Genomic DNA, 72089 nt, shown 5'->3' on the forward strand with positions numbered 1-72089 from the left:
GATACATGAAGATAAACCGTACCAGTGATTAATAACCTTCTTATGCCTCTTTTCAAAAACACGGTTTTCAATAAAAGTAAAGTCAAAAATCTTTACTGAAAGAGGAACCATTCAATTCTCAAAACTCAAAAGCCTTTCAAAACGGTTTATCTATGCGGAACTAAAATAGCCTTTCATAATTTTATCCCAAACCAGAAACACAAAACCGAAATCAACCATCAGTTCATCTCTTTCCAACCACGGCCCTAGGCCCAAACAATCCAACCAACAACCAGTCACCACAAATCCAACAGAGTCCCAGATGCAAACACAGATAGGAAGTTCAAGCACAAACAAACAGTTATTACAAGTAGAACAGTTAGCAATTAATCACATAGGCAAACCAAGTATAATATGCACACCCAACCAATGTCACACAAATGCATATGATGCATGCCTGTCCCTAGTGGCTGATGATATCATCTGTCGGTTATAGAGCCAACCCGACAAGTCCTGGTAGCTAACCATTGGACTGTCCCTCTGTCGTGCATCCCCAACTCGAGTTGTACTCATCATAAACTTGATCATAATCATGATCCATATCCATCACCCTCACTGGTGAATATTTACGGGGGCGAGCTCATCCGGGCCTTTCACAGTGCCCGGCCACACTTACGACATAGGGTCAACAGAGTATCAAGTCTCGACCCGGAGCACGTGGTGGCTAGCCACTGCTACTACCCAGGGAAACTCGTATATCAGATAGTGGAAGTGCAACATTCACATTTATCAATGATTCAGCATAAACATGCATTCAATCTCATCCATGGATCAACATCCATCTCAGCCATCCGGCTCATGGTTCAGTCCAGAACCAGCCAATATTCATATCATACACAGCCATTCCGGCTCACGGTTCAATCCAGAACCAACCAATATGTATAATCATACACAGCCATTCCGGCTCACAACAAAACAGCACTTCCACCATTCAACATCATTAAATTCATAAAGTCGGCATTTAAGCCATAAATCATTTTCTCAATTCATTTCACTTTGAAATCGAGTTTCAACTCTTTTCAGTCATGGCTTTAGAAATCTCATTTCTCAAATCATCTCAGGCTCATAAGCCGAATTTACTCAAAGTGAGTTCCCTTTTTAAAACAAAGCCACTCTTGGCATTCTCTTTCCAAAACTTCCAAAACCATGGCAAGTTAAGGATTTGTTTCACAGTATTCAAAATCATCCATCCAACGATGGGATTTTATAACAACAGTTTTTCGGCAGAGTCCCAAGTCTTTAGGGGAGAATAACATATCTCATTTCGCCAAAATCATTTAAAATCATTAAAACATTGGCTTTCTGATTTGAGTAAGAAAATAGGATCTAAGCCAAACCGAGTCACGTAACCTTTACTTCTTTCAAAATCATTTCCTTTACTTAAACAAAACCGGCTTCAATTCCATAATTAAATCTGAAGCGTTTCAAACTGATAAGAGAATCATTTTTGTTGTGTTAAACTAGAGTTCAAAAGATACTTTGAATCTTATTTAAAACGTCAAAATAATGAGGCTCATCAATCGAAATCCAATTCCTTTTAAAATCACGAAAACTCTCCCAAGGGACAATCTTTGTGTTTAATAGAGAAAAACATAAACCCGTTTTACCTTTTAAAACAGCCTCAAAGCAAAATTCTCTTTCGAATGACTTGTACCCAAAGACATACTGTTCTTCTTGGAAAATAAGGAGAAATCATGATTCTCCTTTCAATAATTCTTTCAAAGCATAACTTCATTGCTTTCTTAATTGTTCTAAGTAAAGGTAATAAAAGAAGCCATAATTTCACAATCCTCAAAATAGATAGGAAAGGCATTAAACTCAAAATTCCCCAATTAACATTTCAAATAAGGACTCGGATTCTATAGAAATTTCGGCAGCACCTCCCCTAAAACTTGGACTTTTGCCACCCGGTTCGGGTCCCAACTAAACTGTTTCTCATTCCTTTTCAACAGCTCAAAACCAGAAATCAATTCAAAAGCAAGCTAAATCCAACAGTCGCCTCAGTGGCATATCTCAAGGAAGCCATTTCAAAAATCAACTCAATATCAACCGATTTAACTCATTTCCAAAGCTTTAAAGAATCGGTTCAGCAATAAATCATTTATCAAAACCAAATCAATTAAAGCCACACAGGCTGAATTTCAAGAGTATTCTATCTTCCACATCATCAAAATAATTGACTCAATTCAAACCAATCCTCAACGGATTAAACTCATTTCAAATCTTTAAAGAATCAACTTCAAACATTACATTTCACAAGCCACACAACAATTCGGCCAAACCAACATCCATAGTCATTCGAGTCAATCAAATAATACATAAGGCAGATACAATCACCAAATACACAATATCTCACATCAGTACCCATATGTAATAATTCCAATAATAAACTATAGTTTTTGGAAAGCGCCCCTACCTCAAAACGCAATTCCATAATCCAAACGCCTCATCAAGTCCTTTCCGCCTCAACCCGAACTGACGACAACCAAAACCTCAGCTCACAGCCACGTTCACAATAACCATAGCAACACTAATCGCAACATACAATAATTAGGACTCTATCCCACGTTACCAAAATTCATATTCATTAACCAAACAAAACGAAATACTAACGCGAGGCTTTCTGAAACATACTTATCGAAACGAAGAAGGAACGGCTGAACCGAACAGCGGCGGTCTCTGAACCGGTTCGGCGGCAGCCCGGCAGCCATCTCAAACGACAGCAGCGACCGGACTCCGGCGTTGGTAACTGAAACCCACATACAGAGGTGATAAAGCTTCCGGAATCTTAAACGAATGAAAACCAAATTCAAAGCCCTTACCGGTAGAGTTTTCCGGCGACGGCAGAAGTAGCCAGAGGCTTCGGCGGCGGTCCTGGAAGTCACAGAACCACTCCCGGCGGTCAGTATCACAGAGACGCAGCTCCCTTGTCCGGCAGCGGCACCTGCGACGACCTGAACACTCTTCTGGCTGCAGTTCAGCTTGCCATCACCTGCAGCGGCGAGCTCAGATGGTGGCGGACACAACCCTCCTCCTTACTCGTTCCGATCTCCCTCTCTCCAGCGGCAACAAGGGAATGGCAGATCCTTCACAACGGCGGCGGCAAGCTCGCGGCAACAGCCGGCGACGAGCAGACCGGCTACTAGGCGGCGCGACCCTTTCCCCCATCGCGGCTCTCTCCTTCGCCTCAAATCTGCTCTGCGACGGCGCAAGGACGGCGGCGCAGCTGGATTGGGTGCGGCGGTTCCAACAGAGACGAGTTCCTCCGGCTCGTGCAGCAGCATCGTTGGGAGAAGCAGCGGCGACAGTGCGGCCTCAGGGGGACGGGGACGCCTCCCTCCGCGGATCCTCTCTCTCCATCACATCTCTCTTCAACTGGCGGCGATGAAGGTGATCGGCATGGTGACGGGCTCGGCGGCTGCGTCGCTCTCCTCCCCTCCCCCGCCGGCGAACTGTTTCCTTCTTCCCCCTCTATTTCGTTTTCTTTCTCCCCTTGGGTCTCACTGTGTGCGTGTGTTTGTGTTCATCTGCGCAGCAAAGAGGATGAAGGAGAGACTGTTGGCTGCGCAGCATGAAGAGAAGGGTTTTTGGGGATGGTGTATCAAAATTAGGGTTAGGGTTAAACTAGGGGTAGTTTTGTAATTCCACATAAATTGAGGATAATATAATAATTGAAACCCAATTTAAATCCAACACTAATTATGTATAGAAAATACTATTTGCTCACCAATTTCACAAATTATTTTCAATAAAATATCCAAATCAAATAATTAGGAGTAATATAATTAAATCCTTTATTTTCCAAAGTAGCAGTATTAATATTGAAAATATTAATTATTTAATTCAAATCATATAGAAATCCTTATTATTTCACAACTACCAACTTTATACTCTGAATATAGAAAATAATCCAATAATTGTGAAATTGGATAATAATCATAACTTATCTCAAATCCCATAAATCAAAACTTGCCTTAATTATCTTTAATAAAATGATTTCCGAAATTAAGGCTATAAATAACAATATGATTTGAGACTTGATCAAAATAAGACTTTTTAAAGTTCTGGGTCTTACAGACTACGACCTATATCTGAAAAATAACAACAAAGTATGGAATGAGAACCGGAGGTTATCAGTATGGTAACAGTGCCCAATAATGTAAGATGTAAGGCCCCGGAACGCCGAAGGCAATCCTAGGACTTCACACCAAACCGATATTCAAGCTTAACATAAATAAATAAATAAAGAACTTAAACCATAAACCATAAGCAGGATTTTCTAACTTAGGGGATTTCTAACTAGAACTAGTCACACCGCTGTATCCCACAGCCTTCGCCATCCAAACCTCCGTGCGATCCCATCGCCACCGCCTACCTAACCTCTTCAGCACCAAACAAACACAGATAATGCAAGCAATGAAAGCACAGGTAGAATTCATACATGTAACAAGTAAGTCAAGAAGCAAGTAGGCATATTATACAATTAGGCAAACTCAAGTAATCAAAGCAAGCAAGCATATAGAAGATGCATATGATGAATGTCTGTCCTATTGGCTCGTGATATCACTTGTCGGTCCGTAAATGCCAACCCGACACATCCTCCCAGATGTAGCCTTTTTTGCCATGCCAGGGATATAGTGCCCTGCACACTCATGCAGCAGCTCTTCTGCTACGCCAGGGATATAGTGCCCTGCACACTCATGTAATAAGGAGTTTACTACGCCAGGGATATAGGCCCCGCACACTTCCTGCAGCAGAGAAGGAAATAACCACAACAAATCATACAGCAGAACAATCTGCTACGCCGGGGATATAGGCCCCGCACACTCTCAACATCCAACAAATCATGCGGCAGAAACATCTGCCACGCCGGAGATATAGGCTTTGCACACTCGAAACAACAACTAGTCATGCAGTAGAACAATCTGCTACGCCAGAGATATAGGCTCCGCACACTCTCATATAATCCAATTATTTCCTCATCATCAAATCATCACCAGACATTATCATTCCTCATCTCAAATCACTCTCAGTTATCAATTCTCAATATTCATCAATATCATCATTTCTCTTCGAGTCCTCAACTCATCTCAACCGTCCTCAATTCATAATTTCCATTCCGAATTCATAGTTCCTCAGTTCTCATCTCATATACCAATTCTTCTTTAATCTCCATCCAGCCCATTCTCAGTACACCAGAAACCTAGGCCTCCATTTTCTAATTTTTTAAAGGAAAACCCAACTTAAACCCCTAGGACCTTTCCCATATTTCAATGCTCTAAAATAAGCCCAAGAGTCTTAAAATTGTGTTATAGAAGCTGACAACCTTGTCGGGAAGGTGAAATAGTTGAAAACAAAGTTTAAAATTATGAAACAGGGCGTGTGCATCCGCACAGGGGTGTGCGTGCGCACGCCCAGGAAGATTTTCAAAGTGTGCGTACACACCTGGGTGTGTGTACGCACAGGTACTGATCCTTCCCGACTTGTACGTGCGCACAGGACTGTGCGTTCGCACAGGTCGTAATGCTTCATTGATGTGCGCGCGAACAACCTGTGCCAGTGCTGCCACCAGAGCCCTTTTCCCTGCCTGTGCGTACGCACAGGTCTGTACGCCCGCACAGAATAACATTTTTGCAGGGTTGTGCATGCACACAAGGCTGTGCATCCGCACATATCAGAAAATCCTGAAATTCTGCAACTCTGCATAATTTCAGATTTCAACACCAATCTTTGAATTGTCATAACTTCCTCTACAGAAATCCAAATTTCACAAGCTTTATACCGATTTAAAGGGTGTTCAAAGATCCTTGATTCTAAACCAATTTCAACCAATTTTGAAAATCGAGGCAAAAGTTATGATTAGACGAATTTCACCAAAAATCAACTTTTACCCAAAATCTCACAAACCCAATTCTTACCCAAACCTCAATCCAATACCAATTCAATCACATATCAACCTTACCAAAACAGCGCAAAATTCATACAAACACTCCATTATACCATATCTCATTACCAAATTCATAACTTCCCACTTAATCATAAATCCACTCTCATAATCATAATCAATCAACAACAATCTCAACTACCAACACAAATCCTCATACTTTCCAATAATCATTATCATACTCTCTCCATCATTAACCAAATCTATATCAACAAACCTCCATCAACAACAATAAATCTCACATTCATCATCAACCTTCATAATAATTAAAATACCAACGATCATCATCAAATCATATAATCATTATCATTATTATTCTAATTCCTTCCCCACAACACTACCACAACATCAACCAATCCCCATTAACAACCCCAATTATCAATACTCATTAATACCAACAAATCTCATTAATCATCATCAACCACACTAATCCCATACAACCAACAATTTACATCAATTCACATTTAAATATTCATACATCAACAACATTCAATCCTATCTTAGGGTCAACTAGCCTAAGTGTCCATAAACATTACATATTACATAAAGGAAACTGAAACCATACCTTGGCCGATTCCCAAAATGTTCCAAACATCAAAACGAAGCCACCAAACTTGCTCCAACGCCTCAATCAACTCCAACAAATACCAAAACTCAATCTAACAACACATATATCATCAAAATCAAAACCTAAGATACACAAAACAACTAAATACAAGAGTTTAGTGGAATATTACCTTATCCAACGAGATTAGGGGTGAAATCTAATATTTACCCGCTACTAGAGATCACCTAAACAAGCAAAACAACAAAATCTACTCATAAACTATACATGAAAATGCGCAGAATCTAGGGCTGGAAACTCGGACGTGAAGAGAGAGATCTTACCAGATTTCTTTGGATAGAAACGTAGAGCTCGATGAGAGCTTCGCGTGGTCGCAAACGGCTCGTCAATCGGAGCTCCGGATCAAAAGTTATGGCTCCCGGAAGATGGAGGTGAATAGTAGCACCACCCCTTTCTCCTCCTCTAAGTCCGCGGCCCTCTCTCTCTTAGGGTGGAAAAATGAGCTCAAAGCTCATTAAATGAGTTTATATATATTGGAGATGGGCCCGGTCCAACCCGTTAGCATTTTTGGTCCGTTTGGCCCACTTTGGGCCAAAACCTTTAAGATTAGTGCCCGGTTTTTAATTCTAAATTATTTTTCTCCTTTCAAAACAATAAATCAATTTTTCCAAAATTTTATTTTTCTCAAAACACAGTACCGGACAGGCTTAAACCGGTTCGGCTGCCGGTTCTCGATCTTTCGCAGAAAATACATTTTCTGACTCAGAAAAATTCACTGAAACCAATTTTTCACATTTATATTTTCAAATTAAAACTTCTAAATTTTGAATCTATCTCGGGCACTTAAAATTATTATTTTTATATCATGTGCCTATAATCCGTGTTCTATAGCTGATATTTTGCTAAATCTATTCTTATACAGCAAATCTGATTGCAACAATGGAAAGGATACAATTTTCTTACTAAAGAGATGCAATCAATGATGGGTATTGAGAAGAAAGTGACATAATATAATTCTGCAGTTACTAAAGGTATGAAAAAAAACACATGTTTATTTATAAAACTACACGACATGTTTTAAATGCTATAATGAATTTGACTTGCTTTTAAGGGAGACACCTGTTAATGGGAATAATGTCAATTTCTATTCATTTTAGTACAGATATGGTCATAAACACAATTTTACCCTAAATAATAAAACCTATATTTGAATCTTACCAAATTTAGTTTAGAACATCACCTAGATTGAGTCATTATACTAATCCTTTATATGGTGTTAATTACAAATTTCATTAGATGCAAAAACTACTATTAAACCATTGTACCAAAAATACTAAATTTTTTCATAATATCAAAGAAAACAAACCAATAAACTAATAAAGTTTGTGGTAGTCAGTAATTACCTTGGTTGTTAAGTAACCTCCTTTGTTTATGTAGGATATCATCCGAAAGTAATTTCCATGTGTTTTCCCATACATGTTTTGGTCTAGTTATGGTGTTTGAAAACAACAATGTTGCAAATAGTTTCCTGAGATATTGACCCGACCCCCAGATACTTGCTTCCTCAATAGCATCGATATATTCCTTGTCATCATCTAGAATACCTTGTGCATAACATGCTTCTCTAAATGTAAGGTATAGAATACCGTCAATAGTTCTAATATCCTCAAAGCTAGTTGGGCCTCTCACAAAATTTAGGAGTAATCGAAGATAGTATATTTCTCCTGATCCTGGCGGCACAAAGAATATCCGTCTAATAACTGAATGAGACTTGCGTGGGAACCATTTCCTTAGTAGTGGCTTCCACACAAACTTGGATGGGAATTCTGAATATGTTAAACTCTGAGCCTCACTGTACTTCTTGTTTGCCTGGAACCATCCAAGAAACATAGATTCCTTCACAGAAGCCTTCTTAGCAACATCTTCTAGATTTTCATGATCTTGAAAAATAATAGGTTGCTCACCTGGACCCCAAATATACCACAGAAGGGTCTCTAAAGTGGATTCCGTACCCAAATATTTTCCAAACTGCTTCACATGGAAATATATATCTACAGTCATAATACATGCTAACTTCATCACACTCATCATTCTCTACATCGGTTGTGCCACTGCTGTAAAATGTGGCAGTTACTCGATCGTTTCCTTTATTAATATACTTGAATAAGTACTTGATTGATCTTGATTGGTTGCACCATTCAACGTTAATGTGTGTCCCATATCTCAAAAGAAGCTTCCTATTGTGTGGGACAACATAACGATTGTCAAGTTCAACCCCACATTTGCTAACTGTCTTTCCATCATCTCTTCGCCTGTAAACAGGATATCCATCCTCGTCAATAGTAGTGTTGTTGACAAATTTCTTAGGAAAGTGTCTAATGCACTTTCCATTCTTCATGCACAGTGAGTCTTTCCTGATGCTCCCACATGGACCGTGCATCATGTATTTTTCTACAGCTTCATAGTATAGTGGATCTCTGTCCTTATTTGGTATTTCAGCACTTATGATTCGATCAATATTATCTGCAGTTGGATACTTGTCATCTCGATGTAAGAAGACCAAGATGTGTGCATGGGGGTAGACCACGCTTCTGGAATTCGATAGTATAGACAAATGAAACAATTAAACAAATTTAGTTCACAAAATAACCTTGAAAGTATGAAGTAATTTGATAGAGTGAAAGAGCATGTGGTTTTTAGATTATCCATCGGTCCCCGGTCCAAATTTTGTGCGTAATATAGTTCTTATGCAATGTTCTCAAGGTGAGTAGTTGAGTTGACCGTAAATAATTAAAATTAAAAACCATATCACATTGTACTGGGGGAAATAAGACACTACAATGTTTAAGTAAACTTCAAAATATATTTTAGATTACAAGTAATTTTACCTGCAACGACCCTTCCAAATATATTGTTCTTTCTGATGTCTTGGATTAAACGATCCAATTTGACCTTAAAGGCTCGATATACCATATTAGGACGGTCTTCAGCATTTAGATCCCTATTCTTTAGAAAATCCTCAAGCTCAGGTCACTTAGGATTGCAAGTAAAAGTTAAGAAGAGGTCTGGGTATCCAACAACCCTACAAATTGCCATGGTATCTTGATAGTTCTGTATCATATATCTTGGCCCTCCAGTGAAAGATGACGGAAGTATGATACATTTACCCCTTGATGAAGATGTTGTTTCACCCATCAATACATCTTCACTTATTCCCTTGTACATCTCACACCTAAATTTGTCCTAGTCTAATCGAATGTATGTTAGTCTAGCAGACTTAACCATAGAATATCCATCCACCAAAAATTGTTGGAATAATCTTCTTGAATACAGCAATGGAGAACCATCAGCTAACCTTTCTTGTATCCTAAATGCAAAAAAGTCCTTCATCATTACATCTTCGCGGCCCTTGGTCGAGTTAGTACGTCTTTTGTTAACAGGTATATGCTCCTTGAAACCATCCTCCCCATAAGGAAACAACAAAGGATACTGCAATCTTAAGTAGGAAGGATTAAGCTGATTTATTCTCTGAAGTCTTCCACTTCGAGTCTCGACAACAATATCCCTATCTATTTTTTCGAGATCAAAGTCACCCACAATTAATGCTGCCACCTCGTTTGTTGATGGTAGGTTATACCTTCTACCATCGTTTTCCTGCTTTCCCAACAATCTAAGCTTCACTACCGATGTGGCATCACCATTAATCTTTTGGCCAGCCATACGAAATGCCTTTACCAACACATTGTGTTGGTCCAACATGATCTTCAAATCTCTAACAATGTCTTTGTGAACTTTATCAGTGTTTTTTCCGCTGCAAGACACCCATATAATTTGCCATGTAATTTTGATTTTCCCCCTAAAAATATAAAGTATAAAACAAAAGCATCTCCAACAAAATTATTTTATTCCAAAGATTTATACCTTATTGCTGAAATGCAATTTTCAATCTCATTGTGCGTGTCAAAGACATATAGCTGTGCAAATTTGGCATGATCCCCTTCTTGTGGTATGAGGCTTCCCATTAAATGGTAGTTTTTCCCATATAGAATAAACGTGCGTGGACCTTTACCCTTTGCAACCGTTCGGTCAATCTTATCACCTAGAGAGGTGAATTGAAACATGCTATTGTAGGTCCTAATGTTGTTCTGAAAGTGTTTGCTTCTAGTGTTATTACTAAACAATAAATCATACAACATTTTTGGGGCTTCTTGTAGGTGAGGAATCTCAACTACTTGACCTCCCCCATAGCACAATGTATATTTCGGATCATTTGTGTGTAGTGCTTTTGTATCCTTTTGTCATAGCAAAACAATGCATGGCAATTCTCGCATTCATGGCTTGTATCTCCCATGTGCCAATACTCTGCAACTAAATACATCACCAAAAGTCCAATGTATAATAATGAATGTGATTGACAGGGATGGATCTACGTTAGGGAGTGTGGGGGCAAGTGCCCCATTAAAATTTTATAGAGTTACATGTAGTATATGGGATAAAAAATTATTTGCCCCACTCAATAAATAAATTTAACCCCATTATAATTTTTTAAATCTATCTCTGTTTCTATAATGTATAGAAAAAAGATCTCACTATTTATAATAGTATCATAGTGATTATAAAAATAATTAAATAATAATAATAATAAGATAATTAAAAATTAAGTCAGTAGTTTAAACTTAAGTACTAAAAGCATAATTTTTTTATGCTCTCTAAATTTCTAATTCTCTTTTCTTGCTATTTGTTCTTGACTCTCTGTTTCCTAGTAAAAATCCTTAACTTCATTCTTTAATTTTTTTTATTCAATTAAAGATTTATTTTTATTTTTTATATTTTTAATTCATTCAATTATTTTCATTTTATTTTATAATTATATTGTTGTATTTTTTATTACATGGTTAAATATTATTGAATAATAAGATCCATTAGCAATTTGAATTTTGAAATATAGTAATATTAACTAACAACAGAGAATAGTTAAAATAAAAAGTAAGATCCATATATACGGATATCTATTGATGTTTCTTCTTTTGAAGTTAGTTCTAGTTTTGTTAGTAATAACGAAATCAATTAAAAAAATTAATTATGAATATTTTAAAGAGTTAATTTTGTAATTTTATAAGACATGAATTTTTAAATAATTATTTAATGATATATATAAAAAATGAAATATTTAATTGGTTAATAATGAAAGAATTATTCAATCTTTTTAAAATATCAAATTTAAAAGAATAAAATTCTAAGTTATATGTTATTATTTAAATTACTATATAAGTGTTTTCATTTATTAGTTAAATAGCTAGAAGATTAATTAAATTTTATAATAATAAAATATAATTATAAAATTATTATCATGTTATATATATTTTGCTTCCACTATTAAATTTTTTTTTGGATTCGTCACTGGTGACTGAGATAATCAGCTAACTTATAATACATTTATCTAAAGCAATTTTCAAATTATACCTTCATTTTGAAATGGGGGACAACTTGCATCGGTTAAGTTCTTGGTCCGAGGTCTACCGACTGCAATAATAAAGAAATCAAATCCAAAGTCGACATATGAAGCCTAACGACTAAAGATTTGTACCTTATTTGTTTGTTGTGTTGTGACTTTTTTTTATACTGCCTAAAAGCACAGCCCTGCATCTTCTATTTTTTTCCATTTGGTCTACATCACCTTTATAATTTCCAAGGAAATATTTGGTCAATTCACCAACTATATATATAATTTGGAAAATAGTTTAATTACACTAAAGCCTAATACTTTTTAATTTATAAGTATGGAAATTGATTTAGAATAACATGTACTTACCTCTTCTGTCAACTTCCTTGTATGATGAGTTAACCTCTGTTTTGTCACAATCATGAGTGTTTGGCATGTCACTCTGGAAGCTCCCGTTTGCTATGGTGGTTGTTTCAAAGATAGTGTTTCTTACGTGTGTAATTGCATTGAATACTCTATCGCAAGAGGCTGCAAACAAATACATATTACCAACCTTTTATTTTCTTCATAAGATCACTATTCATATTGTCTTGATCAAATGAACTAAAAAATAGTTAACAAAGTGAAATTTTGATATACCTAGTAGTCTATCTTGCAACTGAAGTGGCCTATTTGACATAAGAGTAGATGTAGTATCTAAATTTAAAAAACAAAAATTAGTGTGTTGTAAATCATATTAAGGCACAAACTTGGAATTTGTCTAAATAAATTTGTGATCCATATGATTTAGTAGTACTACTTTTTATTCTGAACCTGATTGAGTGGGTTTATTAGATGGTTGCCTTCTACCAGCAAGCTTAATAGCTCTTTCTCTTCTATTAATTCTTGTGGTTGAATCAAAGAAATTTTCAAATACTCAAAAAATCATACTCTTTCAAACTGACAGATGTGAATAGAGTTTATAAATAACTGTCATCTAAGACTATTGCCTTTACTCTAGCCATGGTGTATTTTGGCGAACCCATTGTTGGATCTTACTATGCTTTTGAATTAACTATACATAATCCAATGACTAATTGCTTCTATAAGACAATTGGATAGTGGGTTTATTCTTTAAATACATTTCACTGCACTCCATGTCCGTGATCTTTGTTAGGACATTGTCAGCAGCGAGGTTGTTTATATAACAAACTTAAAAACTTCAGCAAAATTACCAATCCTAAAAAATGAACCAAACATTAAAGCTTAGTGTGTGCATACCTTCAGAATTACTCATTACAGGTGGTCTATTCAGGGCCAAAAGTTGTAATGATCCAACTGTTGTTAACAATGGTGTGAGGAAGTTGTGATTGATGGTTTAAAATGCATACTCTCAGAAACTTGCTGATTTTCCTTATTTTCACCCAATATTATTGATTGAGTCGATTTTAAGTTTTTCTTTGTTCCTAAAAAAATAATTACAATCAGATTTCAGTATTAAGACTGCCCTTATTGTTAACATATAATCTGTAGTAGTATTCTGAATAACTTGCACATGATACTAACCTTGCATCTCGAAATCTTTGATACATGTATCAGCTTTTCGTTTGTTTTTTAATACACTGAAACTTCCTTCATCTGAATAATAGCACCAAAAAATACTAATTAAGTAGTTTAAATAAATTACTTTCTCATATACTGCCTCATAAAAATATATTGATATTTTCCAAGCTACTAAATGAAAACTTTATTAATAGTCATTAATTTACCTCGTCTAGGTGACCATATGTTTAGACTGATATGCTTTAGCGGACTGGTTTGTAGTGTTTCATTCTCTCAATCCCTTCTAAAAGTTTGAAATTTCTTCTTCTTTTCATCTATAATACCCTTTCTTCTATTTCTAGCTATCAATGGAGTGTTGTTATCCATTTGAAATGCTTGTCATTCCCACTGTTTCAACATCATTCTAGCATTAGGATTCTACAATATGAAAATATTCAAATACACCAAAGAAAAAAAAGTGAGTGAGTTTTGTTTGCTTTCTTGTGACAACACCTTCTATACTACAAAACTATAAGAATTTGTTGATCTTTAAATTAGAGAAATTATTTAATTTTTTCTAGTTATTATATTTAGCATTGCTAATAAGCTATGAAGAATAAGTAAAATAAATCCCTGGAAGCGTTAACCACGTAACTTATTTAGCATTGTATAATACTTCTTGCATTTGCATCCTTGTTTATGTGTTGATGTTGGAGTAAGATTCCAATATCATTTATGACTTTCAAGATCTTTCTTTATGAGCTGAATGTGAATGCTGAGAATAAAATGAAAATAACCTAGATAAAATGCCTTACACTTATCTATGCTTTAACTACATTAACCCTCTTGTGGGATGCTTTGGTAAGTAAGCTTGACCCAACTATGCTTGGGTGGAATTTCGATTTATGTGACCTTGGTGTTTGATTTATCTTGTGATAAAGACTTCTTATAATAAAAAATATATTACAGGACTTATCAACTAAAAACATCTTTATTATATAATATATAGTATAAAATGATAAATTTGTTCCTATTCTTATCCATCCGTAATCACTACTAGAAAACTAGTTATTACAGATGGATATTTCCGACGGATTTTATCCCATGGAAATACAGATGAAATTTCAGAGATTTTTTGTCGGAAAACAAAAAAATGAATTAGCATAAATTACAGAAAAAAAACAGAATCCGTCGATAATTCTGTCAGTAAAATTAAATTTTTTCATGAAAGATGATTACAGACGAAAAATCTGTCTGTAATTAAATAGACAAAATGCTGCGTTTTATTAAATTATTACAGACGAAAAATCCGTCTGTAATTTAAAATTTTTCGTCAGAATATTGAGTTAACCCTAATTTTATCACCACCCTATCGAGCTCCATTTACACTCCTGACCTATGAACTCATTTTCACCCTCATCCCTCTTCAAAGGTGTCGTCGAACTCTTCTCCTCCAGTAGAAGGTGCTGTCGCCACCTGCGGGGACAGACGGTGGGTGCCTTCGTCATCTGGGGAAGCTCTACTCGGCCCTCTTCGCATCATTCCTCCTCTCCTCGCCGTCGCACGAAGTTCTGAGTTGAGCTCGTGGCGTCGCCATCGCGAAGGGTTCCTCCCCTCCTCGCCGTGCGTCATTTCTGATTCACTGCTCCTCCCCATTTTTGGCTGTTGCCCCTTCTCTTCTCTGATTTTAGGTAACTCTGTCTCAAACTCTCATCGCGAGCTCACTCTATCTCACACTCTCCGAGCTCACTTTATCAATCTTACTCTCACAACTTTTGCAAACCCTAGGAACAACATTACCAATCTTACTTTCACAACATTTGCAACCATCTATTCAGTTTAGTTGAGGTGAGATTCGTTCATCGTGGCTTCCACTTTTATCTTGAGATTGCTGATTTTCTCTGAGTTTCTGCTTCTTGTCATTGGTTATTTGATGCTAAATATTGGCTTCCTCTTCAACTTCTCACTTGCAGAATTATAGAAGGGTCAATCAGTTGCTGGTAAAGGAATGGATTCACAGCTTTAATTTTTGTCAAACACTAAACAAAGCAATGATTTTTTGGAAGAACTTATAAAATTGTAATAGTACTGGGATAAGATTTATTTATTCATTTTTTTCTGAAATAAATGGTTTTTGGATTTCTAAAAAACTTCATGTGTGATTCATTTTGTTGCACTTGCTGAAGTCTCACAGGCTTCTTGCTCTGGCTGGCATAACTGAAATTGGACCAAGCTGGACTACCTTTCTGCATAATTGTGTGTTTTCCTCCTGCATCAGGAATTTAATTTTGAATGATTTTTGTCTTTAGGAAGTGCAGCGATTAGAATCTTCTTTGGTTAGATTTTCAAGCAGTGAAACTATTACTGCAGGTTAGATTCTTCTTTTTAGGGATATGCATTGTAACTGTTTGTGATTATATCTTGCTTATAGAGGGTTTAACATTGCAATACTCATGGCTTTTTTTTTCTCTAATAATAATTCATGCAATTTGAAATTTATCAGGTAACATTAGTTAATTATCAAATACGCATTTGAGAATTTACCTGTCAACTAATTCATTATTCTTTGCTAGTTTCCTGCTCAATTGAACACTTTTGAGGATTTAATTTAGCTTGTGTCGTACACTTGTTTAATAGACTTAAGTTTTGGAAGAGCAGGAAATTGTTTATGTTAGGAAATCAACCAACTGGATAAACCCTTGGGGGGAAAAATTTAAATTGTTGCTGCTGGTGCTGGATTAGCCTTAGTTGACTCAGTGGTGACCTCTCAACCTGGCTTATCTCTGTAAGTTGATTGCATTTGTTGTTTAGAATCGCGGTGATTGGAGAGCAAAAAGAGAGAATATGCAGAAAGCGAAGAATATGAAAATTTACTAGAATAAGAAAAATGGTTATTACAATTTGGTCTACAATTTGATCATGTAGTAATAACTAATCTTGATTTACAACTCATATCAAAGTGATAAACTTCCATATATGCTAATAGCATTTTCTAAATTCATGACTTACTTATTTTTTTAGTTATTTATTATTATTATTTTTTAATAAAAATGTGCATCTTTGTCTGTTATTAACTTATTATTTTGTTGTAGGCCGATTTTTTGCCTTTGAGAAAGCTCACAAGTTGGACCCTAGTTCAAGTGGTCGAGGTGTTCGCCAATTCAAAACTGCACTTCTCCAACGCTTGGAAAGAGTAAGTGCTAGTGTGTTTGTCTTCACCGTAATCTGTTTGTTATAGATATGCATGTTCTGCATTAGTTTGCTTTTTGGGGAAATGGACTTTGTATATCGTCATGGGTGCCGATTGAGATAATTCTTGGTATACTGTGTTGTATCTTTTACTCTTCTCATAGATAAAGTATGGAACTATTATTAACCCACTAAAAGATATGCTGTTGAAAGCTAAACTTGGGTCAGGATCCTTGCTAATTTCTGAATTTTGCATTGTTTACAAACAGCAGTTTCTTTCTGTGTTGAAGTCTTGAAGATGTCTAATAACTAATTTATAATTATTTCTGTCATGGTTTAAGGATGACATCATTATGATTCTTTCTGGTATAGTGGTACGTCAATATAGAATGCATTGTTGTATCTACATTTATTTAGCAGGTGGAGTGGGACTGTTTCTGCTGTTGTTTCAGAGGGGAGCGCAATTGGCGCGAGTTTTTCTGCGAGTGAGTTCTTCAAACTGACATATTTGGAGGTTGGTTTTATGGTTCTTTCCCTTCAATTGCCTTAAGTTTTATTTATTTATTATTTTTCAATGACACATTCTCAATGACACATTTACTTTATCCTTGTTTTTCCCAGTTGATTTTGTTATGATGATATTTTTTGCTTGTTTTCTTTGGTAGACAGCAACCCCATTTGCCTTATTTACACAAAGTTCTCCATGGGACACAAAGGATTTTTAAAATCTTGCAATCATCTTGGACTTCACATTTAATACTCATGTTTGTTAGTATCCTTGGGATACCAAACCCTATAAAAGATATCATATGCACAATTTTGATATAATTAGAGTTTTATATAAACTTTTTAATATGTTCTAAAAAATAAAGCAAAGTTAAAAAAGAAAATTTACCATTAGTAGCTATTAAAGCAAGAAGGACAACTGCAAATGTTATGTGAACAGAAATTTTAGTTATACTCAGTCCTAATCCCTCAATCTCAATTATAGCGCAGTCTTAGGTAACTTGGGTGGTAGCTTCATGTCATGTTAGTAGGAATTTAAGTAACTTAAGGATACTTTCTTTGGTTCTAAATAAGTACCTATTTTTAAATTTTATTTAGTCACAGATAAGGAAGTATAATCAATAAGATTCTTGATTCTTCCTATAAACAAAATTCTCAATGGAAGAGAAGTGTTACTATACTCAATTCAATGATAGAGAGAGATGACTTAAGTACACATAAAGAAGGTTGGGAAATTGCCTTTAAAACATTTAATGCTTTACCTAGCACAATTTATGTTTATATATATAGCCTGATTATTTTTACATAGCACAATTTATTTCTATATATATAGCCTGATATATTGTCACCTTTTATTTTAATTTATTTCTATATATATAGCCTGATTCATCTTACAAGTTCAAATAATGCTACACTTTTTGAAAGAAAACACACACACATACACACATTCTCTCTCTCTCTCTCTCTCTCTCTCTCTCTCTCTCTCTCATTGCATAGTAGTTGATTATTAGAAGACTAATTTGTGTGTTCGCTCAGAGATTTTTGGTCCAATCTCTTCAACTTTTTGCTTGGAGTTCAAGTTAGTGTAATTTTGTGTTGTAAACTTCATTGATTTCTAGGGTATTGTATGATAAATGAAATATTACTTGTATTGCATTGTTATGGTTAAATATTAATAGGGTGTTGTATGATAGATAAAATGTTGCTTGTGTTGGATGATTTATAGGTACTAAAAATATCGAATTCATAAGAAATGTCTTGGCACCATCGAGTGTGGATATATGATAGGTTGAATCCAACGATTTCCCCCTTGGTTTGCATCATATGTAAGTGCATAAATTCGTATCATTTATTATAAAGGTTTCTAACTAAAGATTTGCATCAAATATCACTTTTATTAAATAATTTGTTTCATGTTTCTAACTAGGTTCAAATTCAATGCAATGAAATTTTTTATCCTAGTTTGTAATCACTTTCTTGGGGTCCTTCAAACAAAGCAACAAGTTATCCAATTTATAAAGTAAATGGATATACATTTCATACTCTTGCAAGGGCAAAAAGAAAAAAAACTGATAACACCGGTGTGTTTGTTAAAGGTGATATAGGCAATGGAAAAAGTGATTGGTTTGGAGTATTAGAAGATATACTCGAGCTTGAATACACTGGTAGTGACTCTAATCTAGTTGTTTTGTTCAGATGTCAATGGTATGATCCAAGTCGTCCAAATGGAACACATATTCATAATGACTACAAAATAACTGAAGTCAACCATAGTAAAAGATATCGCCACTATGATCCTTTCATTGTCGCCCAAAAAGCTAAAGAAGTTTACTTCTTACCTTATCCTGGAAATTGCAAGTCTATGTGGCGTGTTGTTGTAAACACTAAACCAAGAGGTCGAATTGAAATCAATCATGTACATGTAGAGGAGGATGAGGAAGAGAATGATGTAGCTTATCAAGCGGATGAGAGCAATCCTTCTAGGATTTCTGACACCGAGCCTCCTATCAGTCTTAAGTCTCCATTTGGAGAGGACCGCATTGTCGAATTGTCCATCGACTCTAGTTCTGGGGCTAATAAAAATGAATATGATGATGTTGCAGACTTTGATGATGATATTAATTTTTAATAGGGTAATCATTTTTAGCTTGTATTGTTTTAGCTTATATTGTTCTTTACATATATTGTTCTTGATTTGTTTATACATCCTGATGTGAGACTTTGATATTTTATAAGAAAAATTATCGCTCTTTTAAACATTTTACAAAACTGAGTATCCTTATTAGATCACACTAATATTCTGAACAGATAAATTTTTATATTATATTAAGGGGGAAAAACACGTTTTTGTGAGAACAATTTGACCTAGGTATATATAACCAAAGAAAAGAAAAGAAAAGAAAAGATAGGAGTAATATTGTAATCCTGAATTAGCAAGGACAGATAGGTATACTGCAAGATTAACATAGCTGTAAATCTGAAAAAAGCATAAACAGTGTGGTTCAGTGGTAGAACACACAGATTAACATAGCTGTTTCTCGTTATTTTCCCATTTTTTCTTTCTCTCCTTCCTATTTATTGTGATTAAGTTCTTAAGCTACTTGCTTTTATACCTACAATTGACTAAAGTCTCTCACTCATTCTCCAACCAGATCTACAACACATTACACTGTGTGGTGTGCAGCCATGCACATAAATCATTGCTAGGTTACTCAGAAATAAATATCAGATAATAAAGCATTTATTTGTCTTTAATATTATTTTAATATTGTCTTTAATATATATGTAGGTCATGGCTCCTCAGGTCAAGGGTAAAGATGTCAAGGGTCATAGAGGTTCTCGTACCACTGCCGCAGCCGCTATTTCAACCACCTCCACTTCTTCTGGGACTTCGATTGTGCCAGATTTTCAGTCAGGACCACTTAGCCAGCAACCGTATTTGATGGTACTTAATCCAGGCTACAGAGGTCTTCCTCCACCAAGTTGGCCTACTCCAGGATGTATGGGTCCCCCTCTTCCATCCCCTCTTCCAATTTCGATTCCTCTTCCGCTTCGCAATTCTAGTCTATTAGTTGATTCAAAGACACCTGGAAGCTCTAGTACATCTCCTCCATCGGAGACTACATCGATTCCTAATAGTGTCACAAAAGAAAGATTGGTTCCTGATGGAAAAACAAGGTAAAATTTGGATCTCTCCACAACTAAATACATGTTGATTAAACAAGGTAATTATTAATTTTGTTTGTATATGTTTTCACTAGTTATATGCTTCCTGATTATGATTAAAGTGCTAATAGACTAAAGATATATGTTTACTACTATATTTTAATTTTAGATTAAAGTGCTAATGACTTAAAACTATTTTTTTAGTTTCCTAACTTTTCAATTCTTTATGAAATTATCAGTTGGTTACCTTTCCTTCCTGGTTCTCAGAAGATTACAGAGATCATCAAGAAACGATATGATAAACCGTACAAAAAGTTTGGAGATGTCCCCCTTCCGATAAAGGAGCTTTGGTTTAAGGAGTGGAAGTTAAAAAGTGTTGGATTGAATAAAATTATTTTGGATTGAAATATAGTAGGTGATTAGTTGATAGTTGATTTTATTTGGATTTATAGAACAAGTGAGAAACTATTTTAAATTTGGCTTAACACAGGCCCTAGTTTTCAATAGCAGCACCAATTTCTATTTGGAGCAATTTATAATGTTGTTCTTATTTTTGTTCTGTGTGTAATATAGTCAAAGTGAAAGAGTTATGTGCTCTTTGTTTTCTTTGTTCTTTCTTTTTTAATCATAACTTGTCTTTAATCATAACTTGATTGAATATTGTTCATGTGATTTGAATCTTATAAGTAGCAACTTGATGAGTATGTGCAGAGCCACTTTCTTATTGATGATGATGATGATGAGTTTTTCTGGAGGACTTTCAAGTATAGGACAAGTAAGTGATTTAGGCAAATGATGTTAGATATCTGTGAGGGTGTGGATACGACCCACGAATGTCTAATTCCTGCTTGCAAAAAGGTGTTGGAAAGGTACTGGGAAACAGATGAGAAATGGAAAAATATAAGGAAAAAAGCAAGGGAGAATCGAGCGTCACTCTTAGGTGGTTCTGTTCATTGCGGTGGTTCTATTCCATTGAGTTCAACTATAGAGAGGATAGTAACATAATTTAAGTGGCTTTAGATCTTATTTAATAGACATATATTTATGTAAAATTTTTCTTATTTTGTGTTTTATGTGGAACAGAAGAAGCAGTTGGGCCGTACACCAACCCACGAGGAGGTCTTCAAAGAAACCCACACACTTAAAAGTGACAAGTCTAAATGGGTGGACAAGCGCTCTCAAGACACTCATGTGAGATATAGCATAAATGTTAAATTAATGTACATGCTGCCACTTGAATATTTATATACACACATGCATGTATATATTTGAGTTAAAATATTTACAATTTTGTTGTCTGAAGCTAAAATTGCAATGCCCCACATGTTCTGATACTTAAGTTTTCTCCCTTTGGTCATTGATGATTTGCTACTTTACTTGCAAGATAGCTCAGTTACTTTGCATTCAAACATTTGCAAAATTGTTTTCCGTCTCTTCCCGCTACAGTCATGAGGGAAAGTGTCATTGCTAGAGCTTTCTGCCATCACTGATTTTAGAATGTACTGCATTACTTGTTGCATTAGTTGGAATGTACTGCATTCACTTGTTGCATTAGTTGGATATGGTGGACGGTGGAAAACTGGTGCTGGGACATTAACATTGCATTTGGGGTTGGTTGGAATCTATTGCATCCCTACTGCAGTGTTCATCTTTGTGATTTTGGTCATCAAGAATTATATTTGGAGTCTCAATATTGGACATAATGCACAATTATGTACTTATGAAGATGGTTATAATAATTTGTCTAGAGTATGAAAACTGGAGGAACAAGCACTGTACTTCCATGTAATATGGTTTATCATTATATCAAGGCCATTAATCCCATTATGGCCTTATAAATTTACATAAATAATTAAATGTACACAAATAAAATAAGATGTATGTCCCTTAGATTATTCATTTCTGATGGATGGTAGTTTCAAATATTCATATTTGTTACTTAAAAACAAAATGACCGAATAAAAATTAGGCAGAGTATTAGAAAATATTGTGGAGATGCAAGACATTAGAGCTAATCAACTTCACCTATTGAATATATAGTTATTAAAAGTATACTATATATTGTGTACTATATTGTTTGAAACTTGATTTATATAATTGATATAATCATTGTGCAACAGGAGAAGTTTATAAAAAAGTTGGCAGAAGTTCAGGCCCAACATGCCGAGGCTCAAGCACAGGGAATGGAGCTATCACCAATTGATGAAGACTTGATTTAGGAGGAAGTGTGTGGTGGGCAAAAGAAGAATCGAGTTTACGAAAAAGGGTTATTCTTTTCTAGCTCTATCAAGTCTGGAACTACTTTTGCCAATTCTGTATCTGAAAGAGCACCTAAAAATCAAAATTCTGTTCCTGATTTGCGAGAACAGATTTATAATCTCAATGAAGAGCTTTTTCATCATGTTACTCAACAAACATATGAGCGTATTAGTAAGTTGTTAGATACACACTTGGCTCCTTTGGAAAAGACTCAAAAGAAGTTAGAAAAGTTGGAACTGGAAATTGGAAAGGTCAAGAAGGAAAAGCTAAAACAGAAGAGATGGAATGAGGCTTATGTTAGCTATTATGAGAAGGTTAAAGCGTCAAGTAGTTCTAATGTAGTTCCACTACCACTGCCACCCTCAATGTCTTCGGATGAGGACTATGATGATGATGAGGATGAAGATGACACTGAAGACTATAGCTGATAGTTTTAGTATGGTTGAACAATATACTAGGAATTATAGTTGATGATCAATACACTTTGTTTATGTTTTGAATTATATTGACTTGCTTGTTTATAGTACTTTTCTTTTAGTTTGATAATATGATGATTTGTTTATTTTTTGAAATATTATAAATATTTGAATACAAATTAGATAAAAATTTGTATTAAATTTATATTTATTTTGTATGAAAACAAGTTTATTTTGTAATTGGAAAAATAAAAAAATTCTATTTTACCTTACTGACGGATTTTCTGTCTATAATCAAAGTGGGAGATGATTTTCCAAGGTTCAAATTATAGACGAAAAATCCGTCGAAAACTTCGTCGCCTTCGAGAAATGGATGGAGAATTTACAGAGAGAAAATCCATTGATAACTGGTAAAAATCCGTCAGTAATTATCCAACAGGAAAAAATCCGTCGGTAAATAATTTCCGACGGGGCTTTTATAGAGGGACAAAATCTGTCGGTAATTTTATCGGTAACCAAAAATCCGTCTGTAATAAAGACTAAATCTATTTGTAAATCTGTCTGTATTAATCCATTTTCTAGTTGTGAATTGATTCTTACTCCATTTAAAGTGGAACACTTGTTTTTATTGACATGATTAAAGCTTAGTTTGGTAAAGATTTTCGAAGAGGTGCTTGTGCTTTTTAAAAGCTCAAGCTCCTCATTTTGTGTTTGGTAAATCAAAAAGACCATGTGCTTGTGCTTGCAGCTTTTAAAAGATTCAGATACTTTTGAAAGTACCTAAGATAGAGCTTTTTAAAACTTTCTTGTGCTTTTCAAAATTTAAAAGTCTAATATAACCTCATATGTTAAATAATTTTCAAATTTAATACTTGTATTTATGTCTATTATAGTATTTTTAAATTTTAAAAGCTATTTTACTAAACACAAATGTTGTTACTTGTGTTTATCGAAAGCCATTTTTAATTTGATTTACCAAACATAAATGCTACAACTTTTAAAAAGCCATCTTTTAAAAATTAGCTTTTATAAGTTACTTTTGAAAAGTAAAAGCTTTACCAAACTAAGCCTAAGTGCTGAGTGAATGGCAATAATTGTTTCATAGGAACCAATGATGTAGATTAACACTTTGTTTGATTAATTTTTAAATCAAGTCATTCTGCCATTTAAGTACGCCAGTTTTGAATTAAACATAGTTAATTAAAGTTTTTCAATGCAAATATCTATGCAATTTTTTCATCCTATTCTATGAATGGTTGAAAATATTCATTTAGTGGATTCTCTTGTCCTGTGAAGTGTATATTTTATACCGTTAATTTGAAAATATATATAATATTGTTATGGGTTATTGGCTTTTTTAAATTAGTTTCTACTTTTTTCTTATCAAAACAATTTGCATATACGGGGATTGAAAGAATGATACATAAATACACCCTAATGCAAGTAGGATACATCATATATATATTTATTATATAATTCACTTATTTTTATATGTCACATTATTTCTTTTTAAGGACCACCTAAAATTGAAAGTCGGATACATGAGGTTGATGTTTATTTTAAGATGAAACTACCATGTGTAAGTTTGAACTAACCTCTATTATTTCTACTACCAATTTCTGCATAATATGTTAAAATTAGTTGTGGAATAATAGTTTAAATATGAGTGGATAATCTCTAATTCCATATTACTTGTTAAACTTTGTAATAGATAGATCGATCCACACACGAGACCTGCATGATGACTTGATTTAAAAATGAGAAATAACAATAACATAAAACAAAGTAGCTTGGTACTAATAAACTTACACACATTTGAATGAACCATACAACAAATTAGAAAAGAACATACAACTCTAACACTTACACAACATAAGACAACTAAAGACACACTCCATACAATGGGGATACCCATCTGGCTTTACTAACAACTAATGCCTAATGACTCTAAAGACATTAATGTAAGCCATGATTCCATACACTAAACCATAAACTAACAACTTAAGATCTAGAGACTACAACACAATCAGCATACTATTTAACTACTCCAGCCTTGACAAATCATCACACCATATAAAGGCTGTCTGCATGAAGCGTGACTGAGTTTACAGACATATGATCCTCCCAGCTCCGGTGCAATAAATGCTCCCTCCTTACAAAGTGGCTCCTCAATTTTGAAAGCAAGAGGTCTATCTTTTTAGCATCATTTGCAAACCTTGTCCTAAATTCCATAACCAAAATGATGTCCTTCTAAGGGAACATGGTGGGATTGTAAGGAACGCCAAGACCTGAAACCCTAAGTTTCTTTTCCCACCAAAGCTGATTTTGGGAATCTCTCTTAATAGACCATACTAACACGGTTTTGTTATATCCAACTTTCTCAGTTGATATAAATCCAACACCGTCGTAAAAGTGTGTGAGTGCATGGTCCATGGACTTCGCCTCAACTGGGACTTCGTTTTGATAGAACACCCGTTGCTACAGTGAGAACACTGCTATCACTGAAGGATCAGTGAAGTTAAGACCATTCCATCCAATCCAATATACAAATCCATCGACCACAATTGATTTGGGGCTCAATTTCTGAACCTGGGTCTGAGCAATCCCAGAATGAGTCCAATAATTGTCATTTGAACTATAGAGACTCCATGACATGTTAGTATCTGAGTAGTGTTTCTTGTATACATGAACAATGCAATATTCCATTGAATGGTTCAGGAACCCAAATGCATAAAGAGAAACTACATGGCAACAGTGCTGCCTTGCTTCATCAGAAATAGTATGGAATTGTTGAATTAATGGATTCCAAATTAGGAGACTGGAATCTAATCCTTCTTGAGAAAACTGTATACAGTGCACACCGTGGCAAGAACCAATAATCAAGTACCAACCGAATTGATTTATCACAATTGGAATGTTTAGAGGGATCTGCTGAGGACAATCGACATTGGTTCTTGTAAACCATATGGAATTTTCTTCCATAGATGGAAGACCAACTCTAATAATTACATTCCTATTCTTGTCTTTGTTCTCGAACCAATTCTGCTTGGCAAACATTGGGGGTAGAAAGCCTACCATTCTACGTCTTGTTTAAGCATCTACATCTTTCCACCGTCTTTGGATCACTCTTGGTAAATATCTTCAAAAGTATGTCCTGACCGAGATAAGGTAGTTGTGCTTTCTTCGTTGTTGTGCCTTCCATTGTAGACAAACAGTTTAAAATTATGGTTGACATGTTATTAGGTAATGGTTGGGTTGTTGGTGCTTTGATACTATCCATGTTTGCCAAGTGTTATCGGTGGTGATTAATCAGGGAATAGCCAATGTGTCTTCGCATTTGAAAGGGGTGAGTTAATGAGCAATAGTTTGTGAAGTACTCATTTTTTATATCACCACTATATAATAAAATATTCTTGTTAACACAATTCCTAGGTCACACATGATATAGTTTTGACAAAGATTTTTTTTTGTAATACACAATTTATTTGATTTTTTTTGCATAATATTTTTCCTCTCATTTACCTGCCTTTCATCACAGTTTTCAAAGTTTTCTGAATTGTATATCTTCTTGGTCAGTTTTTTGTACTTTGTTAAAATAAGCTTTATAAACAATACATCTATTATTTTCTAGATATATATATTCAGATAACTTATTTATTGAATCTTACTAAAAGTAATGAATGTGTGTTCCCTTTTATTTGGTTCGAAAATCGATGACACTTCTTTTTAACTTATTTAGTATAATCTCCCATGTGCTAACAAAAACTATTGTTGTAATAGAAAAACATGTATTCACTTATACTTTATTAGCATTCATTAGTCAAAATATCCACTTTTATAACTATAGTAATTCCAAAGGCATTAATTCTTTGCTTTTAAATTGCACCATCTGGGATCGAGAAAAATAATAAATAATTCTATTGTTTAGCACCAATATGATAACCTTGATAACTACATCTCATTTTGTAGACTCTTTTAGTATATATTTTGTTGTAGAAAAACAAAGGCTATCATTCCAACTTCACTTAAGAAATACTCGAGACTCCCACCCTAATGATAATTTTTTAGGAAGGCTCATTGTATTTTTCCAGTATAAATATGTCTTATATATTTTATAAACTATTCATAAAAGTTTCTTATCTTTCTAACTTTCTTTGACTTGCTAAAAATTTTTCTCTATTCTAATTTTTTTATTCAACTAAAGTTATTCCCTCTAATGCTTTACCAAAGTTACAAAAAATATGTCAGCATGAATCATAAAACATCCTATCAATATTTATAATTTAATAACTATATTCAACTATACACCTCAACATAATGAATTATTTAGTACTTTGCTTGGTTTGTGCCACTACACCTGCTTAGTTTAGGCCTACTAAAAAATTTATATTCAACAATCGAGATGATATTTTTGACAAAGTTTTGAAACAATTTTGTTAGTAATTTTTTTTAGTTTATATTTAGAAATCACGAATTCAGCAAGTTACTCTATTCATTTATATTTAGTAGTGAGGTCATACCCAAACTATATGAAAATCAGGTTCAGTATTCACCAGATTGACTTTATCATAGTTTCTTGAAAATTGCTTGCAGATCAAGTTCTGCAACATCATGTAAACCCTGCTAAAATCGGTAAATAATTAGTCAATAAATTGAATTTTAGTTAGAAAAGCTAAAAATTCAAAAATAATATCAAAATAGGATAGAGCTCATCGAAACGAGAATTTTGATACCAATTTCGATTATTTGGCCCAAAGTTGGACCGGAAGGATCGATCCGGTTGAACCAAGGCCCAAACCGGGCCCGTGGGTCCAACCGGATCCATAATATAAAGGAAACAGCATCTCTCTTCTCCCTCATTAGTTGCTGCAATGCCAAAACAGAATTGGAGGAAAGGGAGAGAAGCTCTCAAACCCTAACCCTTTGATCCACCATAACTCCTCCATCCGGGCTCCGATCGCCGCACCGTTCGCAGCCACGCGCTCATCGTGTCGAGCTCTACCTTTCTATCCAAACAATTTCACTGGTAAGTCTCCTATTAAGTTCAGAATCTCTATCTCTCTTTCTTGGTAAACTTGAAAAACCTATGGTGAATCTTGTCCAATTTTTGTGTTCTAGATTCAAGTTAGCTTCCGGAACTTGTGGGCTCAAGCTATTGAGCATTTGGGTATGGTAAGAACACTCTAACCCTAGCTCAATCTTGTTTTTGGTAATAGAAAACTAAATTGGAACATATATATGTGTATTAGGTGCATGTTAAGTGGGTGTTTATACATTGGAATTAAATTGGGATTACTTGGAGGTTTATTGGTGACCAAGGCTTGTTTTAGGGCTGTTTAATTGAGCTTGGAAGGGCTGTAATTGTGCGTTGTGAGCCTGCCTTGGGTGAATTAAGTGATCGGCCAAGGTATGGTTTAAGTTTCTCACGTTTAATATTTACGGTGTTGTGAAAACTTAGGTTAGAGGAACCGTAGGATAAGTTGAATTGTTAAGGTATTTAATGAGTAGCTTTGTATTGTTGTTAGCATAATTGTTGGTGAACATATATTGGGATTAGAAGGCCTTGAGATTATTAATTTTATGCCCTTGGACTTGCTTATGATGGGTGGTGTTGGTGTTGATATAAATTGATGATTATGGTTAGTGTTTGTTATTGAAAGTTGTTATGTGAGTTGATGGTTTAATGTATGTGTGAGGGTTGATGATGGAATTAATGGATTGGTAACATGTTGATGGAATATTGTGTGTGAAAGGTTGATATTGCATAAGTGGAATGGTAATTGTAAAGGGTTGTTCATATATTTATATATGTTTTATGCTAAATGTAAGTTAAGATTATGGCTCATTGGATTAGTTAGAAATAGCTTGAAATGGTTGATGAGGTGAAAATGGATGTGTTAGCAAATGTATGTTTTATAGGTAAGGAATTATGAATGTGGTGAAAATGAGGTTTTGAAAGTGTTTTAGCAAAAATGATTTTTGGGTGAACTTTGAAGGTCCATAATTTACTCCATAAATTCTAGTTTGAGGTGTGATTTATTGCAAATAAAAGATGGTTTTAAGAGCTTTTGATTGATACTAATTTTGTGAAAAATGGAATTTCGTAGAGAGAGTTATGGACATTACAAGTTTGGTGTATAAAGCTGTATTGCAGGGTGGCAAAAATTGGTTGCAGAATGCTTCTGAGCATTCTGTCCCATTTTTTTTAAAAACGCGCCATCCACGTGTACGCATGGCGTAGAATTTTGGCAACGCATGCGCGAGAGGCATGCGCACGCGTGTGTGCATATTCACGCGTACGCATGACTCATGCGTACGCGTGACTTGATGTATGATCCATGCGTGCGCGTGGCCTACGCGTACGCGTGGATGCTGCCTGCTGGAAAAACCAGGTTTGACTGTTTTTTAACTAATTTTTCACTTCTAAACCTCCATTTTCTTCCTTTTAGACTTAAGGTATAGTGTTAAGTCCAGTAGATAAAAGAAGCTAGGAAAATAGGGTAACTTGGAGGTGAAGTAAAGTCGAAAAGGTGGTAATTTAGGTGTGAGAAGGCAGGTGGTACAAATATATATATATATATATATATATATATATATATATATATATATATATATATATATATATATATATATATATATAAGTGTCACAAAACTGAATAATGAAAGGAATAAATATCGCACCTGAGCACTCTTTCTTGAAAGTGCGACCCCAGGAGATGGTAGAAGGTGAGGATCCCCTTCTCTGTTCCTCCTGGTATTGTAAAATCGCCCCCATCGAGATGGTGGGAGGTTAGGATCCCCTCCTTTATTCCTCCTGGGCATATGAGAACGTACCTCTTGGGTAAACGCAAGAGTTGTGATTTCACCCCACTTGCTCCAGGTTGGTTAGTATAGAGGCTCCCCGGGTAGACGCAAGAATTGTGGTTTCGCCCCACTTGCTCCGGGCTATGATGAGTTATGTATTAAGGTGCAATGACATGATGAGTAAGTAATGAATGATTATGAAATGTTAATGATGGTATCTGAGATACGAGTTTCCCTGGGTAAGAACCGTGGCTTGCCACCACGTATTCCAGGTTGAATCGCGACACTCTGTTGACCCTACGTCGTAAGGGTGACCGGGCACGTTTAAATTTCTGAGTATGGATAGCCCCCATTGAGTGATTATATGATGAATGAATGTGAACTCTATGCATAGACTCTTGGGGATGCGCGACGGGGGACAGTCCAAGGTTTTCGGACTTGTCGGGTTGGCTGGATAACCGACAGGTGGGCCCCATCAGCCATAGAACAGGCATGCATCATATGCATTTATTTGTATTGGTTGCTATGCATTTCCTGAGTTTGCCTAACTGATATATATATCACCTACTATTTGTTATACTTGCTATTTATACTATTTAATCATTACTTGTGCGTGAACTTGTTTGGTTGCTTGTTTCTATTACATTATGAATGATAGAGGAAATGGAGAAATGGGTTGGCGTTGGGTTAGGGTTAAACTTGAGTAAGTTAGGCAGATTTAGAATACCTACCCCTGTTTATGGCTTCTGTTTAGTACTTAAGTTGGTTAATTGAATAACGGAGTTCTAGGATTGCCTATGGCATTCTCAGGACCGTATTTCTTATACGCGTGGCACTTTTACCATGCTGAGAACCTCCGGTTCTCATTCCATATTGTATTGTTGTTTTTCAAATGCAGGTCGAAAGGCTCCTCGTTAGGCGTCTGGATCCTGGGAAGCGAAGTAGTCCTTGGGCATATTTGGACTTTCTACCTGTATATATGTATATATGTATTTAGCTTACTCTCCAAGTAACTTATATATGCTGCTCCTCTTAGATGTTGAGGGAGAGATAGGAGTTTTCTTTGATATTTTGGTGTATTTTGGGATATTTTGGGAACTCTTATGTATATATATGTATATATGTATCCTCCGGCCAGCCTTAGCTTCGCAGGCTGAGTCAGGGGCTAGTTATGATGTTTCCTTGGCTTTCCTTTCTTCTTTTATTTATTTTTTTTTATCATGTTCCTATTTAGTTTCTTAGCACGCAAGTAATCTTTTCCGTTGAGCGTTGCACTTTTCATTTTTTGCGATTTTTGTTTACCATTTTGTTTCAAGGCTCCTAGTATATTATATTCTTCTCTATTATGTATTTATTTTGCTATTTAGAGGTCCGTAACACCACACTACCTATGTTCTACGACTTAAGCGTAAAATTCTGTGTAGTAGGGTGTTACACATCAAGCATCACCTATATTGATCAGTCCTTATGCAACCTGCTCTACTTTCTAACTTATTAATCTCTCTATCTTTGTATGCTATCCCTTAGTTGATTCTAAATTCAAGGAAGCATTGAGTGATGGCTGTTTTGAAGAAATTTCTTCTATCAGGCAGAACACCATACAGATAGAGCCTCGGTTAGTGTTTCACTTATAGTATGAATTTCTTAATTATCATCATATGTGTCCCTACAATATTGACAATGTGATTAGAGCACTTTATTCCCAAGTAAGCTCTAACCCAAACTTCTTAAAAAATGGTTTTAGTATCCACAATGTTATCTTTATCCTAGTTTCTTGAAAACTAGTTTAATATCACCTTCTGTAATATTGAGCCACACAATTCTGACCACTCCTTATGCAGCCTGGTCTAAATTTTGAATTATTACTGGTAATATGATATGTCTGGCATCCCTTAAAAACCTTAAACCTTGTGAAAGCATTGACTGATAGCCAGTTTGGAGAAATTTCTTTTGTCAGTCTGAACACCATACAGATAGAGATTGAATTGGCATTGTATCTAGACTCTGAATCCCTTCCTTATTATGATATATGTTCTATGAATATTGACCATTTGATCAGAGTACTTATTTGTGAAGTTAATTTGATATCTTTGTTGGAAACATAGAAATCTTTCTCCGTTCTTTTAAAGAAGTAATATCAAATCATGCTTTTTCATGAAATGTTTTACCATGAATAAGAACCTGACTGAACACTCATCATGCAACTTGTTTCATTTGTCAAAATATTTTGATATCTTTGTTGGGAACATGAAAATCTTCTTCAATTTATAATCTTTACTCTTCAAAAATCTATTTTTCATAAAGTGCTTTACCAAAACTATGTTAAATTTTGTTGAATTATTGTTCTTGATTTTTTTCATTATATCCTTTTTATATGTTTGTATTTTAGTTTGAAACTATCTATTTGGGGACACTCATCATTCAAAAAAACTAAGTAAATTTGGGTAAGAAGATCATAATAATTTTTTTAATGCGTTACTTGTCATGATGTGGAACCTTTTGCACGTTAAGTGTTTAGCATAATACTTGCTGACCAATATAACTACATCCACCAAAATTATCTTAGTTATAATAACCTAGTTTTGATAAAATCCTCCCCCAGACATTAAAAATCACAAATGTCCTTCTTAACACTATTTCTTGCTTCCTATATTAGTCAACTCTAACCCAAACTTCATAAAAAATGGTTTTAGTATCCACAATGTTATCTTTATCCTAGTTTCTTGAAAACTGGTTTAATATCACCTTTTGCATCATTGAGCCACACAATTCTGACCACTCATTATGCAGTCTGGTCTAAATTCTGACTTATTACTGGTAATATGATATGTATGGCATTCCTTAAAAACCTTAAACCTCGTGAAAGCATTGACTGATTGCTAGTTTGGAGAAATTTCTTCTGTGAGTCTGAATAGCATACAAATAGAGCCTGGATTGGTGTTGTACCTAGACTCGGAATGTAGGGTATAAAATAAGACTTCATGATTTGTTTACTTCAGATACCAATGATTTGCTTAATTCATTACTTGTGATGAGTTAGAACCTTTAGCATGGTGAGTGTGTAGCATAAGACTTCATGACCAATAAAACTACAAATTTATATAATGGTAGGACCTTAAATGCCTACTTTTGATAAAATCCCCTGTTAAGCTCATTTCTTGATAGATGTATTAGTGAGGTGTAGCCCAAACTGGATGGAAAATCGGATTTAGTACACACGAGCTTATTTGTATCTGATGAACAGATCCTTGTGTGGTTTAGAATTTCACAATTGAATTCTCGTTGCAATATAGTTTCTAAACCAACAATAGTCCTTTCATACAAAATTTTGTTTGTCACAAGTAACAAACCCTTAATAATCCTAAAAACCGAAGTATTTAAACCTCGGGTTGTTCTCCCTAGGAATTGCAATAAAGTGTTCTTGTTATTGGTTATGAGATGTATTTTGGGGTTTTGGGGCTAATAGGCAAGAAATATAAATGGTAAGTGAAATAAACTAACAACTAGAAAAGCCTTGGCAAGGTTTGGTGGTCAAGGATCTCTATCCTTATCACTAACCACAACATGAGAATTAGCAAGGATCAACCCTATTAAGTCATCCTTTAAATAATAAAGGAAAGTCAAATGAGCTATGTCAATCCAAGTCCAAAAGTCCTAGTTCTCCACCAATTCAATTAGTGAGATCTAGAGTTAATGGCTCCCAATCGTCAATCACTTGGACATTAGTAACTCAAGAGTTCCTAAGTTACCTTCCCAAGCCAAGAGCACTAAAATCTACTCTAACATCCTTCCAAGCATTTTATCAAACACTTGGAAGGCATAAAAGGAAAACATAGTAAATCAACAACAAGAGCAAAATCTAACAACAACTAATTGCAAAGAATTAACAACAACAATTAAAAGAAACACAATTATTATGAATTACCTCTAATTGAATTGAAAGAGTAGAGAAGGAACAAGAGTAGATCTACAACAAAAGATAGAAGCAACATGAAGGAAATTACAACAAAAGAATAGAAGAATCATGATTGCAACAACAAGAATTTAGAAGCAAAAGTAGAAGAAAGCATGAGTCTAAACCTAGATCTAAGAACTAAACCTAATCCTAATCCTAATTCTAGAGAGAAGTGAGAGCTTCTCTCTCTAAAACTAACTAAAACTAATCCTAATGTGTGTAAATGATGCTAAGTGTTGATTCCTTTCAATCCTTGGTCCTTTAAATGCATTATGGCGCCAAAGTTAGTTGCAAATTGGGCCCCACAGCTCTCAAAAATCGCTGGGCACGTTTTCTATTAAAAAATCACGTGCGCCCACCGGCGCGTACGCGTACAGTGCGCGTACGCATCCCTTGCGTTTTCGTGATCCACGCGTGCGCGTACAGTGTGCGTGCGCGTAGATGAAGATATCCAAATCTTTGGCTTTTTCATGTGTTCTCCACTTTGTATGCTTTTCTCTTCACTCCTTTGATTCATCCTAGCCTTTTCAACCTGAAATCACTTAACAAACAAATCAAGGCATCTAGTGGAATCAAAGGTGAATTGAATTTAGCTAATTAAGGACCTAGAAAGCATGTTTTCACACTTAAGCACAAATTGGGAGACAATCATAAAACTATGCTATTTCATTAAATAAATGTGGGTAAAAGGTGATAAAATCTCCTAAAATCAATACAAGATAAACCCTAAATATGGGGTTTATCAGTATCCTAATTTCTTCAAAACTGCTTTAAGATCACCTTATGCAGCATAGATCTATACATTAGCAGCCTGTTCTAAATTTTGAATTATTACTCATAGTATCATTAGTATGACATGGTTAAATTACTTTTTATTTCATCAAGGCTTTGACAATGTAGCCTCCATTATAGTATCACGCTAATAACTTTCTTCACTATTTGGGCATACTTATCTCCAACATTGATAATCTGAGCAGGTTACTTTATTTCTTCTATCCCAAACAATTAGACTTGACACACTTTTTGCTAAGTTGTTCAGATTTTGCACTACATTCAATATTGACAATGTGATCATGCGTACTTTATTTCCTCTCCCAACAAAAATTGGACTTGACACTCTTCATGCAAAGTATTTCAATTTTTTCCAACTTAATGTATTCATTCACTGTCATTAAGTTTTGAAATACCACATGAGACTTAAACAATTAATAATAGGAAGCATTTGTGAGTTCTGCCATGACTTTCTTCCTTGTTGTCAACAGTTAATAATCAGATCCAACTCCATGAGTTTTGGCTGTCTAGTTTTAATTAGATAAAAAAAATTAAAATAATTAGCTCATAGTTGGAATTTGGGAGTGCTATTATGTATTTTTCTTGATATATTCAATTTATGAAGGATTCTCCTAAATGTCACCATCTAATTTATTTACCATTTTATCCTATTTATTCTTCTCCGATTACATCTTTATCTTATTAAAAATATAAATTTTAAGTTTTGGGACTAAATATCAACTCATAGCGAACTCATAACTAAAGTGCATATTATTTAACTGTCAAATAGTAGATCAAATCAATAACTTAAATACATATTCATTAAATTTAGCTCAATATGCATTATTCAATTGTGGCATTTGATTTTTAGTTCACACCTTTTTCTAATTGTTTAAGTATATATATTGGAGGATGTTTTATCATACATTATCACATAATAGGTTTAATTTCATAATTTTTATAAGTTAAAGACTTGTCATAAGAATAGACAAACCCTATTAAAAAATAGATAACACATTAAAGATTCACCAAAGTAAGAACAACAATGTGTGTGGGAACATGTAATTTGAGATAATTACATCTTCATTAGCAGCCAATTTATTAGGAAGGCTCTCTAGCATGTTTTTCATGATAATATCCTCATCGTCAAAATTTTTTATCACTGTGTACACTAAATCATACTGCTTTATATTGCCAGACTTCACATTTAGTTTAAATAACACTCGTTTATCCATTATATTGTCCTGCAATTGTGGGTAATAATCTTCTCCAACTCCCTAACCAAGTACATAGATCAAAACAACTATTTCAGTGTTCTGGTTCCTAAATACACAACATAATTAAGAGTAATTTTAAAGGAATGTGAGTTTATAAACTCAAAATTTACTTACATTTTCACAAATAATCTTGTCCGCTGACTTTTCACACAACTGTATGGTCTCTCTATCCCACAGGAGTAGTGACATGCTCCCTGTTCCATCGCACACCGTTACCTCTAATTTGTACCTAAGAGCCGATGTTCTGTGTGTGTGTCCGCACTTGCCACATTCATATCTATTTCCAATGGGGTTTCAACTTTTTTAGGGCACCTTCTGTAAAATTTGTAAAACCAATCATCCTTTCCCGCATTGATGGATACAATCGTCCCTAATATCCATATGGGACCTTCCTACAATGATGTGAAAATAATATAGGATATGAGTCATCAATGATTTTGAATAAGATTAGTTTTTTTATCAATTTACAGTAGTGTTATCCATCAATATCAAAATTTATTGTGTAAAATTTAGCCATATTAGACCTCCATGAAATTGAGAGCTTCCTCTATTGTCTTGATAGCCACACTTCCGTGTTTTAACTCATCTAAGGCAGACCAAGCATTAGGAGATGACACCTTGACCTGGCTGATCCTGGTCGAATTTGATACGGCAGGACTACTTAACCTACAATCATTAATGGTCACAAAATGTTAGATAAAACTAAAGAGTTTACCTTTTTCTTAAATCAAAATATATAGAAGATCTACAACACTAACTTGCTCTTGAATTGGATGACTTCTGTTAATTCGGGATTAATATGGACCTTCGAGATTTTAAAGTTTCTTTGCACCGATATTTTTCCATTCCACCTTGTTGCCTTAAAATATTGTAGCACAACAATAAGTGGTTCAGCTCTCTCCTCTTCAAGGTGCAGTAGGAGATGGTCAACCAACTCACCAAACAAAATGCAATTAATCCTGTTGTTTCTAAGTATATATAACACAACCAAGGATAAGGTTCTATCACCATAAATTGTCAAGAAAAAAATTTTAACTTAAACCTTTAAATGTGTATATAATACATACTCAAGGTCTTGAAGGATGATAACCAATTGCTTAGTCTCCTTCCCTTTGCTAGTGATCAAGTCCCTAGGATCTTCCTTACCAACAACCTCTCCGATCAGATCTACACTTGTTAATAATGGTATTAGCTTCTATAGAACATAAACCCAAACTTTTTTAAATGCATAATCTATGCTATAAGTATATATGACACTCACCAAACATTTCAGAATCTGATAATTTGTCAACAGTTAGAAGATTCACATAGGACTTAAGGCAGAAAGCGTCAAGGGGAAAGCTTGGCTTCTTAACATGATTGACCAAAGTCCTCTGGGAGAATGTCAATACTATCCTACTCACACCATTCTTCTCCTTATACTTGTAGTCGAACACAATAAAATTAGCCATTGTGTACATCTGAAACTCAAGAATGGCACCACGCCATTTTTTTACCAACCCCCAGGGAATAGTGCAATGAATTTTACCACCCTATTTTAGCATTACAAACAGATTTGGAAATAAGTAATATATTTTGTCTATTTCATGTATCACACTACTATAAAAATATCAACAGTAAATAGAAAGAATACATATTTCAGTGTGAGAATGATACTTTTACATCTTGGAGAATCATTTCAATCGACCTAATCTCTTTCTCATTGTATTTGCTTAAAACCTCCCATATCCTAACAACATACATTTCGAAATGTCATTGAAACTTTTTTGGATTCACATCAGTTACTAAATCAAAATTCTCTTCCATTTTTTTCAGGTTCTGCATGAAGTTGATAGGGAGAAAGTGATAAGGAGAGATAACTTTTATAAAATGCTTATTTCCCAGGGCGTAGGATTGGCTATTTAAATAGTATCATGAAAAAGTTGATGTGCCATTTTTTTTTATAAAATATTTACTTTGAATAATTTAAATAGGTTATACTCATTTTGTTTGTAAAATATTTACTGTCCAAATACATGACTTTATTACTTATTTTCTTTTGCTGTCATTTGACAACTAAATAATTATACACTTGTCATGTATAGAAATTATACACTTGTTAAACAAAGAAACATGCACTAGTTGCTTATTATATATTAATAGATAGTGTAATTAGATATCTTTTAAAAATTGTCTATAATATAATTTTCTTATCTTTTAAATTTTTAGTTTTTAATCAGTTTTTTTATTTAAATAATGTCTATAATATAATTTTTTAAAAAAATTAAAAAATAAGTTAACTTTCTATAAAAAAAAATAAGTAATTTTCTATAAAAATAGATATTTAAATTAATTAAATAATATTATTTAAATAAAAAAACTGATTAAAAACTAAAAATTTAAAAGATAAGTAATATTTTTTTAAAAAAATTAATAAAAATAAAATAACACATTTTTTTAAAAATGTATCTAACTATTATACAGTTGAGTCTTCGTGTCTTCACTATTTTTCTTCTTTATCATAGTATGCACCTACTATTTTTGTTCTGGAGTATATTTTTTTTTCTGTTTTTTTAGACTTCAGACTACTTACTTAGAAAAAAGGGGACATTTTAATTAACGAATATTATACCTTAGAAATAAAAACTATAAAATAGTAGATCTAATAATAATTAACTTTTTTTTTTGTGAAAAGATACCTATGAAAATTTTCATTTAATATTGAATACATTGTTGATCCTTGTTTTCGAGATAATATATATTGAATATTATGATTTTTATATATACGATCATATTGTCATAATTTACTCAGTGTATGGGAGCTTTACTCTTAAGGAGATCATGTTTAGTTATTACCCGCTAATATTTTTTATTACTAGGAGATATTCCATTTTTTGTTTTGTTTGTTGCATTCTATTGAAGTATTATTACATTGTACTTAAGTTTACAATTTGAAATTTTCAGTTTTTTATAATAGTGGTTTATTTAAAATATTTTAAATAATATAATTTTTTACCAATTAATGTTACTTTCACAATTATACTGAATTCTCTTTTAATTTTTTTAATTTATTAAAAAATGATTTTTTTTTTAATTTCCTAAAGTAATTTGTGCAATCATTCAGTTACATTATACGAATAACATATTTTTAAAATAAACAACTCACACACAAATATAATGAGCACAATACTTAAATAATGTGTTCGATTTGTTGCTAAGATTAGAGGTATATATGGATAATGGATCAAGTTAGAATGAATTGAATAATGTAGGAAAATTCAAGATCCAATCCGAACTCAATGCCTCTCATTAGATTCTAGTTTTTTTTTGTTTTTGTTTTTTTTTTTCAGCCAATTCAATACGATCTGAATGATAAAGAAAATAAAGAATTAAATCATTTTTATATTAAGATAATAAGACTTATATATAATAAATATTATAAATTTAATAATAATTAATATTTTATTTTATCATTTTACTATTTTTTATTTTAAAAGATCTAAATTATACGAATAAAATTGCAAACAAAAAAAAAATGCACCCAAAAAATCACAAAATTAAAAGACGATCATAAACATCAGATTTAAATTATCTCATTTTTTATTTAAAATAAAAATTCAACTCGATTCATTTTAGATAAAAAAAAAAAAGAGTGAAGTTATTAATGAAAAAGTGTGTTTGTTTTGGTGCTTAAAATCGGAAGTTTGAGATTGTGATGAGTATTGTGTTTTTTAGTGAGAATAAGGAGAGAGAGAGTGAGAATTAAGATTTTAGGTTGGAGAAATTAATTAACTTAGAAAAGGTGGGGTTTTTAATTAATTTTTGTCAGATTTATTATCAAATTTTACGAGTACTATTATTTCCAAATTTGTTATTTGTTATCATAAGTTAAAATTTATTGAATATTTTCTTATAGTAAAAAAGAAAGCTTTTGAGATGATTGAAAAGCAAGGTTCAGAAAACCGGACCGGTCATCAAACCGCTCTAGTTACTGATTTATTGGTTTACTGGTCTAACCGGTTCAACCGGTGGTTCAACCGAAAAAACCGTTTTAGAGTAGAATAATAAATAAATTATAAATACACATCCTAAAATATAATTATAGTCTGATATAAATCTTAAAATATCTTCGAAATTTAAAACACTACATCAAATATCATCAACCAAATACATATGATCTTATCAAAATCCAAACTCAAAAGTTAAATAGTAATAAAAGCATATCTAAATATTAAATCCCAACATCATGGTTTATCAATAATCAAAATCCGCAAGAACTTGTTGCAAATCTGCTTCGGTGGGATGATCTTCACCTTCATTCCCACCCTGATCAGCAGAAGAAAGAGATGCAGCATAAAGACCACTACTACCACCGCCACTTTGATATAAATCAGCATCAATTTCACCTAATAAAATAGAAATGTTATCATTATATTATAAACTAACAACATTCTAATAAATCATTAGAAACTAAATATAATATACTCACGCAATAAGTCATCCACATTACTAGGAAGATCAGGCTCTTTCTCTACAACCTCTTCAGTCACCCAGAAGTCAACTTGACTGATACTTTCATAATCAATTGGATCATGCTGTGTCTTTTGCTTTCTTTTTTCCTTTTCCTTCCTAAAAAGTTAAATACAATATATGGAGATTTAATAATTTACAAATTTATTATGATAAAGATTACAAATGAAACAATATAGTATTTCATGTAACATATATTACCTGGATTTAAGACGCAAATTATAGGTAACATAAACAATGTCATTCAGTCTATCATGCTCCAATCTATTTCTTCTTTTTGTATGAATCTGGTCAAAAAGGCTCCAATTTCTCTCACACCCAGAAGAAGCAGATGCTTGGCTAAGAATGCGAACAACTATCTTTTGTAGACATGGAGCAGAGCCTCCGAATAACCTCCACCATTCATCTACCAATTATAAAACCATAACATATTATAAGATATTAATTAAGAACATAGGAGCTCAAAACAAGTTACTATTGATTAAACAAATATTCAACCATATTCTTACCAGGCTTAAGTTCAGATGCAGCTGGAATAACTTCTTGTCTATCAAAACTTTCCTTCCGATCTCTATATAAATGTATTTCTTTCATTGCCTGAACTGAATCCAAATTGTTACACTTACAATACAAGGTAACAAGATCAAGCAAACCTCGCATAACATCAGGTGCTTCTTTATAATTTTCATTATAAAAGAATTTAGGATTTAGGAAGTAAGCTGCCGCATGAAGATCTTTCTTCAAATGCTTGTCCCATCTTGAGTTGATAATATCTATGTACGGCTGATATGCAGTCTTGGATTGCCTAAAAATCTCCTTAATTGCATCTTCTGCCCTTAGCATTCCTTCATAAACATATCCCAAAGATGGGGGGTCATCAGCATCAACAACCCTTAGCAAGTAAATCAGAGGGCCCACAAGTTTACATACAGTAAAGCAATCGTCCCAAAATTTGGCGTCTAGAATAATAGCACTCACAGCTCTACTAGTAGCACTCCTTTCTAATTTGTGATCAGTGAAAATTAAATCTACAACCAATTGTTGCAACTCCTTTTTACGGTCAAAGATGCTCTTCAATGTAATAAACACAATTGCAAACCGGGTTGCACCAGGACGTACAATTTCTCTCCAATGAGGTCTTTGTCTTAGCCAAGATAAGAAAACCGTACGATTGTACACAAATACTGTGATCTTTGAAGCACGAGTTGCAAGGTTAGAAATATGCGCCATGCTGCTTATATCTTTTAAAATAAGATTAAGGCAATGAGCAGCACATGGTGACCAATAGATATTATCATATTTTCTATTGATAAGCCTACCAGCAGCAACATAATTGGCCACATTGTCAGTCACAACATGCACAATATTATTTGGGCCAATCCATTTAATCACCTCAGAAAACAAAGTACACAAGTGTGAAGCATTTTTTACCATACTGGAAGCATCTACTGATTTCACAAAGCACAAACCTTTAGAACAATACACCAAGAAATTGATTAACGTTCTTTGTCTTTGATCTGTCCAACCATCAGCCATGAGGGTACATCCAGTTTCCTTCCATGCACTCCTATAACTATCAACTAGCATTTGACTTTCTCTTTTAAGATCAGCCAACAAATGAACCCTTAACTTATCATAAGAAGGCCCCTTGTAACCAGGTCCAATATCAGCAACACCATCCAACATATCTTGGAAATATGGCGACATCACAGCATTAAATGGAATTTTACAATCCAAAAGCCACCGAGCAAATCGTTTATCAACCTCGTGTATCGCCTCTTTGTTTTGCATAACACTTTTAATACTTGGTTGAGCTCCTGGAGTTGTTCTTGGTGCAAACATAGGAGGAATGACTTTGGCTTTTTTCTTTGGATCGCCTCCAACTCCTTGCTGACTCGAGGTACGCTGCTGTTCCTATTCTTCTTGAGCTATTGCCTCATCAATTGCATCCTCTACCTCATCACCACCCTCTTCACCAAAACTTACTTTTCTTTTCTTTTTGCTGGCCTGAATATCTTTCAACAAACTTTCCATCTGTTTTTCCACATCATATGGAACTTTAGGACATTTTTTCACGTCTCCAGTAATCTTTACTAGATGTTTCTTCATCCTGTGAATTCCACCTCCATTGAAAACTTGTAGACAAAATAAACATTGATATTGTGATTTTCCATTCACGTGTTGTAGAGCAACATATTTCCAAGCTAAATCTGTTTTTCCCCTAAGGTTAGAAGAACCTTGTGACTGACTATCGTTAGCACTACGGGAATTAGGATTAGCAGCATCATTCGGAATAGGAGTATTGGCAGGCATGTTATTATTCACAGAAGCATTGTTATCATCAGTTGCTTCTTGATTAATACTATCTTCCATAACTGAAATTAATAGAACATGTATGAAATTAAACAACACAACACACCACAACACAACACAATGAACATACATAGAAATTGAATAGTTCACAGATGGAGTTCCAGAAATTGAACAGTTCACAGAGCAAGTTCACAGAGCAAGTTCACAGAAATTGAACAGTTCACAGATGAAGTTCCAGAAAATTAAACAGAAATCTAAGTTCAGTTCACAGAGGAAGTTGAGCTGCAAAATAGAAGACCAGCCAGCTTAACATTCAGATTTTTTATTTCTTATGCTCAGCAGCAAACAGAAATTGAGCCGAGGACCAAACACAAATTGACCAACAAATAGAAATTGTGCAACAAAGAGGAATTAAGCTGCAAAATAGAGCAGAAATTGAGCAGAGGACCAAACACAAATTGACCAAACACAGCCACTTACTTTTCAGATTATTAATTTCTTATGCTAATTGCTAACCAACAAACAGTCAAACAGAAATTGAGCAGAGGAACGAAGAAGGAAGAAGATGAGCACTGAAATCAGCACAGAGCAAGTTCACAGAAATTGAACAGTTCACAAATGAAGTTCACAGAAAATTAAGCCGAGGTCTAAGTTAAGTTCACATTGAGGACAAAGAGAAAGAGAACATGAGCAGAGGTCTAAGTTCAGTTCAGTTCACAGAAAATTAAGCCGAGGTCTAAGTTCACAGAAATTTAACAGTTCACATCGATGGAAGAACATGAGCAGAGGCGAAGGACAAAGAGAAATGAGCAGAGGACGAGTCACTCACCTGGGGTCGATGGAGGGCTACCGGTGTTGACTGTTGAGGACCGCCGATGAGAGGCTACTGCGTGCTGGTGTTGAGACTTGAGAAGATGAAGACGATGGAGATTGAGGGCTACTGGGCAGGAACCAGGCGACGATGGAGATTGGAGGGTTGCTGGAGCTGAGGATGGCGACACCACGGGGGCGAAGGATGGCGACAGGGGGCTATGGTTCAGGCAGCGTGGCTAGGGTTCTCCTTCTCCATTGGAGATGATTTAGATGATGATTGATGAATGAATGGGGTCGGGGCTCGGGGGAAGAAAGGGGGGTGGTCGGGTTTATTTTTTTTTATTTTTTTAACACGTAAAACGGCGTCGTTTAGCGTAACTGGCCGGTCACCGGTTCGGGTTTTTTGACCGGTTCGCCGGTTCTTGAGCGGTTCTTTTTTCTGCGGTTTTCAGATAAGGACCGGACCGTTTGCAGTGCCGGTTCGTAGTTAAACCAGTCGAACCGGCCGGTCCAGTCCGGTTTTCAGAACCTTGTTGAAAAGTATAATTGTTATTCTTTAAGTATTTTAATTTGTTTACGAAAAGTACTCACGTCAAATCAAACTAAAGAAGAAAGTAGAGTTACAAATTTGTGTGACTTCTTAGAAAAAGAGAAATATTGACTTTATTTAAATTTAAAGAAAATTATTTTTAATTTATGACTAGAACAAATACAGACCATATTGATAAATAGAGACATTTTAGGAGAATTCAGGAGGAAGAAAAGGGCATTGTCACCCAAATAGAGGAAGGTGGATTAGTTGCTATTGATTGATGATGGATAATGTGGCATGCAGTAAGGTAAATGATAGAGAAGATGAAGGTTTGCGATTGAAGAGAAGAGGGAAAGTGAGAGTGAGAGTGAACCATAAAATTTGAAAGTTTAGGGATTACGAAGCTAATTTTTAATTTTAATTTTTTTTTTGAAACAAAAGAGCTCAACACCAAGGTGGAGCAAGAAACAGTGTCCAAAAAGACTAGCACAAACAGAAACCATCTAGCAGCTTACAGAATCAAACAAATCCCATTGTCATCTTCGGCATAGCCATCAACAACACAAGGGATCTTTATACTTCCACTCTTGGTAACTAAGAAAGGACATGTCAATAATGTCTTCTACACCTTTTTCTTTATTCTGAAATATCCTCCTATTCCTTTCCAGCCAAATGTTCCAGACTATCGCAAAATAGAAAATGAACCAATTTCTGCACTCCTCCTTTCGATTGGTTGCTCCTGTCCAACTTTGAAAATGTTCCTTCATAGTACCAGGAAAGGACCATTTCCTGCCAAGATGAACTAACCATGCGCACCAAACCTGCCAAGTAAATTCACATCCAAGAAATCAGTGATGAACATTTTCTACATCCTTTTTACATAGAGCACACATATTATCTTCCTGATTAATTATTCCAAACCGACACAATCTTTCTTTCGTATGCACCCTGCCAATCAAGACAAACTAAGCAAACAGCTCCACTCTTGGAGGAACTAAGGCTTTCCAAATAGTCTTGGTGAAGCTATAACTTGTTATGTCCTCCAGGAGTGTTTCCTCCTGCAACACCTGCACAAATAAGTTAGTAGTAAAAACACCTTGTCTATCAAACTTCCACACAAACCTATCATCTCTGTCAGCCACTAGTTTAACTAGCCTCAGAGCATCGTGCAACTGATTCACAATTTCCAACTCCCATTGGAACAGCTCATGCCTCCATTGGAAGTTCCAAATCCACTCTAACCCATCCCAAAACCCACAGTCCCAATGACTTATCCTTTTTGGATTAAAACCGAGAAGAGCCTTGGAAACCTATCCTTTAGAGCACCACAACATAGCCAAACGTCCTCCTGAAATCGGGTTCTTCTACCATCACCAACCTCCATGGTGAGTCCAGTGATCATCTTATCTCTTACATGTTGCTCCTTGATCTGTAGCTGACAGATATCCTTCCATGGTCCTCCTCTAGTAGGTAATGTCTGTGTGGATAGTAGCTCATTAGGATTGAGATTATAACAAGAGCAAACCACCTTCTTTCACAACAGACATTCCTCCTTTGAAAACCTCCACCACCATTTAAACAAGAGTGCTGTATTCCGGATCATCGTATCTCCAACACCTAAACCACCTAGCTTTTTTAGAGCCTGAACCACTTCCCATCTAACCAAAGCTATGCCATTACTACCGTCCTCCTTACTCCACAAGAATTTTCTCTGTAATGAAATCAATTTTTCAGCAACAGCCTTGGGCATCTTATACAAACTTAAGTAATATACTGGTAAGCTATTTAAAACAGCTTTGATAAGCACTAGCTTTCTCGCTTTGTTTAGCACTTTTGACTTCCATAGGCTTAGTTTCTCCTCCACCTTATCTATTATTGGCTTCCAAGTCTTTACAACCTCAGATTAGCTCCTAGAGGAATTCCAAGGTATCTGACTGGTAGGGTAGCTTCTTTGCACTCCAACAAGCTGCACATACGACCCACCCATTGTTGGTCACAATTGATTGGAATTAAACTAGATTTGTCAAAATTGATGCTTAACCCCGACATCAGCTCAAAGCAGCGTAAAAGTCTCTTGTAGTTCTTGATAGTCTCCTCATTTGGCGGACAAAACAAAACAGTGTCATCTGCGAACTAAAGATGCGATAATTCTATGTTGTCTCCCCCAACCATCAAAGGAGAAATACGGCCGTTTCTAACTACCTCGCCGATCATTCTATGTAGAATGTCAACAACAAGTATAAATAAGAAGGGAGATATTGGGTCACCTTGTCGCAAACCTCTTTCCATCATAAATGGCTTTGTTGGTGAACCATTTATCAATACTGACATAGAAGCTGTGCCCACACACTCCATAACCCAAGCCCTCAATCTTCTCCCGAAACCCATCTTCTGCAGGACGATATCCACAAAGCTCCACTTAACTCTATCATATGCCTTCTGAAAGTCTAGCTTGATGATTGCTGCCTCCTTTTTCCTTAATTTGAGCCAATGCACAGTTTCACACGCAATGAGTGTCCCATCATGTATTTTGCGACCTTTGACAAACGCACTCTGAGTCTCCCCAATCAGCCTTGGCATTACTGCTCTCATCCTCCTAACCAACACCTTAGAGATCACCTTATACACACATCCAACCATGCTAATCGGGCGAAGGTACTTGATTTCCTTGGCCCTAACAAACTTAGGAGCCAAAGCAACCCAAGTGATATTGGCATCCTTAGGTAACTTGGCTGTCTGAAAGAAAGCAATCACAACTGCCGTAAACTCAGACCCGATCTCATCGCAGCACTTCTTAATAAAGTTCATGTTGTACACATCACTACCCGGTGCTTTAGACGATTCACAGTCCCACACTGCCTTTCTAATCTCTTCAACTGATGGCAATACCTCTAGCTCCACATACTCCTCTTTAGATATCCTAGTCACCAATCCATCCCTGAAGCCCACCCTAGGAGACTCCTTTTGATGATACAAATGCTTATAAAAATCTCTGATAGCAATCTTTATTCTAGCTAAGTTCCTAACAACCTCTCATTAATCATCAAAGCATCAATCTTGTTATTCCGCCTTCTAGCGGAAGCTATCTGGTGGAAGTATCTGGTATTTTTGTCCATATCCTTCGCATGCCTTGATCGTGACATTTGTTTCCAGTGCAACTCTTTTTTGATATACCATCTATCACAGTAGGTTACCAACGCCTTCCTTCTCGCCTCCACTGTTCCATCATACACCCCGCTACTTACTTTGTCATCTAGCTTCTCTATCTCTTCCTCAAACTGCAGAATTTTCTTATCCATGTCCCCAAAATTGTCCTTGTGCCATCTTCCCAGAGGTGCTGTCAAAACCTTCAATTTATCTGTGAAATTTATCTCCCCTAAATCCCTCCATTCCTCTTTAACCATTGTTAGAAAACCTTCATGAGTAAACCATGAGTCAAGACTTCTGAAGGGTCTTGGCACGTCTTTCATCTTGGTATCTTCCACTATCAATGGATAGTGATCTGACAAACCCCTTGGTCCTCCTCTTAATCGAGTCTCTGGGAACTCCTCAACCCATTCCAGGCTGACCATTACTCTATCAATCTGACTACATGAACAGCCTCTAAACCACGTATACTTATGGTCATTAAGCGGCAAGTCCACTGATGAGCGGATAATTTATACCCTTTTTGACATTATTTTTACATAGTTTTTAGTATGTTTTAATTACTTTTAATTATATTTTTATGATTTTTTATTCAAAAATCACATTTCTGGACTTTACTACGAGTTTGTATATTTTTTCTGTGATTTCAGGTATTTTCTTACTAAAATTGAGGGACCTGAGCAAAAATCTGATTCAGATGCTGAAAAAGGACTGGAGATGCTGTTGGATTCTGACCTTCCTACACTCAAAGTAGATTTTCTGGAGCTACACAAGCCCAATTGGCGCGCTCTTTATTGCGTTGGAAAGTAGACATTCTGGGCTTTTCAGAAATATATAATAGTTTATACTTTGCCCGAGATTTTATGGCTTAAACTGGCGTTCAAAGTCAGCCTAAAATATCTTGGCGTAAAACACCCAAACTGGCACCAGAATTGGAGTTAAATGTCCAAACTGGCACCAAAGCTGGCTTTTAACTCCAGGAACAGCCTATGCACGTGTAAAGCTCAATGCTCAGCCCAAGCACGCACCAAGTGGGTCCCAGAAGTGGATTTCTGCACTATCTGCACTTAGTTACTCATTTTCTGTAAACCTAAGTTACTAGTTTAGTATAAAAACTACTTTTAGTGATTTATTTAAGAGTCTTTTGACCATCTTTTGGACGGATGTAATCATAGACTATCATTTGGGAGGCTGGCTTCACGGCCATGCCTAGACCTTTTTCACTTATGTATTTTCTATGGTGGAGTTTCTACACCCCATAGATTAAGGTGTGGAGCTCTGCTGTTCTTCATGAATTAATGCAATTACTACTGTTTTTCCTTCAATTCACGCCTACTTCTTCTCCAAGATATACTCTTGTTCTTAATTCAGTTAAGTCAGAATGAAGGGGTGACCCGTGACAATCACCCAATCTTCGTTACTCGCTTAGCCAAGATCGCGTGCCTGACAACCACAAAGCGATCTACATGATGTTCAACGTAGTCATTGGACGACAGCTAGAGTATACTCTCTTGGATATCTAATACACGAACCGAGTCCGTGAGATTAGTATCTTTGTGGTATAGGATAGAACAATTGGCAGCATTCCTGAGATCTGAAAAGTCTAAACCTTATCTTTGGTATTCCAAGTAGGATCTGGGAAGGGATGACTGTGACGAGCTTCAAACTTGCGAATGTTGGGTGCAGTGACAGTGTGCAAAAGGACAATGGTCCTATTTCGACGCTAGCAGGAACCGACAGATGATTAGCCATGCGGTGACAGCGCATATGGATTTGTTTTCATCCGAGAGGATCATACAGCTTGCCATGGAAGGAAGTAATGCATGGTTGGAAGAAGGCAGTAGGAAAGCAGAGGTTCAAAAGCAACAAAGCATCTCCAAACACTTATCTGAAATTCCCACCAATGAATTACATAAGTATCTCTATCTTATTTTATGTTTTATTTATATCTTAATTATTAAAACCTCATAACCATTTGAATCCGCCTGACTGAGATTTAAAAGATGACCATAGCTTGCTTCAAGCCGACAATCTTCGTGGGATCGACCCTTACTCACGTAAGGTTTATTACTTGGACGACTCAGTGCACTTGCTGGTTAGTTGCGCAGAGTTGTGAGAAAAGTTTGAGATCATGATTTCGCCTACCATCCACCAAATGCATATCTTGTATCCAATTTTTAAACTCTTCAACAACTATTGTTAAACTACCTGCATCTTTTGTTTCCTCTATTTGGACAATCTCATTAAAGTCCCCCATGAAGCAACAAAGGGTCTGACATAATCCAGCAATATAGCTCAACTCCTCCCACACAACAAGTTTCTCCTCTCTACCACGAGCACCATAAACTAAAAAGAATGCACAATTGAAATTATTCTTTAACAAGACCCCTTCGACACACAGCCATCTCTCCCCTTTATAACAATTATTCATCTTGAACATGAAATCATCCCACATTAACAACAACTCACCCAAAGCACCATCAGACGCAACATATTCCCATCCTACACTATTACAACCCCAAAGACGTGCAACATCAAATCTCATCACAACATGTGTTTTAGTTTCAACTAGACCTAGCATATTCAGCCTATTTTTCATTTTTAAGTCCTTAACCATTCTCAGCTTTCAATCTCCCCCCAACCCCCTAACATTCCAGGAACAAAAAATTATTTTAGAATATTATAACACACCTTTTTGGTATTTTTGGGTCTGCATCGCCTTGATTTTGCCTTTTGTTTTGCCAACCTTCTTTTTTGAGCATTTTCTTCATTCTGAGATTGGAGAATAGCCATAATATCCTCTTCTTCATCATATAGAATTGTGCCAGATTCCACTACTAGATCCCATGTCCTTTTATTTTCCAGCATTTTCTCATCTAATATTAAACTCAGATTGTCGCCTGTTTCCCCAATATTTTCAACACCTACTCCTACACCTACTCCCTCCCTGGTAGTCCCCTCAACATCATCCCCACCCTTCACCGTGCCAGAGATAGGCGAGCAGCCACCAACACCGGTCGTCATGGCTTGCTTTCCACCATTTTTTGCTCTGCCCTCTCCGCCTCACCATGACCATGAGTGACCGTTCGATTCAGCGGCCCCATCGCCGTAGTCCTTCCCTGGAGTAGCTACGCAAGGAGAGGTGTTCCTTGCACCTGCGATGTGAGCTGCAACCCGACCCGGTTGAGTAGCGCCTAGCCCACCAGTAGCTACTGACCCAACGCTTGTTTCAATTGGGTCAGCTGGAGAGATAGGGCCCAATTGCAAAAGCAAGCCCTTGTTATAGCAACTAGTGTATCTGGCCCAACTTCCATAATAGTTTGGATTTATTTTTCCCCCCTTTGACACCCGCTCGCGGCCCACTTAGCCTGCTTTCAAAAATTCCGGATCTTGTCCTTTCCGAATCGTCCTCATCACCGACAAAATCCTCTCCCACAAAATCAGCACTATCTTTAATTCTCTCTTGATTAGAATTATACATTACCATATTCATGAGATTGATGTTTGATTTGTCATAATTTCATTCATTCAAAATTTCTTCTGAAAGTACCATCCTATCCTTATTTTCTTCACCGTCCCTCGTCACCATCGTCAACAGCTCCACCGCCTCGTCCTTGAGTTTCTGTATGTTTGTTTGCCGTACCGATTTTATAACATTTTCTGTAAGGTCAAATGTTACACCGTTCAGTCGTTGTTTGCTGCTTGTGCCTCCATCATCCGCACTTACCAACTTACACCCCAGGCCATATGTCTCTCGTCCTACCTCTTTTACCAATACATCAAAACCACTGAGACCTATTGTAATATACACCCATTTGTTGATTACATCCAATACGCATGTATCGATCTGCACACGTCCAACACTAAAGGAATTGCACGATTCCGTCAAATTATCACACCTAACTACTTCCCCCTATTAACCTCCTATCATTTTGAAGGTGTCCGCTGACCATACATATAAAGGATCTCCAAAGCATTCTAACCACATTCTCCTAGTTTCACTCCTCTCCGCCTCCTCCCATCTCCATACGCTATGGAAAATTTGTAGAAGACTATTCATTTTAAAAGTGTAGGTTTCTTCGGCGCTCAGCACAGAATCAAATGTCAGTAGGGCTTTATACGCACCCAGTTCTCGTACTTGGATGACTTGAGGCAAGTTTATCTCAATCATCTCCTTCAAAGAACAAAAGTCAATGGCCTTTGTCGTCCCTCCTATTAGACTTCTCTGCAACCAATCGAGATTTTCTTTTGTCACCGTTACCTCGATCTTCTTAGTCCCCCCGTTCCCATGTTAATCTTGTTCTTTTTTCTCCTTTTTGACCTCGGATGTATTCAACCGCACGTCGCCACTAGCCTCCTCACGTTAAAGTTGCCAACCCATTTTGCTCTGATTATCTTGTCCTCTCTGAGATCTCTTTATGTCATTCGTACCCGATACCCTTCTGTACTTTGCTTCCCCTACGAATATTCACGTTGCAAGTATAGCTCTCAACCGACAAATAATCCTCGAATCAAATTTTAAGGAATTGGTTGTCACAAAGTTCAACCCCAATAAAAGTAACCGAAGTATTCAAACCTCGGTCGTCTCATAAGGAATGGGCAAACATGTGCATCAACATTGGTTAGAATTCCGGGGTTGCAAGTCATGAGTAAGAAATTAAACTAAGAAACTTTTCAAGCAAGAAATCTTAAAGTACAAGAAACTAAATCAAGCAACTAAAGCAAGGTATGAGCAATTTCAAACTAATAAAAGAACATCCAATATAATTCTACTTAAAACTAAACAAGTAACTATAACTAGAATTAAACAATGGGAATTTTTGGGTTTCAAATATGAATAATAAAAGCAACTCTTGGCTAGGCATAGGAATTGGGATCACTATCCTTGTCTAATAACCATATCTTGACAATTATGAGAAACCAAACTCATTAAGTTTACTTCTATACTTGAAGTATATTAAATGGTTTGATCAACATCAATCCATAAGGCCCAACCTAGCTACCAATTGACTTAGTAGTAGGCTAGTGTCAATGGTTATCAAATTGACCACTAAGGGTTCTCAAATCACCAAATCCATTAGACCCAATGACTCAAGTTTACCCAATTCCCTTAGCCTAGGCCAAGAGTAAAAAAACTACTACATAATCAAAGGAAACATTTTATCAAACACATGGTAAGCATTACTGAAAGACATATTCAAAATGCAATTAAATTGAATTTAAAAAGTACCCACTAACAATTATCAATGGAAAATTACTCAAATAACACAATCAATCATGGAAATCATCAATGTAACATTAACAATTCAAGATCCACAAGATTCACAAAATGGATATAAAATGGGAAATAACAAGAAAACATGAATCTAACACAAGATCTAAACAAGATTATACTAAGGAATTCAAATTAAGTAATCAAAACTAGAAATCAACAAAATCCAATTTAGAATTTCAGCAATGGGAGATCAAAATCAAACTAGATCTAGAGGAGAATAAGGGTTTCTCTCTCTAGAAGAACAAAAACTAAAAACTAGCTAAAATTGTGTCTCCATGTGTAATGGATGATCCCCCCTTTTTCCCCTAGAGTTCCTGGGTCTTTTCCATGCAAATTTAGCTTCAATTTGGTCCTGTCCAACTTCAGAAATCGCCAGGCACGATTTTATTTAATGAGGTCACGTGCAGCTCATCACGCATACGCGTCATGTACGCGTGCGCGTCGCTTGAATTTTTGTGATCCACGCGTGCGCGTCATGCACGTGTGTGCGTCGATGGAGATTATGCCAATCCACGCGGATGCGCCATTCTTCGCACGCCACACTCAACTCCTTGCATCCACGCGTGCGCGTGGTGTGCACCTGCGCGTCGAAGCTGATTTCCCAAAATCTAATTCTTCATGTTCCTTCCACTTGTGCATGCTTTCTTTCTCTCTTCTAAGCCACTCTTGCCCTATAAACTTTGAAATCACTCAACAAACACATCACGGCATCGAATGACAATAAAAGAGGATCGAAATATGGAAATTTTAAGGCAAAAGAAGTATGTTTTCCATCATGAAGCAATATTAGGAAGAGAACACAAAATCATGCAATTCTTGTGAATAAGTATGGAAAATATTGATAATAACCCCCCAAATTCTACAAATATAAACCACAAAATTGGGGTTTATCAAACCTCCCCATACTTAAACCGAGCATGTCCTCATGCTAAAAATAAAAAGACCAAAGACCATGGGAAGAAAGGGTTCATGAAGTGCAAATTACCTAAATGAATACATGCGACTAATGCAAAGGCATCTACCTACTTGGTCAAGGGTAAATCTATCCTCCAAGAACACATATGAGCAATTAGGATTAAAATGACATGTAGTCCATGAATCCTACCAATTTGAACATCAATATGAAGTGCATATAACTCGCGAGATGAACGCTTGTGAAAGCTGGAAACAACGGGTTGAGCATCGAACCTGCACCGGAACTGTATACGCTCTATTCCCTCGAGTGTATAGGGTTCGTCACTCAATCCTCTTCTAATCATGCTTTCCAAGATTTGTCTTTCATCTAACAATCAACAATTACTCAATTCATGCATACAAGTATCATGAGGTCTTGTTCATAGGTTGTAATGGGGCTAGGGTAAAGGTAGGGACGTATGAGGTCAAGTGAGCTTGAAATTTGAATCCTTGATTAACTTAAGATCTCACTACACACACAAAACAACCTATATGATTCTAATACAATGCCTAGCTACCCATGGGTTTCACCTTTCATATACTCATGCATTCTCTTTAGTTCACATTCCATATGCATTGTTATTGTTACTTTACTTTTGGGTATTTTTGTCCCCTTTTTATTGCTTTCTTTTTCCATATTCTTGTTTCTTCTATTTTTCTATTTCTTTTTCTTACATTCTTTTTCCTTCATTCTCTTTTATATTATATATATATATATATATTTTTTTTCTTTGTTTGTCTCCTTTTTGGGGTTTCATGTACAAAAGTATTAATGCATATGGTTCAATCATTCAATACATGAGTATGTCCCCAATTCCCAAAATTTTTCAATTACAAATACAATTACATACCTTTACATCTACCCAAGATCCCAAGTACACCCTCCCATTTGAATGATACACACCTTTACTCACCTAAGCTAATCAAGGATCCAAATCCAGGGACATTCATTGTTTTTTACTTAGGGGTGTTGATGTGCTCCATTCAAGAACAAAAAGGGTTTATCATGGGCTCAAAATTGGTTAGCAATGGTAGATAAAAGGGTTAAGGCTGTTTGGGAAAAGTGACTATTGAAGTGATGGCCTCAATCATGTAAATGTATTCATACACAAAGTAATGGATATATAGAATCAGCCAAAGCAAGGATTGCAATCATAGAGAGAGAATAATGCACACAAGAATGGAAAATAATGGTTAGAAGATATAACCACACAATAAGGCTTAAAACTCACATGCTTGTGTTCTTAGCTTAATCACTATACTCCAAAATACATTCTTCAAGCAAGTTTATCGCAAAAAAATTTTCAAAATTGGTAGGGTACCCTGAAAATACAGTTTCTTGGAAAAGAAATCATCACCCTAACTAACCAAGTAATCCTAACAAGAAAAACTAACTAAACATGCAAGGTGTCCTAATTAACAAAACAAAAGAGAAATAAAGTCCATGAATGTTGAAAAGAGTAGATTATTACCCACGGAGATCGGTCGAACGACCTCCCCACACTTAAGAATTAGCACGGTCCTCTGTGCTACTAGCAAGATGCAAGTGGTGGTCGGGTTTGGAACTTCCACTATCCCGCTCGCGAGTGCCTTCTTCACTTAAGTACGAGGTGGATGTGGAGATCTCCGGTTCCTCCATAGAAGGAGTCACACAACTCAAAAGCTTCTTGATGTAAGCATACCGGCGTTGGTTCCGCCATTCATATCTATATATCTTCTTGTGGAGGTCTTCAAGCCGTTGGTGGGAAGATCCTTGTGATGTAGAAGAAGTGGTAGGAATAACTGAGGGAGCGGCTATATCAAGGGTCTTGTGTTCTGCCGGAGGTTTGAGATACTTTCCGGTTGGGACCACGTCGCTGATGAGCGGATAATTTATACACTTTTTGGCATTATTTTTAGTATGTTTTTAGTAGAATCTAGTTACTTTTAGGGATGTTTTCATTAGTTTTTATGTTAAATTCACATTTCTGGACTTTACTATGAGTTTGTGTATTTTTCTGTGATTTCAGGTATTTTCTAGCTGAAATTGAGGGACTTGAGCAAAAATCAGATTCAGAGGTTGAAAAAGGACTGTTGATGCTGTTGGATTCTGACCTCCCTGCACTCAAAATGAATTTTCTGGAGCTACAGAACTTGAAATGGCGCGCTTCCAATTGAGTTGGAAAGTAGACATCCAGGGCTTTCCAGAAATATATAATAGTCCATACTTTGCCCAAGTTTAGATGATGCAAACTGGCGTTCAATGCCAGCTCTCTGCCAAATCCTGGCGTCCAGCGCCAGAAACAAGTTGCAAAGTGGAGTTCAACGCCCAAAATGGCACAAAAGCTGGCGTTCAACTCCAAGAATGACCTCTCCACGTGTAGACTTCAAGCTCAGCCCAAGCACACACCAAGTGGGCCCCGGAAGTAGATTTATGCATCAATTACTTACTTCTGTAAACCCTAGTAGCTAGTTTATTATAAATAGGACTTTTTTACTATTGTATGAGACATCTTTTGATCATTTTTAGATCTCTAGACCTCCATGGGAGGATGGCCATTTGGCCATGCTTACCCTCTATTCACTTATGTATTTTTAACGGTAGAGTTTCTACACTCCATAGATTAAGGTGTGGAGCTCTGCTGTTCCTCAAGGATTAATGCAAAGTACTACTGTTTTCTATTCAATTCAACTTGTTCCGCTTCTAAGATATCCATTCACACTTCAACCTGAATGTGATGAACGTGACAATCATCATCATTTCCTATGAACGCGTGCCTGACAACCACTTCCGTTCTACCTTAGATTGAATGAGTATTTCTTAGATTTCTTAACCAGAATCTTCGTGGTGTAAGCTAGATTGATGGCGGCATTCATGAGAATCCAGAAAGTCTAAACCTTGTCTGTGGTATTCCGAGTAGGATTCTGGGATTGAATGACTGTGACGAGCTTCAAACTCGCGATTGCTGGGCGTAGTGACAGACGCAAAAGGAGGGTGAATCCTATTCCAGCATGATCGGGAACCTCAGATGATTAGTCGTGCTGTGACAAAGCATTTGGACCATTTTTACAAGAGGAGGGGATGTAGCCATTGACAATGGTGATGCCCTTGCATAAAGCCAGCCATGGAAAGGAGTAAGACTGATTGGATGAAGACAGCAGGAAAGCAGAGATTCAGAGGAACGAAAGCATCTCTACACGCTTATCTGAAATTCTCACCAATGAATTACATAAGTATTTCTATCCTCATTTTATTATATCATTTTCGAAAACTCTATAACTATTTTATATCTGCCTGACTGAGATTTATAAGGTGACCATAGCTTGCTTCATACCAACAATCTCCGTGGGATTCGACCCTTACTCACGTAAGGTATTACTTGGACGACCCAGTGCACTTGCTGGTTAGTTGTGCGAAGTTGTGAACCATGGTATTGGCATCGCGTTTTTGGTGCCATTGCCAGGGAAAGAAAGAGCAATGAATTTTACATAATCAAAGTGTAATCACAATTTCTGCGCACCAAGTTTTTGGCGCCGTTGCCGGGGATTGTTCAAGTTTGGACAACTGACGGTTCATCTTGTTGCTCAGATTGGGTAACTTTCTTTTCGTTTTCTTTTCAAAAAAGTTTTCAAAATTTTTTCAAAAAAAAAATCTTTCAAAAATTTCTCCTTTGTTTTCGAAAAAAAAAAATTTTCAAAAATATATTTTTCTTCAGAATTTTTAAGAATGAATTCTAGTGTTTCATGAAGCATGTTGAAGCCTGGCTGGCTGTAAAGCCATGCCTGTAGGGAATGTCAGGCGTGTCATGTCTGAGTTACATACTAAAGCTTGGCTGGCTATTAAGCCATGCCTAACCCTTTGATTGGAGCTTTAGACTAAAAAGCATAAGATTCCTGGAATTCATATTAAAAATTTTGGAATCCTTATTTTTATTTTTCATAATAATTTTCGAAAAAAATACAAAAAAAATTAAAAAATCATAAAAATCAAAAATATTTTTGTGTTCTTGTTTGAGTCTTGAGTCATGTTATAAGTTTGGTGTCAATTGCATATTCATCTTGCATTTTTCGAAAATTCATGCATTCATAGTGTTCTTCATGATCTTCAAGTTGTTCTTGGTAAGTCTTCTTGTTTGATCTTGATGTTTTCTTGTTTTGTGTTGTATGGTGTTTTTCATATGCATTCTTGAATTCTTAGTGTCTAAGCATTAAAGATTTCTAAGTTTGGTGTCTTGCATGTTTTCTTTGCATTAAAAATTTTTCAAAAACATGTTCTTGATGTTCATCATGATCTTCATAGTGTTCTTGGTGTTCATCTTGACATTCATAGTGTTCTTGCATGCATTCCTTGTTTTGATTCAAAAATAAAAGAGAAAAACATGAAAATGATGTTTTAATTTTTCTCTCTCATCATAAAAATTCCAAAAATCAAAAAAATATCTTTCCCTTTTTCTCTCTTAAAATTTCGAAAATTAGATTTGACTTTTTCAAAAAAATTTTAAAATCTAGTTGTTTTCATGAGTCAAGTCAAATTTTCAATTTAAAAATCTTATCTTTTTCAAAATCTTTTTCAAAAATAAAATCTTTTTCATTTTTCTTAGTTATTTTCGAAAATTCCAAAAATATTTTTCAAAAATATTTTTCTTATTTTTTTTATATCAAATTTTCGAAAATAACAATAACAATTAATGTTTTGATTCAAAAATTTCAAGTTTGTTACTTACTTGTTAAGAAAGATTCAAACTTTGAGTTCTAAAATCATATCTTGTGATTTCTTGTGAATCAAGTCATTAATTGTGATTTTAAAAATCAAATCTTTTTCAAAAACTAATTTCAAACATATCTTTTCAAAATATCTTCTTATCATATCTTTTTCAAAAATTTGATTTCAAAATATCTTCTCTAACTTCTTATCTCCTTATCTTTTCAAAATTGATTTTCAAAATTTGTTTCAACTAACTAACTAACTTTTTGTTTGTTTCTTACCTTTTTCAAAACTACCTAACTAACTCTCTCTCTTTCTATTTTTCGAAAATATCTCCCCCTTTTTTCAAAAAAATTTCTTTTTAATTAACTAATTATTTTAATTTTTTTGATTTTCATTTTCGAAAATTTCTAACCTTTTTCAAAATTACTTTTCGAAAATTACTAACTCTTTTTCAAAAACTATTTTCGAAAATCCTCTCCCTCTCTCATCCTATTCTATTTATTTATTCATTGACTAACACTTCTCTTCATCTCACATCATTGCTCCTATCCTTACCCTTGTGTTTGGATTCTTCATTTTTCTTCACCCCTATTCCTTTTCATCTTCTACTAACAATAAGGAAACTCTTTACTGTGACATAGAGGATTCCTCTTCTTTTCTTTTTCTCTTCTCTTTCTTATGAGCAGGGACAGAGAAAAAGGCATTCTTGTTGAAGCTGAACCAGAACCTGAAAGGACTCTGAAGAGAAAACTAAGAGAAGCTAAATTACAACAATCCAGAGACAACCTTATTGAAAATTTCAAACAAGTAAAGGAGATGGCAGCCGAACCCAACAACAATAATGCAAGGAGAATGCTTGGTGACTTTACTACACCTAATTCCAATTTACATGGAAGAAGCATCTCCATTCCTACCATTGGAGCAAACAATTTTGAGCTGAAACCTCAGCTAGTTTCTCTGATGCAGCAGGACTGCAAGTTTCATGGACTTTCATCTGAAGATCCTTTTCAGTTCTTAACTGAATTCTTACAGATCTGTGATACTGTTAAGACTAATGGAGTAGATCCTGAAGTCTACAGGCTCATGCTTTTCCCTTTTGCTGTAAGAGACAGAGCTAGAGTGTGGTTGGACTCTCAACCCAAAGATAGCCTGAACTCTTGGGATAAGCTGGTCACGGCTTTCTTAGCCAAGTTCTTTCCTCCTCAAAAGCTGAGAAAGCTTAGAGCTGATGTTCAAACCTTCAGACAGAAAGAAGGTGAATCCCTCTATGAAGCTTGGGAAAGATACAAGCAGCTGACCAAAAAGTGTCCTTCTGACATGCTTTCAGAATGGACCATCCTGGATATATTCTATGATGGTTTATCTGAGCTATCAAAGATGTCATTGGATACTTCTGCAGGTGGATCCATTCACCTAAAGAAAACGCCTGCAGAAGCTCAAGAACTCATTGACATGGTTGCTAATAACCAGTTCATGTACACTTCTGAGAGGAATCATGTGAGTAATGGGACGCCTATGAAGAAGGGATTTCTTGAAGTTGATACTCTGAATGCTATATTGGCTCATAACAAAATATTGACTCAGCAAGTCAATATGATTTCTCAGATTCTAAATGGAATGCAAGCTGCATCCAACAGTACTCAAGAGGCTTCTTATGCAGAAGAAGCTTATGATCCTGAAAACCCTGCAATAGCAGAGGTGAATTACTTAGGTGAACCTTATGGAAACACCTATAACCCATCATGGAGAAATCATCCAAATCTCTCATGGAAGGATCAAAGGCCTCAACAAGGCTTTAATAATGGTGGAAGAAACAGGTTTAACAATAATAAACCTTTTCCATCATCCACTCAGCAACAGACAGAGAACTCTGAACAAAATACTTCTAATTTAGCAAACTTAGTTTCTGATCTATCCAAGGCCACTGTAAGTTTCATGAATGAAACAAGGTCTTCCATTAGAAATTTGGAAGCACAAGTGGGCCAGCTGAGTAAAAGGATCACTGAAATCCCTCCTAGTACTCTCCCAAGTAATACAGAAGAGAATCCAAAAGGAGAGTGCAAGGCCATTGACATAAGCACCATGGCCGAACCTGTAAGGGAAGGAGAGGACGTGAATCCCAAGGGGGAAGACCTCTTGGGACGTCCAGTGATCAATAAGGAGTTTCCCTCTTTGGAACCAAAGGAATCTGAGACTCATCTAGAGACCATAGAGATTCCATTGAACCTCCTTATGCCATTCATGAGCTCTGATGAGTATTCCTCTTCTGAAGAGAATGAGGATGTCACTGAAGAGCAAACTGCCAAGTTTCTTGGTGCAATCATGAAGTTGAATGCCAAATTATTTGGTATTGAAACTTGGGAAGATGAACGTCCCTTGTTCACCAATGAACTAAGTGATCTGGATCAACTGACATTGCCTCAGAAGAGACAGGATCCTGAAAAGTTCATAATACCTTGTACCATAGGCACCATGATCTTTAAGGCTCTGTGTGACCTTGGTTCAGGAATAAACCTCATGCCCCTCTCTGTAATAGAGAAACTGGGAATCTATGGGGTGCAAGCTGCTAAAATCTCATTAGAGATGGCAGACAATTCAAGAAAACAGGCTTATGGACAAGTAGAGGACGTGTTAGTGAAGGTTGAAGGCCTTTACATCCCTACTGATTTCATAGTCTTGGATACTGGAAAGGAAGAGGATGAATCCATCATCCTAGGAAAGCCTTTCCTAGCCACAGCAAGAGCTGTGATTGATGTGGACATAGGAGAATTGACCCTTCAATTAAATAAGGACAACCTTGTGTTTACAACTCAAGGATCTCTCTCTGCTTCCATGGAGAGGAAGCAGAAAAAGCTTCTCTCAAAGCAGAGTCAACCAAAGCCCCCACAGTCAAACTCTAAGTTTGGTGTTGGAGAGTCTCAACAATGCTCTGAACATCTGTAAGGCTCCATGAGAGCCCACTGTCAAGCTATTGACATTAAAAACGCGCTTGTTGGGAGGCAACCCAATTTTTATTTATCTAACTATATTTTTTTTCTTAGTTATATGTCTTTATAGGTTCATGATCATGAGGAGTCACAAAATAAATATAAAAATTGAAAACGGAATCAAAAACAGCAGAAGAAAAATCACACCCTGGAGGAAGCATCTGCCTGGCGTTCAACGCCAGAACAGAGCATGGTTCTGGCGCTGAACGCCCAAAATGGGCAGTATCTGGGCGCTGAACACCCAAAATGGGCAGCAGCTGGGCGCTGAATGCCAGAATTGCACCCTGGAGAGGAGCTGGCGCTGAACGCCCAGAACAAGCATGGTTCTGGCGTTCAACGCCAGAAATGGGCAACAAATGGGCGTTGAACGCCCAAAATGGGCACCAACCTGGCGCTGAACGCCCAGAGTTGTGTGCAAGGGCATTTTACATGCCTAATTTGGTGCAAGGTTGTAAATCCTTGAACACCTCAGGATCTGTGGACCCCACAGGATCATCTCAGGATCTGTGGACCCCACAGGATCACCTCAGGATCTGTGGACCCCACAGAATCCCCACCTACCTCCACTCACTTCTTCTCACCCCTCACCACTCTCTTTCACAAAATCCCATAAACACTCTTCCCCAAAACTCTTCACCAATCACCTCAATCTCTCTTCCCCATCACCTCCTCACCACTCACATCCATCCACTCATCCCCATAAACCTACCTCATAAACTCCACCTACCTTCAAAATTCAAAATCAATTTCCCACCCAAACCCACCCTAAATGGCCGAAACTCCACCCCCTCCCATCCCTATATATAACCCTCCATTCTTCCTCATTTTCACATAACACAACCCTCTCTTCTCTTCTTGGCCGAAACACAACCCCTTCTCCCTCTCCTCCATTTCTTCTTCCTCTTTATCTATTCTTTCTTCTCTTGCTCGAGGGCGAGCAAAATTCTAAGTTTGGTGTGGTAAAAGCATAAGCTTTTTATTTTTCCATTACCATTGATGACACCTAAGACCAGAGAATCCTCTAGAAAAGGAAAAGGGAAGACAAAAGCTTCCACCTCCGAGTCATGGGAGATGGAAAGGTTCATCTCCAAAGCCCATCAAGACCACTTCTATGATGTTGTGGCCAAGAAGAAGGTGATCCCCGAGGTCCCTTTCAAACTCAAAAGAAATAAGTATCCGGAGATCCGACATGAAATTCAAAGAAGAGGTTGGGAAGTTCTAACAAATCCCATCCAACAAGTCGGCATCCTAATGGTTCAAGAGTTCTATGCCAATGCATGGATCACCAAGAACCATGATCAAAGTAAGAACCCGGATCCAAAGAACTATGTTACAATGGTTCGGGGGAAATACTTAGATTTTAGTCCGGAAAATGTGAGGTTGGCGTTCAACTTGCCAAACATGGAAGAGAACGCACGCCCCTATACAAGGAGAGTCAACTTTGATCAAAGGTTGGACCAAGTCCTTATAGACATATGTGTAGAAGGAGCTCAATGGAAAATTGACTCAAAAGGCAAACCGGTTCAACTAAGAAGACTGGACCTTAAGCCTGTAGCTAGAGGATGGTTGGAGTTCATTCAATGCTCAATCATTCCCACTAGCAACCGGTCTGAAGTTACTATAGACCGGGCCATCATGATCCATAGCATCATGATTGGAGAAGAGGTGGAAGTTCATGAGATTATACGTCAAGAACTCTACAAGGTGGCTGACAAGTCCTCCACTATGGCAAGGTTAGCCTTTCCTCACCTCATTTGCCACCTATGCAATTCGGCTGGGGTTGACATAGAGGGAGATATCCTCATTAAAGAGGACAAGCCCATCACTAAGAAAAAGATGGAGCAAGCAAGAGAGCCCATTCATGGAGCTCAAGAGGCGTATGAAGCTCATCACCATGAGATCCCGGAGATGCCTCAAATGCATTTTCCTCCACAAAACTATTGGGAGCAAATCAACACCTCCCTAGGAGAATTGAGTTCCAATATGGGACAACTAAAGGTGGAACATCAAGAGCACTCCATCATCCTTCATGAAATAAGAGAAGATCAAAAAGCAATGAGGGAGGAGCAACAAAGACAAGGAAGAGACATAGAAGAGCTCAAGGACATCATTGGTTCCTCAAGAAGGAAACGCCACCATCACTAAGGTGGATTCATTCCTTGTTCTTATTTCTTCTGTTTTTCGTTTTCTATGCTATGTGCTTATCTATGTTTGTGTCTTCATTACATGATCATTAGTAGTTAGTAACTATGTCTTAAAGTTATGAATGTCCTATGAATCCATCACCTCTCTTAAATGAAAAATATTTTAATTCAAAAGAACAAGAAGTACATGAGTTTCGAATTTATCCTTGAACTTAGCTTAATTATATTGATGTGGTGACAATGCTTCTTGTTTTCTGAATGTATGCTTGAACAGTGCATATGTCTTTTGAAGTTGTTGTTTAAGAATGTTAAATATGTTGGCTCTTGAAAGAATGATGACTAGGAGACATGTTATTTGATAATCTGAAAAATCATAAAAATGATTCTTGAAGCATGAAAAAGCAGCAAAGAACAAAGCTTGCAGAAAAAAAATATATAATAAAATAGGCGAAAAAAAAATAGAAAGAAAAAGAAAAAGCAAGCAGAAAAAGCAAAAAGCCAATAACCCTTAAAACCAAAAGGCAAGGACAAATAAAAAGGATCCCAAGGCTTTGAGCATCAGTGGATAGGAGGGCCTAAAGGAATAAAATCCTGGTCTAAGCGGCTAAACCAAGCTGTCCCTAACCATGTGCTTGTGGCGTGTAGGTGTCAAGTGAAAACTTGAGACTGAGCGGTTAAAGTCAAGGTCCAAAGCGAAAAAAAAAAAAGAGTGTGCTTAAGAACCCTGGACACCTCTAATTGGGGACTTTAGCAAAGCTGAGTCACAATCTAAAAAGGTTCACCCAATTATGTGTCTGTGGCATTTATGTATCCGGTGGTAATACTGGAAAACAAAGTGCTTAGGGCCACAGCCAAGACTCATAAAGAAGCTGTGTTCAAGAATCATCATACTGAACTAGGAGAGTCAATAACACTATCTGAACTCTGAGTTCCTATAGATGCCAATCATTCTGAACCTCCATGGATAAAGTGAGATGCCAAAACTATTCAAGAGGCAAAAAGCTATAAGTCCCGCTCATTTAATTGGAGCTATGTTTCATTGATAGTTTGGAATTTATAGTATATTCTCTTCTTTTTATCCTATTTGATTTTCAGTTGCTTGGGGACAAGCAACAATTTAAGTTTGGTGTTGTGATGAGCGGATAATTTATACGCTTTTTGGCATTGTTTTTAGTATGTTTTTAGTAGAATCTAGTTACTTTTAGGGATGTTTTCATTAGTTTTTATGTTAAATTCACATTTCTGGACTTTACTATGAGTTTGTGTATTTTTCTGTGATTTCAGGTATTTTCTGGCTGAAATTGAGGGACTTGAGCAAAAATCAGATTCAGAGGTTGAAGAAGGACTGCTGATGCTGTTGGATTCTGACCTCCCTGCACTCAAAATGGATTTTCTGGAGCTACAGAACTTGAAATGGCGCACTTCTAATTGCGTTGGAAAGTAGACATCCAGGGCTTTCCAGAAATATATAATAGTCCATACTTTGCTCAAGTTTAGATGATGCAAACTGGCGTTCAACGCCAGCTCTTTGCCAAATTCTGGCGTCCAGCGCCAGAAACAAGTTGCAAAGTGGAGTTCAACGCCCAAAATGGCACAAAAGCTGGCGTTCAACTCCAAGAATGACCTCTCCACGTGTAGACTTCAAGCTCAGCCCAAGCACACACCAAGTGGGCCTCGGAAGTGGATTTATGCATCAATTACTTACTTCTGTAAACCCTAGTAGCTAGTTTATTATAAATAGGACTTTTTTACTATTGTTTGAGACATCTTTTGATCATTTTTAGATCTCTAGACCTCCATGGGAGGCTGGCCATTCGGCCATGCTTACCCTCTATTCACTTATGTATTTTTAACGGTAGAGTTTCTACACTCCATAGATTAAGGTGTGGAGCTCTGCTGTTCCTCAAGGATTAATGCAAAGCACTACTGTTTTCTATTCAATTCAACTTGTTCCGCTTCTAAGATATCCATTCGCACTTCAACCTGAATGTGATGAACGTGACAATCATCATCATTCCCTATGAACGCGTGCCTGACAACCACTTCCGTTCTACCTTAGATTGAATGAGTATTTCTTAGATTTCTTAACCAGAATCTTCGTGGTGTAAGCTAGATTGATGGCGGCATTCATGAGAATCCGGAAAGTCTAAACCTTGTCTGTGGTATTCCGAGTAGGATTCTGGGATTGAATGACTGTGACGAGCTTCAAACTCGCGATTGCTGGGCGTAGTGACAGACGCAAAAGGAGGGTGAATCCTATTCCAGCATGATCGGGAACCTCAGATGATTAGCCGTGCTGTGACAAAGCATTTGGACCATTTTTACAAGAGGAGGGGATGTAGCCATTGACAACGGTGATGCCCTTGCATAAAGCCAGCCATGGAAAGGAGTAAGACTGATTGGATGAAGACAGCAGGAAAGCAGAGATTCAGAGGAACGAAAGCATCTCTACACGCTTATCTGAAATTCTCACCAATGAATTACATAAGTGTTTCTATCCTCATTTTATTATATCATTTTCGAAAACTCTATAACTATTTTATATCTGCCTGACTGAGATTTACAAGGTGACCATAGCTTGCTTCATACCAACAATCTCCGTGGGATTCGACCCTTACTCACGTAAGGTATTACTTGGACGACCCAGTGCACTTGCTGGTTAGTTGTGTGAAGTTGTGAACCATGGTATTGGCATCACGTTTTTGGTGCCATTGCCAGGGAAAGAAAGAGCAATGAATTTTACATAATCAAAGTGTAATCACAATTTCTGCGCACCAGTCGCCCTCTACCGGAATCATTGCTTTTCGATCCTTAGCCTCCCGGAGAACACCAGCATTAGCAACTAGCTCCGTCACCAAGGCCGAGAAGAGTAGGTTACCCTTGGCATGAACATGACCCATGGCTTGGTGGATGAGGCGAGCAATGTTAACCGGCCGCTCTGTGAGTATACACCAAACTAGTAAGGCAAGGTCCGCGGTGATCACGGTCTCGTGAGTGCTGGAAAACACGCAATGAGACAAGATCTGGGTCCATGCTCTAGCCTCGACGGTCAGAAAGCGCGCAAGAATGCCCTTAGGTCGGGGCCTAAGCCTTCCTCGGGTCCAAAATGTATCCGATTTGGCAATAACCCGGTGGACAGCATCCCAATCAAAAACATAATCAAAGTCATCGCGTTGTCGGAGGGTCTCTTGGTAACCATCTACCTCATCCGGTATGGGTGGGACTCGGAGTACTTCTTGAATAGCTTTCTCGGGAACTGGAACTTGCTTCCGGCGCATGAAGACAGTCTGAAGAGAAGGTGGGAAGTAATTGGTATAGAACTCTACCACCCACGAGAGATTAGCTTCTTGTGGTCTCCTCATGAGAAAGCCTGGTGCACGAAATTGTGATGTCCAGACTCGAACAATCCCTGGTAATGGCTCCAAAGCTTGGTGCTTTGATCTTAATTCATAATTGTCACAACTTCGATACAACTGACCAGCAAGTGCACTGGGTCGTCCAAGTAATACCTTACGTGAGTAAGGGTCGAATCCCACGGAGATTGTTGGTATGAAGCAAGCTATGGTCACCTTGTAAATCTCAGTCAGGCAGATATAAAGTGATAATGGTGTTTTCAAATTTAATATAATAAAATAGGGATAGAGATACTTATGTAAATCATTGGTAGGAATTTCAGATAAGTGAATGGAGATGCTTTTCGTTCCTCTGAACCTCTGCTTTCCTGCTATCTTCATCCAATCAGTCTTACTCCTTTCCATGGCTGGCTGTATGCAAGGGCATCACCGTTGTCAGTGGCTACATCCCCTCCTCTCAGTGAATCATATGCTCACGCACCCTGTCACGGCACGGCTATTCATCTGTCGGTTCTCGATCATGCTGGAATAGGATTCACCCTCCTTTTGCGTCTGTCACTAACGCCCAGCACTCGCGAGTTTGAAGCTCGTCACAGTCATTCAATCATTGAATCCTACTCAGAATACCACAGACAAGGTTTAGACCTTCCGGATTCTCTTGAATGCCGCCATCATTCTAGCTTACGCCACGAAGATTCTGGTTAGGAGATCTAAGAGATACTCATTCTAGCTTAATTCATGTAGAACAGAAGTGTTTGTCAGGCACGCGTTCATAAGGGAGAAGGATGATGAGCGTCACACATAATCATCACCTTCATCACGTTCTTGGGTGCGAATGGATATCTTAGAAGCGAAATAAGAAGAATTGAATAGAAAACAGTAGTACTTTGCATTAATCTTTGAGGAACAGCAGAGCTCCACACCTTAATCTATGGAGTGTAGAAACTCTACCGTTGAAAATACATAAGTGAAGGTCCAGGCATGGCCGAGATGGCCAGCCCCCTAAACGAGATCAATAGTCTCCTAAGATGAACAATGAAATAAAACTGAGACCAAAGATTCCTAATACAATAGTAAAAGGTCCTATTTATAATAAACTAGTCACTAGGGTTTACATGAGTAAGTAATTGATGAATAAATCCACTTCCGGGGCCCACTTGGTGTGTGTTTGGGCTGAGCCTGAGTGTTGCACGTGCAGAGGCCATTTGTGGAGTTGAACGCCAGTTTCTGTGCCAGTTTGGGCGTTCAACTCTGGTTTTGGATCCTTTTCTGGCGCTGGACGCCAGATTTGGGCAGAAGGCTGGCATTGAACGCCAGTTTACGTCGTCAATTCTTGGCCAAAGTATGGACTATTATATATTGCTGGAAAGCCCTGGATGTCTACTTTCCAACGCAATTGGAAGCGCGCCATTTCAAGTTATGTAGCTCCAGAAAATCCACTTTGAGTGCAAGGAGGTCAGAATCCAACAGCATCAGCAGTCCTTTTTCAACCTCTGAATCTGATTTTTGCTCAAGTCCCTCAATTTCAGCCAGAAAATACTTGAAATCACAGAAAAATACACAAACTTATAGTAAAGTCCAGAAATGTGAATTTAACATAAAAACTAATGAAAACATCCCTAAAAGTAACTAGATCCTACTAAAAACATACTAAAAACAATGCCAAAAAGCGTATAAATTATCCGCTCATCAAAGCCCCATCCTCGTCGCTCAATGCGAGGTATGATAAACTAAACTACATGACCCGGAGGGTTAAGAAGGGGTTCAAAATGATAATTCCGTGCAATCACGATGGGGAACATGAGTTCGCAATAGCGGTTGGGAAACCTAGTGGAATTTTTCGCTGGGTTGTCCTTCTCTTGGTTATAAATTTTAATGATGCTTCGCGCCTTATTGGGGAGAGGTTTGGCTTTGAGCGTATGTTGCGCTTTGGCGGTGGCTTTTTGAGGTGCCCTTTTGGAAGGCGGCTTCTTCTGTACTTTTTCCTTGTCCTTTTTTATGGCCATCTGAAAAAGGTGAGGAAAAAGAAGACATTAAACTCAAAGAGACCACACTCAAATTATAACATGCTAGTGAGAAAAAAAAGTGCCACAAAAGAAAAGGTATCATGCAAACATGACAGCTGTAACATGCAAGCAAGACAACTATTGAAATACGGAGCAATACACTAGCATGGGATGCAAGAGTGAAAACAGCATGCAAGTAAGGCATGAGAAGAATAAACTCAAGCATTGCCAACATCCCCAAGTGACATATGCAAGAGAGATAGCGAAGAAAATCAAGTACCCAAGCTAACTCCAAAATAAAAAGGAATAAGAATGGAGTTAGAGAGGGTTGGAATACAATTCTTGCAATATGTCCTATGGGAGCAAGTTATGGGTATGCACATATGCGTGGTAAAGAGGAAATGCAATGAGCGTAATGTACAATAAAAAGGCAAGTGTGTTGATAGAAGAGCACCAATTTGGAAGTATAGCGTCAAAATTGACTAAAAATATGATAGGTGCAATTCAACAAACACTTGGCGTGCAACATCCAAACTATAAGCACATTGAATAAATGCAAAAGTGCAATACCCAAAATGATATACCCAACATCAAAACAATATCACATAATCACAAAGGGTTCAAAAGATAACAAATCAACCCATCAAAGCAAGAGGTAATAGCAAAATTCAACATACATATAAAATGGTAAAGAAAAAGGAAAAAGCAAATAAACAAGAGAGAATTTAACAAAGTGCAACTAAGAGAATTAAAAGAAAGTAAAGACATTCAATGAAGAAAGAAAGGCATAAAGTAAAAATAAAGAGAATGGGAAAAAAATATGACCTTAAGAGGAGTAGAGAAGATGAGGTGCAAGTAAGAGTAAGGGAAAGAGAGAAGAGAGAGAGAGAAGAGGAGGGAGGAAAAGGGACCGCAGGAAGTGGTGGTCGCCGGTGGGTGAAGTCGTCAATGGTGGTGGGCGAGAGAAATGGGGAAGAGGAAAGGGGAAGAAGGGAGGGGAAGAAGAAGAAGAAGAAGAAAGGAAGGAAGGAAAGTTTGAAACAGAGCGCCCTTGTTCATTATCTGCGTCGCAAGATCGACGCGCGCGCGCACGCCACGCGCACGTGGGAATTAAAAAAAGGGAAGAGACGTGCGAGCACCACCCCCGTGCGCGCGTGGGTAGGGAAACAGGCGAGGGACGCATACGCATCACAGCGTGCGCAAGCGTGGAATAACTGCACGTTTCACGCAATGCTTGTGAAACTCTCGAGTGAAATGTACCAAGAGTGGCACGCTGAGCAACCGACGCGTACGCGTCGTGTGCACGTACGGGTGGACAAGTTTGGGGGCAGGAGACGCGCAGGCGTGCTTCACACACACGCATGGGTTGGCAGCTGTGTGTTTTGCACAATGCTTGCGCAATTCTCGGGAAAATGTACCCAGAATTGCGAAAAACGCAATCGACGCGCACGCGTGCATCCCCTTTTTTTTATACAACATAGAGAAAGATATTTTAACACATTCCTAGCAGGTATTCAAGCTAGATAGTCAAGAAAACACACACAAATTCATGCACTATCCAAAATAAGGTATTTTCTCTAACTTCAACAATCCATCCATACCAAGAGTAATGAAATCTATATGAATATCCTAACAATTCAACAAAATCAACAAAGCTAGCCTTTCTAAGAACTCAACAACACCAAGAAATCACAAAATTCACAAGAATCTAAAGCTAGAAGCAAGAAGGTATATACAAGGAAGATCTTACCACGGTGGGGTGTCTCCCACCAAGCACTTTTCTTTAACGTCCTTAAGTTGGACGGTCAGTCGCTTAAGCTTCTCCTCCTCTAGGTGCATCCATAAGCAGGAACACCTCTAGCTCCTTTGGAGACTTGTAGCCATGGTACTTCTTCACTCTATGTCCATTCACCTTGAAAGTTGCATCGCTTCTAGGGTCAAACAATTCCACCACTCCATAAGGCTTTACCTCCTTCACCTTGAAGGGTCATTCCCATCTTGAACGGAGCTTCCCGGGCATGAATCTGAGCCTCGAGTTGTAGAGGAGAACTTCGTCACCTTCTTGAAAATCCTTCTTTCGAATATGGTGGTCATGAAATGCCTTAGTTATTTCCTTGTAGATTCGAGCATTCTCATATGCCTCGTTCCTAAGACACTCAAGCTCCTCTAATTGCAATTTTCTAGCTACACCCGCCTTGGTGAAATCCATGTTACACTGCTTAACCGCCCAATAGGCTCTATGCTCAATCTCCACCGGAAGGTGGCATGCCTTACCATAGATAATCCGGAAAGGACTCATCCCCAACGGGGTCTTGTAGGCCGTCCTATACGCCCATAGTGCATCTCTCAACTGAGAGCTCCAATCCTTCCTTTATGGATTCACCACTTTCTCCAAAATTCGCTTAATCTCCCGGTTGGACACTTCCACTTGTTCGTTGGTTTGGGGGTGATAAGCAGTTGCAACCTTGTGCAATATCCCATAGCGCTTGAGCAGTGCCTCTACTTTCCTGTTGCAAAAGTGGAATCTTGGTCGCTCACGATTGCTCGTGGCAACCCATAGTGGCATACAATGTTATTTCTAATGAAAGAAATCACGGTATTAGCGTCATCAGAGCGGATAGGTATCACTTCTACCCACTTTGATACGTAGTCAACCGCCAACAGAATATATAGATACCCACTTGAGTTGGGAAATGGCCCAATGAATTCTATGCTCCATACATCAAAGATCTCACAGAACAACATCGGTTGTTGAGGCATTGGAGAACTGAAGATTGATGGTTTAGAAGTTATAGTAAACTCTCGTTGCAAGTATAGTTACTAAACCAAGCAATCAACCTTTCTTACAAACGTTTTGGTTGTCACAAGTAACAAACCCCTTTAAAATTGATAACTGAAGTATTTAGACCTCGGGTCGTCTTCTCAAGGAATTGTAGGGAGGTGTTCTTATTATTGGTTGTGAGTTTGTAAATTGGGAGTTTTTTAATGTATAAGATAAAAAGCGAGAATAGTAAATGGCAAGAAAGTAAATTATATTAATTTAAATAGATAATAAAACTCTTGGTAAGGTATAAGAACTGGAAGTCCTATCCTTATCAATTGTGATGAGAATTGGATTTTAATCCCACTTTGTTAACCTCTAACTATGAAGGTAAATCAAGTGGATTAATTAGCTTAATCCTCAGGTCCTAGTCAATTCCTATGGAAAGACTAGAGTTATTGGAGTAACTCCCAATTTCAACCACTACTTTATTTGATAGTTTAAGCGTTACCATTACTTAACCAAAGCCAAAAGGAAGAAAATATCTAAATTAAATTAAAAGTATCAATATAACTAAAGCAAAGCAATAATAAATCTGAAAATACCTCGAATTGGATTAATAAAAGAAATCAAATCTAACATGAATATTCATAAATAAAAGGAACTTTGAACCTGTGATTGAAGTTGTAAGTTGAAATAATAAAGTTGAAATCCTAATTCTAATCCTAATCCTAAGAGAGAGGAGAGAACCTC

At 36.6% G+C, this 72089-nt stretch overlaps 3 protein-coding genes, 2 long non-coding RNA genes and 1 other non-coding gene across 6 annotated transcripts in view; all 6 read right to left on the reverse strand.

Moving 5' to 3' along the window:
* The window catches only part of LOC140179541 (uncharacterized), a 2770-nt gene extending 282 nt beyond the window's left edge, over positions 1 to 2488 (reverse strand). The window contains exon 1 of the long non-coding RNA XR_011873050.1: positions 2456 to 2488. This is a non-coding gene — a long non-coding RNA (uncharacterized lncRNA). The remainder of the gene's footprint in view (positions 1 to 2455) is intronic.
* A 5452-nt stretch (positions 2489 to 7940) lies between these two features.
* On the reverse strand, positions 7941 to 13267 carry LOC140179319 (uncharacterized). Its single transcript, XM_072218044.1, has 7 exons — positions 13252 to 13267; positions 12631 to 12687; positions 12361 to 12519; positions 10470 to 10647; positions 9880 to 10359; positions 8623 to 9139; positions 7941 to 8576 (listed from the first exon to the last, which is right to left on the reverse strand). The coding sequence occupies exons 1-7, from the start codon at positions 13265 to 13267 to the stop codon at positions 7941 to 7943; spliced, it is 2043 nt and encodes a 680-aa protein (XP_072074145.1).
* A 27297-nt stretch (positions 13268 to 40564) lies between these two features.
* LOC112747159 (uncharacterized) lies at positions 40565 to 40986 on the reverse strand. The gene is made up of 2 exons (XR_011873051.1): positions 40874 to 40986; positions 40565 to 40770 (listed from the first exon to the last, which is right to left on the reverse strand). It is a non-coding gene; the product is annotated as an uncharacterized lncRNA (long non-coding RNA).
* Positions 40987 to 41028: 42 nt separating this feature from the next.
* LOC140173170 (uncharacterized) lies at positions 41029 to 42155 on the reverse strand. The gene is made up of 2 exons (XM_072218045.1): positions 41146 to 42155; positions 41029 to 41038 (listed from the first exon to the last, which is right to left on the reverse strand). Exons 1-2 carry the CDS (start codon positions 42153 to 42155, stop codon positions 41029 to 41031), a joined length of 1020 nt encoding a protein of 339 aa, XP_072074146.1.
* Positions 42156 to 44987: 2832 nt separating this feature from the next.
* LOC140179320 (uncharacterized) lies at positions 44988 to 47594 on the reverse strand. The gene is made up of 4 exons (XM_072218046.1): positions 47053 to 47594; positions 46192 to 46960; positions 45314 to 45499; positions 44988 to 45194 (listed from the first exon to the last, which is right to left on the reverse strand). The coding sequence occupies exons 1-4, from the start codon at positions 47592 to 47594 to the stop codon at positions 44988 to 44990; spliced, it is 1704 nt and encodes a 567-aa protein (XP_072074147.1).
* Positions 47595 to 59300: 11706 nt separating this feature from the next.
* LOC112752803 (small nucleolar RNA R71) lies at positions 59301 to 59408 on the reverse strand. Its single transcript, XR_003177218.1, has one exon. It is a non-coding gene; the product is annotated as a small nucleolar RNA R71 (small nucleolar RNA).
* Between the last annotated feature and the right edge of the window lie 12681 nt (positions 59409 to 72089).

This window comes from Arachis hypogaea, chromosome 15 (genome assembly GCF_003086295.3).
Source record: "Arachis hypogaea cultivar Tifrunner chromosome 15, arahy.Tifrunner.gnm2.J5K5, whole genome shotgun sequence".
Lineage (NCBI taxonomy): Eukaryota > Viridiplantae > Streptophyta > Magnoliopsida > Fabales > Fabaceae > Arachis > Arachis hypogaea.

Coding starts and splice junctions, on each gene's coding strand:
- LOC140179319 (XM_072218044.1), bottom strand. Junction 10,360..10,469: donor AATTGCATTTCAGCAATAAG/GTATAAATCTTT, acceptor GGTGTCTTGCAG/CGGAAAAAACACTGATAAAG. Junction 9,140..9,879: donor GCTGATGGTTCTCCATTGCT/GTATTCAAGAAG, acceptor ATCGAATTCCAG/AAGCGTGGTCTACCCCCATG.
- LOC140173170 (XM_072218045.1), bottom strand. CDS start 42,155: ATGCAAAACAAAGAGGCGATACACGAGGTTGATAAACGATTTGCTCGG.
- LOC140179320 (XM_072218046.1), bottom strand. CDS start 47,594: ATGGTCAGCCTGGAATGGGTTGAGGAGTTCCCAGAGACTCGATTAAGA. Junction 45,500..46,191: donor GCCGTATTTCTCCTTTGATG/GTTGGGGGAGAC, acceptor CTATCCACACAG/ACATTACCTACTAGAGGAGG. Junction 45,195..45,313: donor GGTTTCCAAGGCTCTTCTCG/GTTTTAATCCAA, acceptor ATTGTGAATCAG/TTGCACGATGCTCTGAGGCT.